Genomic DNA, 65,668 nt, shown 5'->3' on the forward strand with positions numbered 1-65,668 from the left:
AATCCATTCCAAGTATGATATCAAATTCGGGCATAGGAAGCACAATAAGGTCTGCCCGAACCACATCTTTGCACAAACGAAGCTCCAGATCTTTGACAATTCTAGATATGAACATTTGGTCACCGGAAGGGATAGAAACTTTGAAACCCAAACCCATATCTTGAGGAGTAATATTCAGTCTTTTGATGAAGGTTTCAGATATGAATGAATGTGCAGCTCCGGAATCTAGCAAAGCGTAGGTAGCTACTCCTTGAATGATAATTCTCCCTACGGCGAAAACGTCTTTTAAATCTTTTCGTGATGAAGTTTAAGGATTTGCTATCATTAGTTTTCCCAAAGGCTAGGTGAAGATTTCATGTTGAACTTAAGCATTTCTTGAAAAATTTGCATTTTAAACCTTCAATTTTTCGAAATTTTCATTTTAGTTCCCAAATATTTGAATTATTATAATTGAACCCTTTATTTTTTATCGGAAATCTTGACTTTAACTCCTTAAATTTCGAAACTTAGGTTTGTGGTCTTTAAGAATTCGGAAATTGCACTTAGGTTCCTCATCTTTCGGTTAATTGCATTTTGGCCCCTTAATTTTTCGAAAATTTAATTTTAGACCCTTAAAATTTCGAAAGTTGCATAATGTCCCCTTTATAAAATTCGAAACTCCTAATACCCTTGATTATGATTTTCTTTAATTTTGTCCCTAGAACTTTTTATTTGGAATTATTTCGTCCTTCACATAAAATAAGGCACAAATTTCATATCATTTTCTATGGTTTCTAAAATCATAACTTAGCTCAACTAAGGTAGAACATGCAACTTAATTTCTACTAGGTTAAATCTTGATCCCAATTCTAATAACCAATTTAACATTTCATGCAATAATAGGCAATATAAAAATGTTAAATGACTAGGTTACCCGTGATAAGTGTAGTGTCTGCCTCCTTGGCTTCCTCGGCATTCATAACGTATGCTCAACCCATAGTAGGTGCATTCTTCTTTGGACAATCCGCTCCTTTGTGCCCTTCTTCCTTGCATATGAAACACTTAGAAGTACCCCAAACACATGGCCCATAGTGTAGTCGATTTCACTTCTTGCATGGCTGTGATTCTGCAAGTTTTTGTGCTGCGGGTGGAGGTTTCTGCTATCCTTGTTTCTTGACTTGACCTTGGGGCTTTTGAGTCCCTTGAGGTCTAGGAGGACCCGTATATGGCTTCTTGTTAGGCTGGTTATTATTCTGATGTTGTTGCCTCTTACGCTGTAACTCAAAGTCAATGTCCTTCAAGGATTGCTCAGCCTGGTATGCATAGGTAACTGTTGTAGCATGATCCACAGGACGCATCATCATAACCTTATCCCGAATGGTAGGTCGAAGGCCATCCATGAAATGTCTAAGCTTTTCTTCTGCATCCCTGGCAATAAAGGGTACAAAATGACAACCCTTATCAAATTTCTTCACAAAATCAGCAACAGATACGTCTCCCTGACGGAGAGTCATAAATTCCCTCTTTATCCGTCCTCTGACATCAGCAGTAAAGTATTTCTCATAGAATTTTGTCTTGAATTGAGCCCAAGTGAGTGTAGCAAGGTCTATACCATGCTCGGCTCCTTCCCACCATAAAGAAGCGTCATCCCTAAACAGATAAGTAGTACACCTCACACAATCAGCATCCCCCATGTCCAGATAGCGAAAGTGTACCTCAAGTGAACGAATCCAACTCTCAGCAGCAAAGGGATCAGTAGTGCCAGAAAATTCCTTCGGCCCTAGCCTTCGGAATTGTTCATAAATATCATGTTGTGGCCTAGGTGGCTGCTGTAGCTGTTGCTGCTGCATCTGCTGTAATTGCAGCTGTAACTGTTGCTGTTGTAACTGCTGCTGCTGTAATTGTTGCTCGAAGAGACGAGCCATCCCCTCTAATGCACGGGTAGCAGGATCTCCTGGTGGTGGTGGTGGTGGTCCATTCATTTGTTTATTCTCTTGACGATTCACACTGTTCTCTTCCTGATTTTCGATAACGGGAGCACGTCTATGAGGCATTTTATCTGAACGTTTTCCAAATTCGAACGTAACCAACATGCATTTAAATCTAAGTTCTCTAATCATGTGACATATCCTAACTCATTTAGCAATTTAAACATGCACAGCATGAATATTTCAAAAACAGATAAACTTGTAACGTAAACATATTACTCATTTCATTATGCAGGTAACAACATATTAAAACATATAAAGCGTGTAAAACTTACAATTTGAGGCTTGACGACTGATCCTTCTGGCACTGATGGTGGCACAACCCTTTACAGGACCTTTGCTCTGATACCAGCTGAAACGTCTGCTTATTCGTTTTCTTAAAACGTGTTAAATTTTTTTTTTATTTTCTGTCTATACATATACATATAAAAAAATACCTTTTTACCATTTTTAAAATAAACATCCAACTAGTACTTGAAAATAAAAAGGGAAAATAGTCAAAACAAGAAATCGTAAATCGTTTTACCAAACCTAAAAAACCCAATAAATGTTGAAATGATTAGCCCATACTAAACCTCTCAAAATTTCTCAAAAAGCATAATTAATATGTCGTAAAAATCTTTAACTTAAAATCATAAACTTAAATGCGGAAATAGAAGCGCTGGTCCTCGGGTTATGTGCACCGACAGTCCAGCAAGTCACTCGTCAAGACCTCCAATATCATAGTTATTTATATCACCTGCATCACACACATCTAGTGAGTCTAAAGACTCAACACGTCCTATCTTTGATAACAAGTAATACGTAATACAGTTAACACATAACAGTGAAAAATACTTGTACTTAAAATATCATTTTCTTAATAATGCATAAACTTTAAACTTAAACGTTTTCAAAAAAAAAACATAAACATATCACATAAATATATTCATATTCATATCCATATTCATTTTCATGTTCATGTTCGTGTTTGTTGAATTCAGATCGTGATTGTGACTCGTATTCTTGATCGTATTGGGCGATGGATCCATCTTAAGAAAATCACAGTACTGGGCGGCGGGGGACACTAGCAACACTCTCACCAGTCAACTGGGCCCTGGCCTACGTGTTAACATATTCGTGTTCGTATTCGTATTCGTATCCGTATCCAAGGAAACACGATCGTCGGGCTCCCACTGAGACCATAACCCTCACGATATTTCCAACATGTAGGAGTCACAATCCCTTCACGTCCTTCAACATGTTATCACCACTTAATAAAACCATGCATATATGTATCGTTTTTATTTTGAAACCAAGCATGCAACATATCTTTTAAATGTCCAATTTAACCCTTAACAATCAATGAACATTTAAAAACATATTTCAACATATGAAAATTCATAAACATGTTACATAATCCTATTAGCACATAAAATAGCATTTAGGACACTGCCATGACGTTTACTAAATTTTCGGGGTAAAAAGACCGTTTTACCCCTGAACGTGTCATTTTTCGTTTTTTGACTTTTTCTTGATTTTCTTGACTCTAACATGTCCCAAATAATTATTTAAGTCTAAATTAAAATTTCCATAATTTTATTTAGCTTAAAAACTAGGGTTTTTAAATAATTCGTAATTGGACGTTTTTGAAAGCGTTTTAATTCCGAAAAATCCCAAATTTTAATATAAAATTCCTAAATTCTTAATTTAGTCTTTTTATATTATTTTAGTCCCCATGAACCACGACTCGACCCCCGTGAGCCGTTTTTCAATTACTTAAGTTTAGGAAACCCTAATGTGACACATAAACTTCGACCCCGAGCCATTTTCCGATTTTCTGGAGTCACCCCCGAACCATGTTGAACCAAACTCTGACCCACACCCTAAACCACCATACTGGACCCTAGGAACCCACGGACCAAGCCCCCGAACTCGAACCGAAGCTCCCCAACCAAGCACCTATGCTGGCCGAGAAACCCCAAGTGCATGACCCTTACGTTTTTTGTGTCTAGGACCCTAGCCGACCGAGCCACTCTAGAACTAACCAGTTGTGCACTCTCCTAGGACCCTAAAGTCTCACTCAAACCCAGCCCTTGAACCCCAGGCCCAGCCCTTGACCCCTGTGCCAGCCTGCAACCTGCGCGCAATTGGAAAGCTCTCGGGTGGGAGTCCTTGTTGACAAGGACTCCTACCAGCCTACTTAGCTCGAGTCCTGGCATGACTAGGACTCTTGCTCTGACTCCCCCATGACCCTGGCTAGCCCCTGGTCCCAGCCACGGCCCAGCCGCACCATGAAGAACCAAAAACCGTACCCTTGATCACCCATGACAGCAACATGCACCCCGCTTACGTTTTTTTTTCTTTTCTTTTTCGTTTTGCTGGGTTTTGGTGATGAATTAAGACTTTAAATTCATGTAAAACAATGCTTGATCAATACCTATATCATGACAGCCCCTTTATGCACATAAACAACACAATTTGGATAAAAAATCCTACTTGAAAATTCATGTTATTTGCAAAAACGAAACTTGAACAAAAGTGTCACTTGTTTTTCAATCTTTTCATGCATAAAAATATACTATGGTGTGATGATGTTTTGAAGGAAAGAATAGGCATGCCTTTGCGTATTTAATGCACGATTTTACGTTGACGACGTCGAAGAACGGGCAAGACCTTTGGCTTGAAGCTTCCTTGGCAATTCTCAAAAAGTTGCCTCAATATTTATGCATGTGTGTGCCGTGTAATTCAGGTGGAGATTTCAAAAGAAAGAGGCGTGTAGTTTTGTAGGGTTTTAGGAGATTCAACATAAATTATATACTAATTAATCACTAACAAGGCTTTAGGCCTATTAAGCCAACAATTTGGGCCCATTAGTCTTAATTAGGATCTAATTAGAATATTAAAAATAGTTTTGGTAAAAATAGTTTGTAAATTAAATAGTCGGGTTGCTAAAACGTTCGTATTTTTGTTGTAAAACCAACACCGATAAAATTTACGCCCCGGCGTATAAAATCACCTCAAAACCCTTATTTTCAAAAATATGAAAAACCATCAAGTATATTTTAAATAATTAAAAATAGTTATTTAATAAAAACATTTTACGTTTTTCAGCCCTCGGTCTCCGTTCCTCGATCGCAACGTGAATATTCCTTAAAAATACAGTTTTATGAAAAATGACAATTAAATCATATTTAATATAAAATCATGCATGTCACACAAATAATTTAGCAACTAAATCAATTTATTACTTATTTTCATATTTCCTAGATTTGCATGCAGTTGAATTACGTCGTCTTAATTTTGGTCCTTACAGTCGGGAACATGTGCTGAAGTAGCACATGCTAGATAAGCTTGGCATCCTCTCTTATTAAGCTTCCTTGCACACGTACAAAAGATAATGTGTGGCATTTGCTTGTTTCTTGCCGCCTCAAAGATAAAAGGCTTCTCACTAGGCGGTCGAATAGACATTGTCCTCTGCTGAAAATCTATCGAAGCTCCATTTGCTGTCAGCCAATCCATGCCAAGTATAATGTCAAATTCAGGCACTGGAAGTACGATAAGATCTGCCCGAACAACATCTTTATATAAACGAAGCTCCAGATTCTTCACTATAATCGATGTGACCATTTGATCACCGGAAGGAATAGTAACTTTGAAGCCCAATCCCATATCATCGGGTATAATATTTAGTCGCTTGATGAATGTATCGGATATAAATGAGTGTGTAGCTCCCGAATCCAGCAATACGTAGGTAGCTACACCTTCGACGAATATCCTTCCTGCGACGAATATGCTGTTAAATTCATTCATATTGAAGCTTAAGAAAATTTCTATCATTATTTTCCCAAAATTCTTAAAATTTAGTGTTTGGACCCTATTAATTCTAGGAAAAATCGCAATTTAACCCTTCAATTTTCCGAAATTTACATTTTAGCCCCCAAAAATTTCGAAATTTGCAATTTCGGCCCCTTAAATTTTCGAAATTTCGATTTTTTGTTCCTGAACTTTGCAGAATTACACCATCGATCCTTAAATTTTCGAAAATCACAATGTAGTCTCCAAATTTTGGTTAATTGCAATTTAGTCCCTTAAGTTTTCGAAAATTCTCTAATTACCCTAGAATTTTCGTTTTTAACAATTTCAGCCCTTGAACTCTTCTAAATTTTGGATTAGCCCCTTTAAAATTTTCGGATTGTAATTATGCCTCAAGGATTTTCGAAATTTGCAATCTGGTCCTCCAATTTTCGAAAATTTACAATACATGCCCAAAATTTTATTTTCCTCAATTTTAAGCCTTAAAACTTTCATTTGGAATTAAATAGCTCTCTTACATAGTTAAGGCTCAAAATACAAGTTCGATATCTATGGTTTTCATTGTCACTTCTTAAATCCAACTATGGTAGAGCATGCAACCTAATTTCTAGGTTCTTCTAGATCCCAAATCAATTCTCATAACCAATTTATATTTCATACAATAAAAGCAATATAAAAACATTAAATAACTAGGTTACCAGTGATTAGGGTCGTGTCTGGATCCTCCTCAGCTTCTTTAGCATGCATAACATAAGCTCTTCCTAACATAGGTCCTCTCTTTTTCGGGCAATCAGCAGCCTTATGCCCATCCTCCTTGCATATAAATCACTTGTATGTCCCCCACATGCACTTGCCAAGATGTGGGTGATTGCACTCTTTGGTGGTTCTGGCTTCTTTACTTGACCTTGGGGCTTTTGTGGCCCTTGAGGTCTAGGAGGTCCCATGTGTGGCTTCTTATTTGGCTGTGAGCTCTGCTGGTGTTGCTGTCTTTTGCGCTGCACTTCAAAATCAATATATTTCAATGCTTGCTCGGCTTGATATGTATAGGTAGTGGCAGTAGCATAATCCACTGGACACAACATCATCATATCACGACGAATGGTAGGTCGAAGTCCATTCATGAAGTGCCTCATCTTTTCAGCAGGATCTCTAGCAATGAGGGGCACAAAGTGACAACCCCTCTAAAACTTTCTCACAAACTCAGCCACAATCGTGTCCCCCTGACAGAGACTCATAAACTCCCTCTTCAATGCCCTCTAACGTCAGCAGTGAAGTACTTCTCACAGAAAATTTCCTTGAATCGAACCCATGTAAGCGTAGCCAAGTCAATCCCAAGCTCCGCACCTTCCCACCAAAGGGAAGCATCGTCTATAAACATGTAAGTGGCACATCTAACACTGTCGGAGTCTCCCATATTCAAATGGCGGAAATGAATCTCGAGAGATCGAATCCAACCCTCAGCAGCAAAAAGGTCTGTAGTGCTAGAAAACTCCCTCGGACCGAGACTCCGAAACTGATCGTAAATATCATGTTGTGGTCTAGGAGCATGCTGAAACTGCTGCTCGAAAAAACGTGTCATGCCCTCTAATTCACGAATAGCAGCATCCCCATTAGGAGGTGGGGGTGCATTCTCTTGACGTTCTTCAGTATTCTCAGCTTGATTATCAGTATTAGGTGCATGTCTAGGAGGCATTGTATATTAACGTTTTCCAAATTCTAAACGTATCCAACATGCATTTAAATCTAAGGTTTCAAATCATGCAGCATATAAATTTCATTTATCCTTAAGCTTTAAACATGAATATCATTAAATTGTAATAAGCATGCATCTCAAACATATAAATCATGCTATCATGCAGGAACTAAGCATAAAATCATATAAAGCATATAAACTTACAAATTTGATGTTTGAAGACTGAGCTTTCCGAAACTGCGGTGGCACAACCCTTACCAGAAACATTGCTCTGATACCAACTGAAATGTCCACTACTCGTTTCTGTTTAAAATATACTAAAAAAAAATTTTCCTACCCTCCTAGTCTCAGCCGAACACATGCATACATGTATAAAATATTTTGACACCATTTTAAAATAAAACATACCAACTATATTTGTAAATTCAAAAGAAAGTAATTTGAAACATAAATTCGTCACGTGTTTACCACACCTAAACTTAGCAATATTTCAAAATCATCCTAACTCTAACATTATCTCCAAAACCACTCAAAATCATATAAAAGTCTTAAAAAACTTTATCATAAACTTAAACGTAAATCATAATCATAATCATTATCGTAATCGTAATCGTAATTCGGAAAATCTAGCGCTCATGCTCACTTGCATCCATCACACCTAGTGAGTCTAATGACTTAGCAAACCAGAATCTTGATAACAAGTAATACATATACAATCGCATGCAACAGTGAAAATACTTATACTTAAAATAACATTTTATGAACATGCATAAACATAAACATTTTAACTTTTCGTCATTTCATAACATACATCGTTTCATCATAAAACATTTCCTTTTCATCATAAGCATTTACGTTCCCTTTATTGAATTCAGATCGTTAATTGTGACTTTCGTTTCATCATAAGATCGATGGATCCACCAACATGTAACCACAGTACCGGTCGATGGGGACATCAGCGACACTCTCACCCGTCAACTGAACCTTGGCCTATCATCATCATATGGAAATACGATCGTCGGACTCCCTCTAGGGTCTTCTCCCATAGACATCGATGGATCCATCTACATGTCATAAGGATGTCATTTTACATGTAGCAAATAGTACACTTATGAAATGCAAGTGCACATAAAAGTATAGCAAAAACCCACTTACTTGATAAATTGTTCCGAAAATCTTGAAATGAAAATTTTGGAGTTTGACACAAAAAATCAGTCATTTTGAAAAAATATTTGCACCTAGTTGAACCGTTGGATCAATATAAAATTTGGATATGTTGCTCAAAATACGTGTAGGTATATTCTAAATGGTGGAGATCGGATTTGGATTTTTAAAACGATGAGAAATAATTTCTGAATTTGGAGAAAATTTTGGTACTCGAAAATTGATAGCAACTTGAAGTAGTTTGTGGTGTGATTTCTCTTGCATTTCACTACTATTTATAGGGTTGGTAAACACCCCACCACATGACATGATCACATGATTGTTCATCCACTAAGCTACAACTCCATGAACCCATGTCCCTTAAGTCATGATCTCATGATTATTCATCCACTAAGCCACATTTTATGCTACTAAACCATGTTGATTTTCAAGGTCTTCACATCAACTGAAACGTCTCCTACTTTTTAACATTAAAATCCTACTAATTTTTTTTACATAGATACTTTCGAAATTCACCATTTAAAATAACTTAACATTTACATAAATCAAAATAATTTAACATTTAAAATCTCAAGTGCATAAAAATCTCTAAATCGTCAATTAACAACATTTAACATGATCAAACTAACTCCAAAATAAAGCATAAAGATATCTAATTAACTCATTAACAAAATCTTTTAAAACTTTGACTATCAAGCTAATGCGGAAAATAAAGTCCATCGGAAGTGTATTGTGGACTCGATCCACTCAGGTGTCAGCACCTCCCTCAATATCATCATCACCTGTAAGATTCGAACTTAGTGAGTCTAATGACTCATCACGTTCTAAACAGAAGTAACAAATAATACATATACAAGCACATGCATTAAAATCCTATTTTTATTTAAAATAAACTTGTAACCATAAATAAATCTTAAATCGTCAAATCGTAAAGCTTTCAATCGTTTATCATTTGAGGTGTAGTTTGATCCTTGAAAGTGACTAGCTGTATTATGTGGTCGACTACTCAGTCTAAGCTCACCATTGCACATGGAGACGGACACTAAGCACCAACGTAAAACTGAAATACGATCGTTGGGCTCCCTCTAGGGTCTTCTCCCGTAAACGGCTCCCTCTGAGGCCTTCTCCTTCATGATATTCACAAAAATCATATATTATATTATCTTTATCACAGTCAATTCAGATCCTTCAAAAATATTTTCTTTTATTTTTTTTACATAAAATATTGTGTCCTTTCCGATTTCGTAAAATAACATTTTAACAGTAAAAAATTTACAGCTTTATCATAAATCATAAAATCTCATATTTTCATCATAAACGTTATAAAATATAATTTAACATTCGTTATGATCCCTCGGGACACTGCCAACTCTTTTCGTACTACCCATGTGTAAAATGATTGTTTTTCCACTGAACTTAAAATTTCTCAATTGTGAACTTTTCTCATTTTTATTGACTCGAGACTATCCCAAATAATTATTTAAGCTTAAATTTGACTTCTAATATTTTTATTAACGTAAACTCGAGGATTTCAATTTAATTCCTTAATTACTAATTCGTGAAACGTTTAATTCCTGAATTAATTCAAACTTAAATATTTTTTTTCCAAACTTTAAACATAAACTTTTCATACCTAAACGAACCTCGTGAACCATGAACCGACCCTCGATGGACTATGGTTCGAACCCTTTCCCATTAAACTTGAAAATTCAAACCCTAGCTTGCCCCCATCGAGCCAAGGCCCAAAGCCATCGAGCCACCATCGAGCCATCCTTGACCATACATGGCCCTAGCCCTCCTAGACCCTCGTCGCAACCTCCTGGACCATCACACCAGCCCTCAGATTACAATAGCAGCGACGCACGGATCCTATTCTTTCTTAGGGTCGCGGCCTTCTCCTATTACGCCACGACGAGCCACGACTGCACCAGCCCCAGCCTTGAATCTTAACTGCACCAGCCCCAGCCTTGAATCCCTAGACCCTACTGGACAAGCCTAGAACAACCCCAACCCAGCCGCGAACCACCCTAACCGTAGCTCACCAACCGTGCGTGGGGAAGAGTCCTATTTCATGAGGACTCTTGACCACGTCCAGCCCAGCCCCTAGCCCTGCCCTGGCCGAGCCACGCGTAGCCAAGCCACCTAGCCGTGCCATCTTCCAAACGTGTAGCTTAGAAAACCCTATCACTCCTCATCCTAGCCAAGCTCGACTCCAGCCCTCATTTTTACCTTAAATCGTCCAAGTTCCACTCACTAAAAATCCTATGTTTGAAGTCAATCCCTAGGAAATCATAACTTTTTTCAAACAAGCGTAAAATCGTCAAAACGTTGAAAATATTTATCCTATCGTTAAACGAATCATGATTCAATATTTTTCATGCAAAAATAATTAAAGTAAGCATAATATGAATTGAATGATGCGTCAAAATAATTTAGAGACGTACCTTTGCGTTTTAGAATGCTCGAATATACTATCGTTGGCATGGGGCGTGAAGAAGAACGAACGAGCGATGAAGACTCCTTGTTTTCTCCCTTGAGATTTTCTAAAATATTGGTGTGTGGCGTGTGTCAATTTTCGGCTGATATGCCCCTTAGAAGCCCTAGGTTTCTATTTTATAGATTTTAATTTGCATGTTAATGGGCTTGGATTTTGGGCCTTTGAGTTTAGGAGCAATTGCGCCTACTAATCCTAGGTAAATTAGGTCCAATAACACTTATTTGATTGAAAATAAAAGTTTATAAAAATTATTTTTCAAAAATAATACTTTTGATCTTTTAAAATTCTCTCGTTTGTCCAAAACCGGCTTCCCGGCTAAAATCGAGCTCATCTCGTAAAATAATTTGAACTCTACCACTTTTAGAAAAAATTAATCATATTAATAAGCCTTGAAAATATGTATTGAAAAATATTTATTTTATCTTGGTCGTGCCCGATCTCCTTTCCACAACCTATTATCGAACATTCAGATAATATCTTCAATTCTCATGAAATCATGACATCTAATCATTTAATCATGAAATCAGTCCTTTACTTATATAATATATATCATGTAAGCATTTAAAATCAATTAAACAAAGCAAGTAAGCAATTTAAATCGTTCGCATGCATGTGGTTTAAGTAGGTTGGCTTTTGGACGTTACAAATCCTCTCCCCCTTAAATAAAATTTCGTCCTTTGAATTTAGACGTACCGAATAATTCGGGATAGCGACTCCTCATCTCTCACTCAGTCTCCCAAGGGGCTTCTTCCTCCGAGTGATTCAGCCACTTGACTTTGACCATTTTTATCAACTTGTTCCGCAATTTTATCTCTTGTCTACCCAAGATTTGAGTAGGCCTCTCCTCATATGACATATTTGGTGTAAGTTGCAGTGGCTCAAAGTTCAGTACATGTGAGGGGTTTGACATGTACTTGTGGAGCATCGATAGGTGGAAGACATTGTGGACTCCTATGAGATTAGGTGGCAACGTCACTCGATAAGCTAATGCTCCCACTCTTTCGAGTATCTCGAATGGTCCAATGAATCTTGGACTAAGTTTGCCTTTCTTGCCAAATCTCATAACACTCTTCATCAGTGCTATCTTTATAAACATGTGATCACCTACTGCAAACTCGAAATCCCGTATTCTTTTGTCCGCGTAGCTCTTCTGTCGACTCTGAGCAGTTTTCATTCTGTCTCAGATCTTGGCGACCATTTCTGCAGTGTGCTGAAATATCTCGAGTCCCATCGTAGCCCTTTCTCCTACCTCATCTCAATGGATAGGCGATCTACATTTTCTTCCGTAGAGTGCCTCGTATGCAGCCATTCCTATATATGACAGATAACTATTATTGTAGGTGAACTCCACTAGAAGTAACTTTCGTTCCCAACTCCTTTGGAAATCGATCGCGCAGGCTTGGAGTAGATCCTCTAAAATTTGTATGACTCTCTCAGACTGACCGTCTGTTTGAGGTCAAAATGCGGTACTGAATAGTAGCTTAGTCTTCAATGCTGCATGTAGACTCTTCCAAAACGATGAAGTGAAATGTGTGTCTCTGTCCGACACTATAGACACTGAAATCCCATGAATTCTAACTATCTCTTGAATATATAGCTCTGCATACTGAGACATGGAAAATGTCGTCTTCACTAGTAGGAAATGTGCTGATTTAGTAAGACGATCCACTATTACCCAAATGGCATTGAGTCCTTTCACTGTCTTTGGCAATCCTACCACGAAATCTATAGTAATGTTCTCCCACTTCCACTCGGTAATGGGGAGTGGTCGAAGCATTCCAGCCGGTCTTTGACGTTCTGCCTTAACTTGTTGACACGTCAAGAATTCGGATACAAAGAGCATAATGTTTCATTTCATTTCCGGCCACCAATATAAAAGTTGCAAGTCCTTGTACATCTTGGTACTTCCGGGATGAAAGGAATAAGGGGTACTCTGAGCTTTCGTCATAATGTCAACTCTAAGTGAATCACCACTAGGAACCCATATTCGACCTCGATACTTAACAATGCCATCCTCGATTGAATATAACATGATGCCCTTTGATTTATCTCGCTGTCTCCATTTCTGCAATTGCTCATCATTCGACTGTCCGACTTAAATTCTATCTCACAAAGTGTAATGCACTGTCATTGTAGCGAGAGTAGGGACCTCTCCCCTAGCATAAACTTCAAGATCAAAGCGCTGAATTTCCACTTGTAGAGGTCTCTGTACTAATAAATGTGTCAAGACTGTCCCCTTTCTACTCAAATCATCTGCAACTACATTAGCCTTGTCGGGACGATAGCTAATGTCACAGTCGTAGTCCTTAACAATCTCTAGCCACCATCTTTGTCTCATATTCAAATCCTTTTGGGTGGATCTATTCCAAGAGCCATGAGGAGCATGATCAATATTTGAGGACGACCTTGCAAGTTTTAAGAGATCGGAAATTATATGCAAAGTTCAGCAAGTGCAAGTTTTGGCTAGAGAAGGTGGCATTCTTAGGCTACATCGTGTCAAAAGAGGGAGTATAGGTCGACCCTTCTAAGGTCGAGTCAGTTAATAGTGGCATGTGCCTAAAAGTGTGATGGAAATACATAGTTTCTTGGGTTTAGCTGGCTACTATCGTAAGTTCATCAAGAGTTTTTCATCCATTGCAGTACCCTTGACGTCATTGATAAAGAAGAATGCGAAATTTGTATGGGGACCGGAGTGTCAAAATACCTTCGATCAATTGAAGCAAGCACTCACTACAGTGCCAGTTTTAGCTATGCCGACAGAGCAAGCGGAATATGTGGTATTTACTGATGCTTCAAAACTTGGATTGGGCGTCGTTCTCATGCAAAATGAACGAGTCATAGCGTATGCGTCTAAACAACTGAAAGTACGTGAAAACAATTATCCGACGCATGATCTTGAGCTTGCAGCAGTCGTATTCGCATTGGAAATTTGGAAGCACTACTTGTATGGTGAGAAATGTAAGATCTTTACGGATCATAAAAGTCTTAAATATTTCTTTACCCAAAAGGACTTGAATATGAGACAAAGACGGTGGCTAGATCTTTTTAAGGACTATGACTGTGACATTAGCTACCATCTCGGCAAGGCTAATGTAGTTGCGGATGCTTTGAGTAGAAAGGATACAGTCTTGGCACATTTATCAGTACAAAGACCTCTACAAGTGTAAATTCAGCGCTTTGATCTTGAAGTTTATGCTAGGGGTGAGATCCTTAATCTCGCTATATTGACAGTGCATTCCACTTTGCGAGATAGAATTCGAGCCGGACAGTCGAATGATGAGCAATTGCAGAAATGGAGACAGCGAGATGAATCAAAGGAAGCATGTTATATTAAGTCGACGATGACATTGGTAAGTATCGAGGTCGACTATGGGTTCCTAGTGGTGATTCACTTAGATTTGACATTATTACGGAAGCTCACACTACCCCTTATTCCGTTCATCCCGGAAATACCAAGATGTACAAGGACTTGCAACTTTTATATTGGCGGCCGGGAATGAAACGAGACATTATGCGCTTTGTATCCGAATGCTTGACATGTCAACAAGTGAAGGCAGAGCATCAAAGACCGGCGGGAATGCTTCGACCACTCCCCATTCCCGAGTGGAAGTGGGAGAACAATACTATGGATTTCGTGGTAGGATTGCCAAAGATAATGAAATGACTCATTGCCATTTGGGTAATAGTAGACCGTCTTATTAAATTAGCACATTTCCTACCAGTGAACAAGATTTTTTCCATGACTCAGTATGCAGAGCTATATATTCGAGAGATAGTTAGACTGCATGGGATTCCAGTGTCTATAGTATCAGACAGAGACACACGTTTCACTTCATCGTTTTGGAAGAGTCTACATGCAGCATTGAAGACTAAGCTACTATTTAGTACTGCATTTCAACCTCAGACAGACAGTCAGTCTGAGAGAGTCATACAAATTTTAGAGGATCTACTCCGAGCCTGCATGATCGATTACCTAGGGAGTTGGGAACCAAACTTACCTCTAGTGGAATTCACCTACAATAATAATTATCAGTCATCTATAGGAATGGCTCCATACAAGGCACTCTACGGAAGGAAATGTAGATCGCCTATCCATTGGGACGAGTAGGAGAAAGAGCTACGATGGAACCCGAGATAGTTCAGCACACCACAGAAATGGTCGCCAAGATACGAGACAGAATGAAAACTTCTCAGAGTCGACAAAAAAGCTACGCGCACAAAAAAAGACGAGATCTCGAGTTTGCAGTAGGTGATCACGTGTTTATAAAGATAGCACCTATGAAGGGTGTTATGAGATTTGTCAAGAAATGCAAACTTAGTCTAAGATTCATTGGACCATTCGAGATACTCGAAAGAGTGGGAGCATTAGCATATCGAGTTGCGTTACCACCTAATCTCGCAGGAGTCCACAATGTCTTCCACATATCGATGCTCTGCAAGTACATGTCAAACCCCTCACATGTACTGAACTTTGAGCCACTGCAACTTACACCAAACCTGTCATATGAGGAGAGGCCTACTCAAATCTTGGGTAGACAAGAGAGAAAATTGTGGAACAAGTTGATAAAAATGATCAAATTCGAGTGGCTAAATCACTTGAAGGAAGAAGCCATTAGGGAGACTGAGCGAGAGATGAGGAGTCGTTATCTCGAATTATTCGGTACGTCTTAATTTCGAGGACGAAATTTTATTTAAGGGGGGGAGGATTTGTAACGTCCAAAAGACAACCTACGTAACCACATGCATACAAACGATTTAAATTGCTTACTTGCTTTCTTTGAAGTTAATTTGATCATGTTAAAGGTTGAAGTTAAATGTTGTTAATTGACGATTTAGGGATTTTTATGCACTTGAGATTTTAAATGTTAAATTATTTTGATTAATGGAAATGTTAAGTTATTTTAAATGGTGAATTTCGAAAGTATGTATGTAAAAAAAAATTAGTAGGATTTTAAAGTTAAAAAATAGGAGACGTTTCATAAGTAGTGGAAAAGGTGTGTATGAGAGGGATACTTTCACCAACATGTCGATTGAGTTATATTGCTCTTTTGAAAATGAATCTACTGGAAGTGCATGTTACTAGAAATAACATCATCCATGAGATCGTCGTTGAACTAGTTTTTATTTTACTATGTGTTAGATATTTTGCTCGAAGGCAGACAAAAGGTTAGTATAGGGATAGGTGTCGTTTTTGCATGTTTTATTGTATCGTTTTAGTCCAATATTGCATGAGTTTATTGTGATGAGTCTGTATTTCATCTATTTTTGCTCATAATTTGTGCACATGGTCTTTACTCACGTGATTTGGCTGGTTTGCAGGGAAAATAGACAAAATGCTGAAATTAAGGTAAAACGTTGAACTTCTGGCATAATGAAGCGTGATAGGATGGTTCTTTTTTACCTACCTAGCGCGAATGTTTAAGAAACCGATGCACGAATAGAGTCGGGCACGCTGGAGCATTTATTTTTTGCCACCCCAGCGTGAAGATGAAGAAACGAGAGTTGGAACAGAAGACTTTGCACTAGGGAGGTATTATCTGACCGCCCCACTATGCTTGGAAGAAAATGTGAAGTCCAAGACAAAGCATGTCGGGCTAGGGTGGTGTTTTCTTACCACCTCAGCGCGACAAGATAAGGAAAAAAATATTCTCGGATTTTTGAATTTTGTGAACTCTAAAGTGCATCTTTAAATTTGGGAACCTAGCAAATGTGAAAGAGAGAGGAATACATTCACAAAGCATCATATATAAGCACACAAGCAGCCGTCGTACAGGGAGGAACACCGGGGTTGTGGAGGCAAGCAAGGAAGACAAGATTTCGCTCATGTCTTGTCGTTCTTCTCTTTCTTTTAGCATTTTTTAGTGAAGAAAATTTGTTTAATTATTGTTTTGATGATGAATGACAGTAGTTGAGTTTTATTTTATTGGAATTTAGGGGATCCTACGCCAAAAATTAATTCATGATAATTTAATCTTCGACTTTTGATTTTGTCTTGATTGTGCTATTGATTTTATTTGAATTGTCGAAGCCTAACTAACTTCTAAAATATTTTATATTGCGCTTAAATTTGAGATAATATTTTGTAATAGGAACGAATAACATAATCCATGGATTTATAGTTTACATAGCTATATAAAGTTGGATATATGTTGATAGTGATAGTTCAATTGGTTGAAAGCTAGGGGATTTCACAAATCGTTCATGCAATTGCTTGTAATAAATAATTAAATATATATATAATTATTTCATTACGTTGAATTAATTTATCATAACTTAAAAGAATATGTTAATAATTTAGGTAATCTCGTCAAAAGCATGAATAATTGTCTAATTTAATTACTGAATCAACCAAGGGTAGGAGAACTGAAAATTCCAACAAATTCATTTAACATCTGATTTCAATATTCTTAAATTTATTTTTTTGCTATTAAATTCTAGTTTTATTGGAAATTTACACACTCAAACCTGTTATATTATCGTTAACAAACAACTAAAGATTTATACAATCTTTGTGGGATGATACTTGTAGTCATACGTATACTATAACTTGATTTGTGCACTTGTGATTCATTCGAGCATAAAGATTTATTTTATTGTGGATTTTACAGTACAAGAAAACTCAATCATTTATGCTTTATAAATTAAATCAATTACATATCTTTAAACATGTTAAACAATTAATAAATTTAAGACATGAAGATGCATGGTTTTGTAGGTTATGAAATGCAAGAGTACAACTTCCATATGTTATAAAAAAAAAAAACATGAACAATGATCTAATTCAATTAAATTTTCGTGGAAAAAAAGATAATTATTTAACTATCATATTTTAAGACAAAAACAAAAAATTCATTTATCGATAGCGGTAGCGACCGGTGAGACGACAGTGGACGATAAAAAAAAATGGTGTCAATGATGCCGACAACAATGACTCGGAATGATTGGTATGTTAGAAAGAAAATTGTGAAATTGAGTGAGGGATTTTAGATCTAAAAATCTAGCAATGATGTTTCAAATTTAAAGTTTAATATGATGGTAAATTCATGGTCGGTGAAGCAATTCCAGTGGCTGCAACATGGATTAAATTGGCGACCGTGGCGACAAGCACTAGCAGCAATGGTGATGGGAATGGTATGGAATGGAGAAAATAGATGACTAAAAATAAAATATGTAGGTTTTTTTTAAAAAAAATTAATTAATTAACCGTTGTTGAAAGGATTATAGAAAAAAATTCATAAATAATAATAAATTATAAAATAAACACATACTTGGATCTGAGTGGCTTAAGATAGTACCTATGCGGTAGCATCAAATCAACTGGCTATTTGATGGCGGTCTGCAGGGTGGTTTGACATTTTGTCCTTCATCACATCACCAATGCTCGCTTCTATTCCCATTAGCAACGACCAAAGTCAACATCGATTCAAAGTTTTTTTTAAAAAAATAATTTTTAAAAAGTCAAAATTAAAGCAAAAGGTGGAGTTTTGAAATTTTATTGCAAAACTCTACCAAATATGGTGGACTTGCAGCGTCTGCCATCCAATACAGCGGACGCCGTTGTAGTGTGGCCTATCATGGACAGGAATGCAACATCCGCTGTTTTGGCAACAGACTCTGTAGCACGGTTCCCAGAATTTACACAATTCTTGGCTTTAACTTTACTTGATTCCCGACTTAAACTTTCAGTGATTTACAGCTTTTTTATTCCGGAGATTTTAAAATTTTGTCTGCTTGTTTAGTATAAAGATTATGATTTCTTCAAACATTTCATATCAGTTTTATCAATTTTATGTCTATGATTTTCAGTATCACCTTCTTTCTAAAAATTTAAATATGTTATTCTATATTTAAGATTTTTTCAATTAGTTTAGGATAATCAGTGTTCTCTTATGTTTTTGGTGGTGATATTATTATTGAGAATAGATCGGTTGAATATATTATCCCACATGTGAGACTTATTCGAGTATTACAATCTATTAGTTTGTTGGAGCTGATTCAATTTGTTAGTATGAAGTTAAACACTGATCTAATGAAGTTTACGATGAAATTATAAACTTAATATTTATTCATGGAAAATTGATTATTGGAATCAATTACATGTAACGTTCCGAAAATTTGAAGGTACATGTGAACCACATGTATGCAATTTATTAAATTTTTTTATATTTTATTAAATTGTTTAAATGCATGGTTATGTCATGAGTAGGGTTCATTTCATGATCATTTTAAAGTTTCACACATTAATGTTTCTAGATGCATTTCGCGCTTGAACGAGAAACGGAGACCGGAGAATTATCAGGAAAATTATTTTTATTACATGATTAATTTTTATTAATCAATATAAGATGTTTTAAATGTATTTTTTAAGAAATGGGCTTTGTTGGGTATTTTTACCCGCCAGAGCATATTTTTCAACGGTACGTAAATTTTATCGAATCGGTGGACTTTTTGAAGGTTCGGCTAATATTTTCAAGGACTTACCAAGACAAAATATTTTTCGAGATTGTGTTTGGACTTAATGTGCCTACTTTTAATCTTATTGCGCTTAAAACTCTTTTTAAACTTTTAAATGTCAATTTAGGGTCCATTATTTATTAATTAGCTATTTAATTAATACTTAACCACACCCTAAACCTATTTTAATCTTCATCAGCCGACACCTCCCCCTCCCCTCTTCATTCTTCTCGGTTTTCCAGCAGCAAACCCCAAGGAAGCATCGGACATCCCATTTTCTTGCAAAAGAAATTCTCCGGCAATTCCCCGACTCCCGCTTCTTCGACGTTCTTGCGTATATTTCATCAAGGCACGTATGTATCCTTTTTTTTTTGTATCATGCACGCCATACCTATGAAAAATTTGTGTTAAAGCATGTAAATCCTTTGATCTATGCTTATGTGTTACTCGACCTCGATTTAAGCTTTAAGCTATGGCATTATTTGATGTTCACTCATGTTTGGTTGTAATTTCCTGCAAGGGGGATTTCGGTTGTTGTCATTAGAGGTCTGAACCACGTGATTTCATGCAGGGAAATAGGCTTGACTCATGTTCGTTCGTGTGTTGCAAGGGCCGAGAGATTGTAGTGTTGGGTTTAGCTTGGGACGTAGATCGCGCCTGGTGGGGAGCCGTCGATATGAGGGAGACTCGAGGACTTGGACTTGTCTTTGATGGTCCGAGTCGCGATCTAGAGGGGCATGAACGCCGCTGGCCTTATCCCTAAGGCTGCTCGAGGGGTTCGAGTCCAAAGGAGATCTGTTGGGTGTTTCGGAGTGCCTACATAGAGGGGCGATTTTCCAGGGTGCATGGGGCCGGGTCCGGGGGTATGGTAGGTCCAGTAGAGTCTGGTATTGGTCCCTAGTAGTTTGGTTTGAGGCTGGTTGGGGTGGCCAGCATGGTAGGGCCGAGACCAAGTGGGTAGGGTTTTCGAATTAAATGCTAGAAATTTCAGTAGCGTGCAGAGAAATCGTGGGAACTTTGGGTGGTTCGAATAAGGGATTTTAAGGTCTACTTTGATGGTATTAAGTGGTGTTTTAAGTTGGGAGAAATTTGGTCAAGTTTCTAGTCGATTCGGGTTAAAACCGGGACTCCGATCCATGTTTTAAAACGAATCGATTAAGTTTTGAAACGGGCTCGAGTTTACGTCTAAGAAATACTTTTAAAATGTTTTGGGACATTTTAAGGAGTTTGGTAAGCTTCGGGTCAATGTTAGAGTTTCAGGGGTAAAATGGTAAATTTTGAGTTTCCAGGGGAAAAATGGTCATTTTGCATCCGAGGTGAGATTTTGGTCTTGGCAGCGCCCTGAGCACATTTTATCATGTTTTAAATAATTATGCATCACGTTTATGATTTTTATGTAATTATGAAAAATACGTTGTATGTTTGGTTTAAAAGAAAAAATTATATATATGCATGCTTTTATTTAAGTGGTGAATATGATAATATGTTTTGAAGAATGGAAGTTGGTTGTGACTAATACGATGACATGATGACACGAAAATTTGGGGCTCAGTGGACGGGTAATGCTGTCGCTGATGCCTCCGCCGTCGGGTACCTAGGTTACACGTAGATGGATTCATCGAATGACATGATAATATGAAAGTCACAGCCGATGATCGGAATTCAAATTAAGAAAATGAACACATATATGTTGATACGATGATACATGCTATGATTATTATCATGTTTTGACATATCACGATTATGCATATGATTTTATTGCAGACATGAAATGTATGTTGATTACGATATTTTTCACTGCTGCTTGTTACGTATATGTATTTGTTATCACGGTACAGGTGTGTGGAGTCTTTAGACTCATTAGACGTGTGTGATGCAGGTGATCATGATTTTGAGGGGCCTAGAGGTGCTGAACTCTGAGCCAGCGGACCTAGTGGACGACATGACCCGAGGACCTCATGATTTTCCGCACATTCACGATTTTATGAGCTTTGAGTAGACACGAGCAGTTCTATACGTTTTTACGATATGCTGTTGATTTTCAAGATTTTATTTATTTTATTTTATATATGCATGATCGTGGGCCGAGTGGCAATAATTTTTAAACTGCGACACTTTTTCAGTCGGTGGTTTACGATTATTTTTAAATGATATTTTTAGAAGGACTGAATGCATGCAATTTATTTAAATGATTAATTTCAAAATGTGAGCTTTAAAAAAAATAAATAAATATTTCCGCACTTTAAAACGGTAGACGTCACATTACATGTCAACATTGTTGATAAATAAGTTTTAGAGTTCATAATGCAATATCAAAATATGCAGATGTTAAATTTGTACAAGGAAATAGAGCCAACGAACCATGGCTTCAGGGGGCATGAACTTGAACCATACATTCCACACGCCATCGAAAGAGGTTTCAAGAACCAATCCGGTACTTCTACGTACCGAGGTTTTACTGATCCGGGCACAAATATTGTACCTGTCACAAAAGATTAAGCAATATACATTTTGAGCACGGAAGTAGATCATGGGATCGATTTATCACCTGCCTGTCTGAAGTCAATCCCACATGTTGACCTAATACAGCAACAATTGGGGCCGAAAATGTTGGAGCAAGTTGGGATCCAATTGATGATGCAATTGATGTGGAAGATCATTCTTCAAATTATGACAAAAACAATCATGATGCTTTTAAGATTGATACTAAACATGAGATGTCATATGGCGAGTCTTCAGAAGAACAAGATAATGACGAAGATGGTATAAATGATGGTAGAGAAAAATATGCATGCATGTCCCAATGATGGGACGTCATCAAGTGAACCACCTCGTGACAAATTAAAAAGAAAACTTGCACCATTTATGTCAGGCACGTTTAAGATGCCATCATTTTTTGATAAAGTATTCGCGGAAGAGCTTCTTGATTCTATTGGTGTACCTTCTTATTTGCTACCCAGCTATTATAATCCGGACAAAGGAGAGCTATCTGTAAACATGATTTTTAAGGATAAAAATGATTTGATCGCAACTGTGAAAGATTACTCAGATATAATAGACAGATGTGAATATACTAATGATGAGAGCGCACATATTTTGTGGAAATTACAGTGCAAAAACACCACATCTACTATTAGGTTTCGATGCAGTCTTCGAGCTTCTTTCAAGTTGAAGAAGAGTTATTGAAAATTAATCAAATCTAGTGGGCCACATACATGTATATCTACATATGTCAGCCTTGATTATCGCAACTTGAGTAGTGAGATTTTGGAAAATATATTATTGGGCACTGTACAATGTGATCTTTCATTCGAGATCAATTATATAATTGAGCAAGTGAAAGAAAATTTTGAATACACAATCTCATGTATCAAAGCATGGAGAAGTTTGCAACGTGCAATGGATATTGTTTATGGCCAATGGGAGAGCTTTATGCAACTACTTCCAAAAAATATGAGTGCTCTGTCCAAATATATTCGGGAATAGTTGTAGAGTGGAAACATCTCAGATCCAACAACTGATCGATAAAAACATTGAACTATGTTTTTGGCCTTTCAAGTCATACATAAATGGGTTTCGATACTGTGGGGATCCGGACGCTAATCATCTTCTTAATCATTCTTTGGGAATAAATGGATCAAGTCATTAAATTGGGTCTAATTTTTTTTTTTAAATACAGTGCAGAACATAATGTAATCAATCTGATATACACATCACAATTAAAAGTACAAGTCTTGTACGAAATACATTCATTTCAACTAGGGTTCAACAACTACATATCAAGTGTTGAAAGCTAAATCTACATCAAGTTCGGAATCACCACTCTATCTTGATCTCTCATCCTTTTCTCGACCCTGATCTTGTCCCACCTGTTGACATGCACACATACAAACATAACAACAGCCGGATAACTCCGGTGAGAAACATATCCCAATATAAACAATGTAACATGCAATTCATATAAGGATATACGAAAGCACAAACATTTATAAACACATGAATCGTAATCTACGAAACATAAATCAATACAAGTCTGTAAATCAAACTCTTGACTCGACTCATCTAATCTAGGGATCTCGGTTGAATAAGAACGCTACAACTCACCTACTCTCCACAGCTAGATGATGGTACGTTCTTATTCTCAGACTTTGGTATACTATATCGAATATCTGCAATAGAAGCCGATCTGCTCCTAAGCAACATCGATATACCAACGTCCAGTGACCTGGCACATCTGCCAATACTCTGTCACGACTTGGCACGTCTGCCCAAGACTTTCTGTATCAAATCAATCGTCTAATTCATGCTTTCTATAAATCAATAAGATAAGCATATAATTGCAATGAATTCAAATGTCTGAAAACAATAGCAAATAAGTATGTGATTTTAGGAAAACTCAGGTCATATCTGACACGAGTTATCAATCCCGGTCTAACATTGATTTATACCTTTCTCGCAGTTCTGACGAAGTTGAAGTCTGGGAATTCAAAGTTGTCAATACTCAATCTGGCAATGACAATATCGAGGAGTACAATATCAATATACCACTCAAATCAATACTAGATATAATTCAACTGTATAACTGCATAATCTCAATATACCAGCAATACAAATATCAATAAATGCCAATCTCAACTCATAATCGATCGACAAACATAATCTTATATCAAATCTGTATAATCTCAATCAACTCAACTCTGAAAAATCATAACAATTTCATACGGTATCCGTTCTTCAATTCGGTTTCGATTATACGATGTCTAATATCTCAAGAACACCATATAGTAATCATATCTGATTCCTTCAATATCATATTTTCAACTCATATCAAAACATAAGAAAACTTACTTCTGTGTGAAGCCTGTAACGAGAGGAGTACGGTACTGAACTCGGATCAAAATTCTGACGGACGGATCTTGCACAACCACAAATCTAAAATATGAAAAGGCATAAGGATTTTTTACTAAGCTTTCTCGTCTCTTTTCTTTCTGAATTTGCTGAAGGAATTGCAACATTTATATATATCCACGTTGCATGAAAGAACATGTGGCTAACTCCATGCACTGCACGTCTCGCGCATATGCTCGACCGTTTTCAGCTCATATGCGCGAGACATCTGTCTCCGCGCCTAGTCTTTTCTGCTGTTCGCGCATATGCGCGCACATGCGCGACCTTCGCTGGAAATGACACTTTGGCTACTGCCTTCTTCGCGCATCTGCGCGCCTACTCTCGGCGCACATGCGCCAACTTCTCTGGAATCCACATTTGGGTACTGGTCACCTCGCGCATATGCGCGCCAATCTTCGCGCATATGCGCCGAACATTCTGTCCACACACTTTTCTTTTCGCACAGCTCGTGCATATGCGCGCCTCATCTCAGCACATATGCGCGAGGTGTTCTGCCGCGCATATGCGCGAGGTGTTCTGCCTCGCACCTCAGCAAAGCTCACACGATGATTTTCCCCGTCCTTTCTACTCTTTCTATAATCACATCAATAAGTCAATTAGTTAATCGTAGATTACCGTCATAAAATCTCGAGCATTACAGATACTGCTGTAAAATAACGAATGTTGATGGTACATATTTACACAAAATATAAGCACAATTTGTTGATCTTTTTCAATATGGATGCAAACGATCAAGTTCTACCTCTAGCTTTTGCCATAGTGGATGAAGAAATATCATATTCGTGGAATTGGTTCTTGGAGAATCTTGGCTGACATGTTTTTTGTGGTGCAAATGGTGTATGTCTAATTTATGATAGGCGTAAGAGGATTGTACGAGCAATTGACGATCTACCATGTTTTCGACCGCCACATGGTGTGTATCATTTTTTTATATATGTATGCTCAAATTTTAATGTTAAGTTCAAATATGTGCATCTGAAAAATTTATGCTAGCAAGCGGGTAAGATTATTACTTTTCTTTCCACTTCAACGTCAACTTAGTTAGTTAATTAAATTGTTGATCCTCGCCCATCTTTGGCTACATGTGCAAATTTGTAAGTTTGAAGCTACAATGGTGGCAATCAAGTAAATGCAAAAACCAAAGCTTTGCTCACTCTCTTTGATAATCTGGAAACATTATTCCTGTGATTATCATCAACGCCACATATCAGATATATTTAATCACATCAACCTCCGAGGTATAATTATCAATAACTGTATATTCACAATCAGCGTGTAAAGAAATCATAGACAAGTGACCGCCACACTCAGATAAGATTATTTCACGCTTCACTCGTACAATATTATCAACATTTTCAAAAGAAACTAGTGATGAGATATGCATCGCTTGTATTTGCTTGTAAATACAGAACACCGAAATCGAGTGAACCTCAATTTGCAGTCATCCTATAATTCAAATCTTCAAATAAAAATTCAAATATGAAGTTTACGTGAATATTAGAAGTATGTTGCGGAATGTAAGTGAACCAAGGACCTGCATTGTTTACTGGTACCATCTGCACCGTCGGGCACGAACCTACATGTAAATTATTAATAAGAAAAACTAGTTCAAACGTTGTCTTCTCCTCATCCTTACATTTCATTTCTTGTGGGAAAAGAAATAAAAAAAGGAAGACCGACTATAAAACACACGCATATGAACACAAACTAACCCCGGGCTTAAGCAAGTTTCCATTCTTCACATCGCCGCCCAGATTTTATCCCGATTCGGAATTTTATCGCAATAACGATTTAACTGCGGAGTATGCATCTCTACAATGCATGGTTGCCACCCCCGGTGGCTGAGGAATCGAAGCGAGAGAAGCTGGCTTTTGCTGGAATCGTTCAGTCTGTTAAGGAGTTATTCAATCCGGACGATCCTGAATCCGTTTATGCTTCTCTTAAATGGGTCTCCGTTCTTGACCTGTAAAGTATTATCACCCTTAATTCTTTATCTTTCTCAGGTTAACCGCATTTCAGTTAATCATTGATTCTGTGATTGCTTGAATCCGCAATTTTGTGATGTATTGAGTTTTGGCACCCGTCCTCAATTCGGTATTCTGTCTTGAATTTCAGTAGAATTAATCATTTTGGTACTTTTGGCTTCCATTTTCCAGTAGACAAGTGTATTATGGTCATCCCACTCCAGTTTTAGCATATGGTTCTTTGACTGGAACAGGAATCTTTTCCCGGGAACAATAGAGTTTTGGTTGAGATACTATCTACTGATATAACATAGGAAGGTTCCACAAAAAATTTGAAGTGTTCAGTTTTGTTTAACAACACAAGTGAAAGACGAACTTTTTTAACAAAAGTTCTGGTGCGTTCTTCTTTGTTCAGCAACACAATAAAAAGACGAACAAGTTCTGACCCCATTTCTGCCTGTGCCACTTGGGATACATAATTAATAACATTCTCTTTCATTCACAAACTGGTGAATTGGAGGGGAAATATTAGAATTTAAGGCCACTTTCGTAATTTGTAGTGTAATAAGGTCTTTAGGAGAGAATGACAATGTGAATTGGCTTTGTATTTGACAAGCAGAGTAAAAACTGTAAATTGGCCAGCCTTATAGACCCATGTGATTATGCTTACAATCTATCAATGTCGACACAAATTGAAATGATAATGAACCAGGATGGATCAACTTTGATTTGTTTACTGGGAGGCCTTAATTCAGACGTAGGTGCCTGGTGGCGGGATGCCTTGGGCCAAGGTTTTTTGTCTTATGTTTTTATATTTTAAACATTGTTTCCTCTTTCACTCTCTACCGCCCTCCCTCTTCTTATAGTTTTGTTTATTTGTCATGTTATTCCTATTTTTATGCACTTTGTGTTAATTAGTTTATTTTTAGTTTTTCTTGATGGATCTCAAGGTTTTCTTTATCAGATGCAGATATAATCTTGTCGTGCACAGTATTTCTGTTTGATTGATCAAGTTTTACTCTTCATCCATTGAGCAGTTATATAAAGGCCAAAAGTGAGCTATCTCTCGAAGATGTCTCTGCCATGGTAGAAATTGGAATGAAACTATTTCAAATATCAGAGAACAAGCTTCATAGTCAGGTTGAGGATTTATGTTATGCGGGTTCCTGCTGGAGGTCTTGTTCACATATTTTTAATACGTGCTCTGATTTTTTTTTTTTTGAATGTGATTTCTTTATTAGGTTAGATGGGGAAACCTTCTAGTAAGATTGTTGAACAAATACAGGAAAAAACTGTCCTTGAAAGTTCAGTGGAGGCCTCTATATGAAATTTTGGTTCACACACATTTCTCAAGGTGAGCTCATAATTGGGACAGCTATTTGGTGTTAGTGATTCTATGAAGACATGATTTCACTGGGTTGAATAAAATTTTTTGTTACATTAGTACGTGGCATTAAATTAAGCAGTTCTTTTATATACATACGAATTTCTTTTCTTTCACTTGAGCACAGTGGTTTCTTTGCCTTGTTTGCCATGTTACACGGACTAATCATGGTATGGTTTTGGGCACATTTATGTTATCAACCTCGGGGTTCATTTAACATTGTAAAGCTTGACTGCACTTGTCTGGATGTCTAGTGTTGACAGAGGTACTTGAGCTTTATCAGATGATTCATGTAAATAATTGTTTTGTGGTTAAAATTTTTTTAGTTCTCTATGATTGTCTCATATATATTAGAATCAAAAGGTTGTCAGAGTCCTGTGCTTTATGGTATTCTTTGGTATCTTCTACTTTTGTTTGCAAATAGTACACATACAAATTAGGTCTCACTTTCTGATTCAGGAATACTGGCCCTGAAGGATGGAGATTGAGACAACGACATTTTGAGACAGTAATTTCTCTTGTTCGATCTAGTCGGAGATTTTTTCCTTCAGGTTCCGCCTTAGAGATATGGTCTGAATTCAGGTATTTTTGTCGTTTATTTTCTTTGAAATTTATTTTTAATGTCTGAAATATAAATAATGAGTTTTGCCTTATCAATATCAGGAGGATAATGAGTTGAAGTAATCTATATCATTAAAAAAGTATACATTTCTTGTATACTTAAAATTGTGCCACTCATTTGATCAGATCATGGGATGTGTGTCACATAGATTATAGTGTGTGTGTGGGGTGGGGTACAATTTAAGTTACTCAACTTCTGATTACTTGATGAAAAACAAGATGAGCTATGCCACTATCAGATGAAAAGAAGATTTTATATAACAGGGCCGAGTTATTTTTTGCTTAGATGCAGCGTCGCAGACAAATATGATATAGGATTTTTTGTGTCTTGAGTTATACTCAGGAAATTTTTTTCAGGAAAGGATGCTAGTACCTCTATAGTACTTCCTGGTGCATTATATCATATACTCTCTAAGAATGGGAATCTATAGCATCATAACAAGTTAGCTTATTACATACTCAGTGGAGATTACTTCTCAGATTTATTTGCTGTTTTTTTATTTGTTTTCTTTCTTCTTCGAATGGCTGTAGGTGAAATAGTTAGTTAAGTTTTTTGATTTCTAGCTTCATCATTACTCATTTTGACTTTAGTTACCTATTTATTATTTTATTTCTTACGAGTGCATGCAACTTTTTAATTTTTGGTTTGACATGACTTCAAGAAACTTCATCTTTTAATTTATAGCCAATTGTTCATGTCTTCTGTTGATTTGACTGTTCAATATTTTTTTCTTTATTTTAGTCCTGACTTGTGGTTCTGATCTTGTGAACCATTGTTATTCATTGTTAGATATTATTTCTGGGAAAAAAGAGCAACTTTTGCCTATCAATTACATTCTTCCGATGTGTTCAATGATTTTTATCTCAAATGTTAGTTTTTAACGCATGCTTTATTGGATGAAATACATTTCAGATCTCTAATGGAAAATCCATGGCATAATGCTTCTTTTGAAGGTGCTGGATTTTTGCGTCTTTTCCTCCCTACAAACTTTGAAAACAAGGATTTCTTTCAGCGGTAAACGACTACTTTGTTTTTGTAAATTATTTTCTGATGACTTAGACGTTACTTCATCATCATCTTGATTTTTTCCCCTTTCATTACAGGGAATGGGTGGGAATATGTTTAGATAATTGGGGTTCAATACCAAACTGCCAATTTTGGAATAGCCAATGGGCCTCTGTGACAGCTCGTGTCATAAAGAGCTACAGGTTCATTAACTGGGAGGATTTCACACCAGTTTTATTCAATATATATTTGAATATGTTTGAGGTAGAATCTGTTTAGTTAACAGTTTTAGCTGGTGTATTATCATTTTTTAACTGTTAATAATAATATATACGTTACTGGGGATTTTCTACTTCATTAATGGTTACCACAAGAATCATCAAAAAGTCCCCTGAGAACTAGGTGCTGCCATAGAAGTCAGCTGAGCCCCAGTTAGTATGTGCTCGGTAGGTTTTAGCAGGAAGTTTGGAAAACTGGCTTGACCTCTAGAGTTCAGATTTGTTTATACTTTTTTAATATACATTTGATGCTATGTTTGTTAATTGAGATTCAACTCATACTCTGCTTTCTATCTTTTATTTTCCTAAGATCTGTTTCGAGTTTTGAGGAATAGCGAGTATTTCATTTTTCAGATTGTATTCTTCATTTACAAACCATTTATATTACAAACCATTCATTCATTTGATATAAAAGAATCAAAGAAACATTTATGACTGAGTATAACGTTGGAATCAATACAAAATCATGAAACATTTGTCCAAGAAACTTATGTTCTGAAATGTGTGCATGTATGATATATGTGTAGGTGCCTGTGGCAAATGGGAGTGGTTCATGTCCTTTTTCTGTAGATGTTCCCAGGAACACGATATTTCTATTTGCAAATCGAACTGGCATACCATCAAAGGCAGTTGCTAAATCAATTGTAAGGCTTGTGTTTACTACCTAAGCAATCTAGCAGTGGTCCACTGAACTTGAAGTAATGGTTTTAATTACTTTATCTGATTGCTAATGCAGGTGTATCTGTTGAAACCTGGTAGCTTGGCACAAAAGCACTTTGACGATTTAGTCAACCTTTTAGAGCAGTTTGTTTTCTAGAATTTTATTTACATTTTTTTCTTTTTATACAAAATCTTGGTTTTACACGTCGCAATTTATATGTTTTGTTTTTCGATTTTTTAGATATTACCATCCTTCAAATGGTGGTCGTTGGACTTATTCATTAGAACGGTTTTTGTTTCATTTGGTGAATTTATTCCAGAAGCGGTTGCATCAGGAGCAATTGTAAGTTTTCTTCAATACAAGAGTACTATTATGCAATGTGTTGGTATACTTTTTGATAAGTCATTGTTCCAGGAGTAAAGATGCCGGTGAGCAATCTGAACTATTCATTTCCCAGGTTGATAAGGTTTCTTTTGTTAACACCGTGCTGAAGTTGATTGACCGGGGTCAGTATAGCAAAAACGAGCAGCTTTCTGAAACAGTTTCCGCCGCAACTTCTATTTTGTCATACATAGAGCCATCATTGGTTCTGCCGTTTTTGGTGTCTAGGTTTCACATGGCTTTGGAAACTGTAAGTTGCATAAATGAGTTAACAGTTCCACATTTTGGAAAGATAACTGATTTTGCTCTGTCTCTTCACTTCTAAATTTTCAAATAAATATATGTCGGTGACAGCAGCATAAAGTTAAAAACCTACTTTTTTGTAGTCATGCTGACAACTTTGTTCATTATCAATTTAATGGTATTATCAGATGACAGCCACCCACCAGTTGAAGAGTGCCGTGACATCTATAGCTTTTGCCGGGCGGGCACTGTTTTTAAATGCTTTATCTCCCTTGGATGTGAATTCAACTAGTGTCAATGGACCTGATCCATATGCTGATCTGCTGATGGTTGCTTTGTCCAACGCATTACTTGGAATGGATGCCAATGATCCTCCTAAAACCCTAGCAACTATGCAACTGATCGGTTCCTTATTTTCCAGCGTGAGGGGCCTTTTCACTACACATATCCTTAACGCATGAGCTGTTCGGACTGAGCTCGATCATCTTTTGTTTGCAGATGTCTACCTTGGAAGATAATATGAATGGAGCTTTAGTAATTCCTTCAATTCGCTTCTCGGAGTGGCTTGATGAGTTCTTATGTCGACTATTTTCCTTACTTCAACACTTGGAACCTAGTGGTGTGCTGTAAGCAATTATATGAAATCTTGCTTTTTTATCTTGTTGCCTATACACACGTTTACATATGCACGTACAGTCTGTGGCAATATGTAACAGCTTCTCGCAGATATTACCGTCGGTCTAAGTAGCCATTCTTGCTGCAGGAATGAAGGCATTTATTCACCAGCAAGTTCAGGGACTTTCCTGGTTGAGGATGGTCCCTACTACTTTTGCATGCTTGAAATAATGCTTGGGAGGCTCTCAGATTCTCTCTACAAGCAGGTGATTTAGATATCAATATGAATTTCTTTGTATTTCAATTTTTGTTTGAAAATACTGTTGTGAAATTGTACATAATATCCAACAGGCACTTAAAAAAATTTCCAAGTTTGTTGCTACAAATATTCTTCCTGGAGCAATTGCAGAGGTTGGACTGCTTTGTTGTGCTTGTATTCATTCAAATCCACAAGAAGCTGTTGTTCAGCTCGTTAAACCAATTTTAGAGTCAGTTATGTCCTCATTGAAGGCAACACCAGGCACTGGTTTTGTAAGTGGCGCAACTTCAAAAGCGTCATCATCTAGCAAGGTTATTCTTCTCTAAATGACTCAGATAAGTTTAACTCCCACCAGGATATTTTATCATCTTATACTTGTGTTTCTTTAGGTAAGAGGCACTCTGTCACCAGCTCTTGAGACATCAATTGTTTATCAGTTGAAAGTTCTGTCAGCTGCAATATGTTATGGTGGTCCGGTGCTTCTACATTATGGGAAACAATTCAAAGGAGTTATTGTTTCTGCATTTGATTCAACATCTTGGAAGGTTTTTCTTCTATCTTGTTGACATAAATCTTAGAGAGTTCTGCACATACATCTGGTCTAAGTAGTTTGTTTAACACTTGAAAGGTAGTTGAGGGAAACTTTCAAGCATGAATTTTAGAGGCCAACGGGATTCATTAATTACATATTTCTCTAGTATCAGGAATCTCCAATGCTATGCCCCCAAGTTCTACACGTTTAAATGAGTTAATGATTTAATTTTGAAAAGGGACATGCAACTATTTCTGAAGGTGTGGTAGAAATGATGATTCCCAAAATTATGTTACTCATGATCCAAGGCACAAAGATATTAGATCACCTGTGTATTCTTGTTGTTTGAAAATGCTAGATTTATTTTTGCCCATCATGATGGATCACAAGCTGATTTGAATAGCATTTTTTTATTGTAGTAGTTTTTTATGGTTAATTTGAGGTTGGTTTCTTGCTAACTATACAATATGGAGTAACACAGTTGGAATCTACTGAGTGGAGAAAGTGTGTCATCTCATTGTTTGACAGCACACATGAAATCCTGTTCTTATTCTGGTTAATTGTGACTTCATGCATGTAATATCCATGCTAACTGTATTTGTATGCCTTAGTGGAGTCGCGGAAATGTTATTAGAAAGTGTACGATATGGAACTTAACTCAAGCAGAATTTAGTGGGCGAAGAAAATATTCGTTTGTTTATGATTAGACACAAGTATTAAGCCGTATTCTTATCTAGGTGTATAATTCCTTCATGCACTTGGGATGATAATTGGATTAATATGCCTTGGTGGAGTTGTGGGCATGTTATCTATTCTTTTGGGTAACTGTTCTTTGAATTCGAAATTGAATGTTTATAAAGTTTTGAATAAATTGCAGGTCAATGGGGCTGGTGATCACGTCCTCCGTTCTCTTCTAGGGAGCCTTGTTCACTATTATCCCATGGATCAGTACAAGTATGCCAACTCTTGTCACATTTGGTTCAGATACTTTATTCGACATGTGGGCAAGCTATATGTCAATTTAGCGCGCTTGTTTTTTACTCGTGTTGTAATATCATATCTTTTTAGGTGTGTTTCGTCTTACTCTTTTGCTACTACACTGGAAGAATGGATTGATGCAAAAGATTTTTCCCCTGATAAGCCACTGAAGTCACCAAAGTGGCATGTACCTACTAAGGAAGAAATTCAATTTGCAAATGAGCTACTGAAAATGCACTTTGAAAATGCCATGGATGATCTGTTAACATTATGTCAGACCAAAATCCACTCCGATGCAGGTAGCACCTGGTTGCTCATCTTAAATAAGTTTATCTGAGCATGTAGCTTCCATAAATGTTCTTTTACCAGACTGCTTGGTACTGCTGTGGAGCTTTATATCATAAAGTTATATATACGACAATTTAGTGAGATACACATGCGTGCATAATTGTGTTTATGAGTATGTGATCTAAGGCTCTATTGATGGCTGTAAGTTGTCATTGTGGAATGTTTTACAGAAATGATTTCGTGACAACCTTGATATCTAGTTTGCATTTATGTACCAAGAAGATAAACACAAGTTTTCTTTCTTTTTTCCTGTCCTAGAGTCATCAGTGAAAGATTCTATAGTTTCTTTGCTATCTTATGGACTGACAACTATGTACTTTAACTGCCAGGAGATGAGAAAGATCACTTGAAAGTGACGCTTCTGCGTGTTGACTCTTCGTTGCAAGGTGTTCTATCATGTTTGCCTGATTTCGCACCATCATATCGGAATGGAATGGGCAATGATGCAAGCTCTGATCAGTTTTTGATTGCTGGAGCCACAGGTTCATGTATTGGTAGCTCAGAATTACGACAAAAAGCTGCTGATGTCATCCACGAAACTTGCACGTATGTTATGTTTCTTTCTTTCTCTGCTAGTGTTGTCTCCTTGCAATCACGTTGATGCTAACTTATCTGAAACTTATCATTGTTGCAATCTTGCAGATATTTGCTGAAGGAGAAGTCTGATGATAGCATTTTATTTCTACTCGTCATTCGTATAATGGACACATTAGGAAATTATGGTTGGGAGACCTCTTAGACAGTTCTCATTTTTGTTTCTTCTTGGTGTTTGATATCATGCGAATTATTTGTTGGTAAATCCTCCAGGAAGTGCTGAATATGAGGAGTGGTCGAATCACAAGCAAACCTGGAAACTGGAATCAACTGCCATTGTAGAACCACCAATCAATTTTATTTTGTCATCTCACTCTAAAGGAAAAAGAAGGTAATGAATCCACTGTTATATCCTGTTGCTACGTCAAGGTATGTGTATTTTGATTCTGTGTGTGTTATATAGGCCTCGGTGGGCAATTATAGACAAAGCTTATATGCACAACACGTGGAGATCATCGCAGTCATCATATCATTTATACCGGACTTCTGGGAACATTTTTCCATCAGACCATTTGACTCTGCTAATGGACGATCTTCTTAAGCTCGCTTTGCACAATTACGAAACAGTTAGAGGGTAAGTATATTACTTCTTTTTTTTTTTTGCCTTTGTTTTTCTTCTTGAATGATATGGGAATTGAGAGATTAAGAAGGTTATCCTTTAATCTATTTGTGTACTATTATATGTGGAATTCTAGTTTCAGCATTTTTGAGTGGTAGTCAAACTCTCTCCTCTCTCATCATGTCAATGTACATGTAATTCCAACCAAAAGTTCTCCACTTCCTTTTTCATTGATTATTATTTATTTCTAAATTGTTTGTAATGTCCTCAGAATGGCAACAAAGTGTGTCCTCAAAATGATGAAAAGATGGCCATCAACAATTTCAAATTGTGTGCTCACTCTTTCTGAAAACTTGAGAAATCCTACCTCGCCTGAAAATGCAGTCTTAGGTTCTTGTGCAATACTGTCATCCCAAACGGTTCTCAAGCGTTTGACGGTACCACTTTTTTTTAGGTAATTTACGTCAAACACTATAAAGTAACTACTGCTAATTCTTCTCTTCTTCTCCCTTAAATCCAGGACATAAAGGCTCTTTCTTCATTTCTTTGCGGAATTTTGTTCAGGTAACATTTTATGATGTTTACATTGTTTTCGCCCCAAAAATCGCTTTTCAATGAATGAAAAGTATTTTATTTAACATCTTGTTGCTTGTAGTTCCCACCATGAATCACTGAAGGCTCAGAAAGCAATTACCGAGGTGAGATTGTTTGATTCATCCCACCTTTCCCTGTGTTTAAGCCGGTTTAAATTTTCAAGATTACTCCTCAAGGAGTTCTTAGATAACCATATCCTATATGTGAATAACATTAGATGTGATGATAACAGCTTTTCGTCAAGTATAATATTCATTTTTCTGGAGTATCGAGAAGCTTTTCCCGGGCAACTGGCAGTCATGCGGATGGGACTGATTTTACAGATCTCATTACTGAGATTGGTTCTATGAGTTTTGAAAGCTCCAACTTGCATTGGCGGTACATATTGTTCTCGTTATGTATATTGGAATTACTGTTACTTCTATTTTCTTGAATGGGTTATTGATACTGTTACTGCAATATCATCATCCATAGGTTATAGAATGTACAGTGTCAGGCATTATGCATATCCGCTGCTGTGACTTCCGGATGTGGTTACTTTCCTTTTGTGGTGTGCATACCTACAAATTTGATTAAATTTATTTGTTTTAATTTCAGGTATAATTTAATGGCTAACAGAGTTCTGCTGTTGCTGGCTATGGCTTCTAGAAATGATCCAAATTCATCTAAAGAAGTTTTGAGTGAAATTGCTGGTTTGTAATTAATATATTGTGATGCCTTCTATATCTCAGAGTGCTAAGCTGAAGATTGGTTTCTTATTGTTTGATTGCTTTATTATCCATTGCATTTTCTATTTGCTGTTTAATTAGTAAAATTCAAAATTTTCTCTGATTATATAATGTTCAAATCCTACCCATTTCAGGTCACTTTTTGAAGAATCTGAAAAGTCAACTGCCACAAACCCGGATACTGGCAATTTCTGCTCTAAACACGCTTTTGAAAGAGTCACCGTACAAGCTTCCTGAACAGAGTTTAAATGTTAGCGGTGAATTGCAGAGAGATGCCAAGTCATCCCTTGAAGGAGCTTTGACTGATATTTTTCAGGAAGAATATTTTTTAACGAGACTTTGAATAGTCTTTCTCATGTTCATATTTTCACAGATGCAGATGGTGTCAGTTCTAGAGGGCATCATGGGATCACTTCCTTGCAAAGTTTTGCGGACAAGTCAATAACTCGTTTCTACTTTGATTTTTCTGCTTCCTGGCCTCGTACCCCTAGTTGGATTTCTTTATTCGGAAGTGATACCTTTTACTCAAGCTTTGCACGGATTTTTAAACGGCTTATTCAAGAATGTGGCATGCCTGTTTTACTTGAACTACAAAGTTCGTTAGTGGATTTTGCGGATGCTAAGGAGAGGTCAAAGCAATGTGTTGCTGCTGAGGCTTTTGCTGGAGTTTTGCATGCTGATGTTTCTGGCGTCTTAGAAGCATGGGATAGCTGGATGGAGGTCAAATTGAAGAACATTATCCATGCACCCTCTCTGGAATCTATTCCAGAGTGGGCGGCTAGTATTCGCTATGCAGTCACTGGGAAGGGAAAATCTGGAACCAGGGTTCCTCGTTTGAGGCATCAAGTGATTGGCTGTCTGATGAAACCTTTACCTCAGATAGTTGCTACTTCTGTAGTCTCTAAACGCTATACTTTTCTTTCGGCAGCTTTCATTGAAGTATCTCCACCACGAATGCCCGAACTTGAAATTCAGATGCATTATGAACTTGTAAATGAACTGCTGAGTAATATGAGTCACTCGTCTGCACAAGTAAGCCAAATTATTCCCTTTACACATCCTGAAGAGTGTGTGACGTTGATTTATACTTGAACTAAGTGCTTTATTATCTTCCAGGCCTATGGTTATTGGTTTTTTCTGAAACTAGAATTTTTTAAAAATGGATTATTCTTTTAGTAATTTCCATAAGCAATTATCTTCTACTTGGGGATTACAATTAGGGTTTTTGGTATGACTGTGTCTTTCCGTCTAGGCTTGAAAATTGATGGCCAGAGATTGTTGTGATTTACCTGTGCTTTAAAGCTGCGTTTGTGGGGAAGAGATCTATTTTCGGATGGTAGGTGTTATTCCAGCAACCTAGAAAGGAAATTTAGTCAAACCCTGAGTGGAAGCAACTTTTTACAGTTCTCTAGTCTTCGTCGAATATTGTGCTCATGTGTTAGACCATCCGGTCAATGATTTTATTTTCGCAATTTTTTAATACTTTTAGAGAATTATCTTGATTGTATAATAACAATCAGGAATTGAGAATCCAGCAACAGTAATCTCACTTTTCGATTTTAAACTCTTTGCTACTTTGTTTCCATAATTTTACCTTTCCTTTTCTATATTTTTTTCCCTATATAATTGAAGTTCTTCTCTTCCCTTCTATTTTTAAGTTATTGATGGTCTTCATCTTTCTTGCGATCCATTTTCTCTTGCTTCTGGACTTGCATAAAATTCTGCTTCAAATCTTCTTGGAATACCGTTGGCTTATATATGTAATGTTTTTGATGGGATGTTTCTTCTTCTCGTCTTTGGCAATCGCTTTGAAATGATACGAGTGGTTCCAATACTTGTAGTTTCAGCACTGGTAGATCATAAATTTGTCCTATTCATATTATCTGTTGTGCTGTACACTATGCGAGTGCTCTTAGCATAAACCAATTTCTCATTCCCATGTGGAAAATGTAACTTCTAACACTCTTTTATCCACAAATTTACTGCTATCTTCTGTCAAGTTTATTAGTCTTGTCTGTACAGGTCAGAGAGTCTGTTGGTGTTACGCTTGCTATCTTATGCTCAAACCTTCGGCTTCATGCTACTTTTGGCAATGATCACTTGCATAATGTGAGTGCCGCATGTGCGGATTTAGGGGTTGCAGAATCCTGGGATCAATTTTTAGTAAAGCGCGCATCTGGACTGGTAGCTAATATACAAAACCTTAATGCATTGGAATCTTTGGTGATTCCAACCGGAAAAATATCTGAGAATGGGATCTCAGATGACCTTTCTAAAGATGATATAAAATGGATGGAAACGGTATTTGTGCTATTAAATTGTCATATTTATCTGATGGGTTGGTTTGTTGGTTGTCCTTTAGTAAACAACTAACACAATTCTTTGCGACGTGGGCAGTTGTTTCATTTTATGATTTCATCTTTGAAGTCTGGAAGATCCTCGGTTTTGCTGGATGTTATTGTGCAACTCATGTTCCCTGTTATATCTTTACAGGTAAATTTAGTCAGTCGCCTTTTGGGGTTCTGCAGTGATTTTATTTTTATTTCCGAAAATGCATGTGATGCAGCACAAGTTTAATGATTTTCCTATATATATATATATATATATTTGGTTGTTTTTTAGTATTATTTTTAAAATCACTTAATAGCAGTAAAACTAGAAATCTAATCAATCATCTGAAAGTGAAGGTCTGGATTAATGTTTGTTGCTGCGAATGAATATTTTTCTCTTCACAGAAAAGTAGATGAAACACAAACAATTCAAACTAAACTAGCTTTAATATTTTAAAAATTGGATCATTTGTTCATGAATTGTTTACATGTTGCATGGTTCAACTAACAGGTGTTTGGATATATGACCATCTCTCAGTTGTCCATGTATTATTCTAACGATTACACACTGTTAACCCTGATTTCTATTATTAGTTTGTTAATTGTAGTTTTAAGCTATCATTCGAGTTAGAAAGTACTGCACTGTAATTTACTACATTGCAAAAAGAAAAGGTTATGTTGGCCTGAAAATTTCTCTTTATATATCTGTTTACAATGCTGTGGTTTTTGTTGCGCCCTAAGTCTACAATTAAGCTTGATTGTTGTTCCTGATAGGAAACATCAAATAAAGATCTATCGAATTTGGCGAAAGCAGCATTTGAATTATTAAAATGGAGGGTGTTTGGGGAACCCCATCTACGCAAAGCTGTGCCCATTATTCTTTCTTTAGCCGAAGATCCCAATTGGAGAACTCGATCTGCAACTTTGACATTTCTGCGAAGTTTCATGTACAGGTATCATAGCTGATTTTGGAGTGGTATATCTTTGTGTAAGGCACAGGCAAGATTATGTAACATGCTCTCATGTTTATCGTAATTCATGTAACCATATTTTAAATTTCTTACACCTTTGATTGATTTTCCAACACTGGTTATTAGACGTGTATTTTTTAGTATCTAATGAGAGACTTGGTTTTTTTCACATGTCCAACTATCTAAATTATTTTTGATTGTTTCTTAGTATGCATTTTATCATATCTCCCTGCATAAAATATTTGTAAGTTATGATAATTGTACTAATCTTGCTTTTAGTCATGAATGATACGTTGTTAGTCAGCTCCAAAGCAGCCCTACCTCTATTTCGCAAGTGGGAAACTAATATAGCTGTTAGTTTTAGTATGCCATTACTACTCTTTGTGATTTCCTAACAATGTTTAATATTTACTTCGTCATCCTGCTACAGGCACACTTTTATTCTCACCAACGTGGACAAACAGCAGATATGGCAGACCGTAGAGAAGCTGCTGACAGACAATCAAGTTGAGGCAAGTTTCTCATCTGATACATTTCTTGTTTAGACAATTTACAAATTTAGCTAGTGTATCAGTTTACAAATCAAATGTGGCAAAATCAATTATCAGTCACATCTCACTTTATGAGTTCTGGCAAGTATAATCATCACAAACTTGTTCAGGTTAGGGAGCATGCTGCGGCAGTTTTAGCAGGGTTAATGAAGGGTGGGGATGGAGACGTAGTTGATGATTTTCGCCGTAGGGCTTATGGGAAAGCAAATCTTCTACTTAACAAGAGGAGGCTGAGGTTTTTTTCTTGCTTGGACTTTACATATGCCATGCTCTTTATTGACCTCCTCCCACCCCCGGCAATGCCTACCATTACTTCCGAAGATGACTTTAACCCCTTTCCATATGAAATTTTTCAGTCTTTGATTTTTTTTTGTAATTTTTATGTGCTTGTTCTAGTGAAATGCATATGCAATATGGTAGCTTTTTATATTTATTGTTTACTGAGCTATGATTAATTTGTAGAGCACTGCTACATGGTTCTTTTATGGAATATTTTAAATAGCATTCAAATAGATATAGCCCTAGAACCTAAAGAAATTTGAACAATTTGCTGTATGCTGCCCTCGCAAGTCATTAACTCGTACGATCTTTTTTCGAAAATGTTCAAACATATTAACTTTTTAGCTCGCAATTTTTTTCTGATTGACCATTTAACAGGGAAGAACCACATGTGAACTTAAGTCACATAGGAATTTTGAAAAAAATATTCCTTTACTGAATTGTTTTAGTTTTGCTCGAATTGAAGAGTGGCTATCATTCTATCCTTTATGGCATTTCCATGTCCATAATGTGGTAATTATTGTTGACCAATGGTATCGGTGGTCAATATATGGTTATTTTACTAGCGCGTAATTATCTATTTCGTCGTTTCCTGTGTATTTCTCTTACTGCAATTTCTTGCATGTGCATAGCTGGTATGCACATTATCTATGAGAGGAGAGGCAGCTTGAATGTGATGTGGGTTTTGGCTCCTGAAATATCACAGTTCTATATGCACTCCATGAATCAGTGTCTCTGTCCTGACCCTTGATCACTCCTTCACTCTTACAGAAGTAAGGTCTCTGCAGTGCCCATGGCATCTATACATGGTTCCATACTTGCTTTGGCAGCTTGCGTGTTATCGGTTCCTTATGATATGCCCAGGTATGTTCGATTCTGGACATATTTATCTTGCACCAAGATAGTCAGGAAAGAGCATATAAAATGAATAGTGGGCGTTATTCTCTTGCACACCACAATTTACTTTACTCATGTTCGAATAGTCTAATATCAAGCTTGTATTTCACCGATTACTCTGTATGATGTTCTGTTATTTTTCTGAGGTTATCCTGCTTGGTATTTTTGTGTGTGAAATGAATTTCCCTATTAAGATATATGTGAATTAGTCTTAACCTCTGTTTTGAAGATGCAATTTTGTTGAAACTTTCAAACTATTGCTAGTAATTCCATTTGTTAGCTTCGGTTTTTCTACAGGAACCAGGTTTTAAATATGATGTTAGAGTAATATTTTAAATCCTTGTTCATTTCTTAACATGAAAGTTGGAAGATATTTAGATCGGTTTTTTAATATGTTTTACCATAATCAATGTTCTAGACACTGTATTGACAAGTTGAAAGTACGATGGCTGTAGACACGGGCAAAAGTTCTTTATTTTTTGCTCAAGTGATATTCTTTATCTGCAATAGTAAACGATCTAAAATTATGTCCCAGTTGGTTACCTGACCATGTCACCTTACTGGCTCGTTTTGTATCGGAGCCATCACCCCTGAAGTCTACTGTTACAAAAGCAATTGCGGAATTCCGCCGCACCCATGCTGACACGTGGAATATTCAAAAAGATTCATTCACTGAAGAGCAACTTGAGGTATAGCCATACAAGTGATTTCCTTTTCTGCTGAACAGTTGTCTAGTATGAGTCAAACATGAGCTCTTTAGTTAATGAGTTTATCGTCCATGCTTGCAGGTTCTGGCTGATACATCGTCTTCGTCGTCATACTTTGCTTGATGTACATTGTATTTTAAAACACCTCTCCCCTCACCCAAGGCAAATAAACGAAAAAGGAATAGAAACACAGATACATTATTTGATATCTTTGTAGTGATGTAATCAGATAATTATTTATAAGGTTTTCTTTACATTTTTCTTATCAATAAGTTCACTATATTTTTATCTGGAATATACTCTTGCCCCATTTTTCCTAACTTATAGAATTAATCAAATCATCGGACGGTAAATCCCACAAGGAGCAGTCTGAGTTGAAAATACTGGATCCGATTCTTGTTTCTTTTCTACTTCCAGAGTTCTCCCCTTGTTCATCCTCGAGGTTTTCATGCAAATGACCATGCTGGTCCCCTGCAGTGCACGTGCTCCCAGTGCATAAACTCTGGCTCCATGGAGATACATCCCCATTATCTCCGAAAAACGCTAGTTCATAGCGAAATCCAGAATCTGATCCTGAATGAGTTTTGAAAATTCTATCGAGATTCACGGAAGTTGTTTCAATAGGGTCCCAAGGCTTATTTAGTGGAAACGAGTCAGGCTCATTTATGGCCTTTGACAACCCAAATTTGATCTTTTCAATTGTATCGTCTTTATTATCCTCCGGTTTAATGCAAATATTGTGGTTAGATGAAGCTGTTCCACGTTGCTGCATCTGGAGGTCGATACGTCTCTTTGTGAGGAGATGAAGCATTTCATCTTTGAAGCACCCTAGGGCTGCTTCAGCCAAATTCGGAGCCTGTTGTGGTGGAAGCGTGGCTATCTCTGTTATGAGGTGAGAAAATGGCTTGTGTGTAACGGGATCAATTCCCATACCGGAAAGCTTCTTCTTGAGTTTGGTGTTCCAATGATTTTTAACATCATTGTCTGTGCGTCCCTGCAGCTGGGCAGCAATTACAGACCATCTGTTTAATACAAGGTAAGCAATTCCTACCGTCAGAGAACTTTTCAGGTACTCTTAACCATATAAAATCGATGAATAAAAAACGAAAATTTAATTGTATGAATCGTTGAAGAACTCTATTTTCTGAGTTCGATGTGGGATGTTACCGGTTTCCGAGGACCGAGTGAAGGGTTATGATAGTCTGCTCTTCTGCCTCTGAGAATTGCCCGTGTTTGAGGTCAGGACGGAGGTAATTAGTCCATCGCAATCTACAGCTCTTCCCACATCTCTGAAGGCCTGGAAATTAATATGAATCAATAAATCATCCAGCATGATAAATTTCTTTGAAGAATAGTAATGTTATTCTGATCAAATCAAGATCGAGGAAAACCAGCATGCTTGGGAATGAGACGCCAGTTCCTAGTTCCATTTTGAGCAATGTAGGACGACAGTTTCTGGTCTTCCTCCGGAGTCCATTGCCCTCTTTTGACACTCTCCTTTTCACAGCATGGAATTCTACCCATTTCCAAGTATGAGTTCAACTACTTTATATGATTTTCAGACAGGAACTTTTTAATATAGTCGGATGTATATTCTATTCCAAAGAGATGAAATACTAAACATGGCGTCAGTTGGTGATTCTTGGTGTTATATCACACGGTGGACTGGACGTGTAGTAGTAGTAGTTAAATAGAAAGAACGTATGCACACGGTGGTGGAGTTGCAAATGCACAAAAACTGAATGATTTTATTAAAGAATTCAACTCCCCATTGCTCGTGTGAAGAAGAGGCTGGTAGCTCACCTGCAAGACGCCTGGTCAACTCTCTCCCTCTCTCTCTCTCTCTCTCTCTGAATGTTTCATGTGTGTATCTGTTTCGGGGTTGACTGAGGTATCAATAACATGAGGCAAGGAAAGGTGGGTTGGGTGGTTTACAGATTAGATCATACAAAACAACAGGGATTTTTACAGATTTTCCGAAAACTAAGGTTGCTGTTGCTTCATGTTTCTTGCAAAAAAATCATGGTTGTCTCTCTTTGATAAAATAATCATGTTTTCCTTAGCATTGCAAAGGTTTCCTGCAAGAGTGTATGGTCGGGTTTTATTTCCCTCTGTAGACCGAGCGTGCGCTGTTTTTTTTTTTTTTTGACTTACGAATATCAAAGGTTTTCTTTTGGGGAAGTTGGTGAAAAATCCCTAATCAAAATATTTCTTTGGGTTCACTCCCTACCCACAAAATTATGGTACTATGTCATACAAAATGTGGTACACTTCATGTGGAAATGTGGTACTAAAAAAGTACCCAGGGACTGAACACGAAAAAAAATCGACGGCTGGAGACCGAAGGCCAATTTCCCGTTTTCAACCGCTAATTATCTTCACACTAAGCAACTGTCTTGTTAGGAGGAACTAAAAGCCGATTTATTTAGGAGATGAAGAATTGAACTTACAATCGAACTGATTGGATATAAAATTAAGCAGATCTTATAAAATGGGTTGGGATCGAATTTCAAGGTTTTTTTAATAGAAATATTTTTTTTAACAAATGTATTATTCGGATCCTACTATAATATAATATTTTAAAAAAAATGTCACATTTATTTTTATTTTTTTGAAAAAAAAGGAAGTTTCATATATGCATGATGTGTATGTGTTTGTTTGATAATAATACACGTTTCTCGATTTTTCTCATATTTTGCAATTATTTCTAAAAATTTCACGAAATCGCCTTGATTTTACAATTAAATTTATTTAAAAAACAACTCATTATTACCATTAAAATTAAAATTATCATTATTTTTTAAGATTTTGATAAGAAGAAAGATGACGGTGTGATACTTTATTCCACATGGTTAGAATATTGTTATTTTAAATGGTTTTATAATTAGATATAATGAAGTTTTTAACAATTTGAGTTAGCTGTTTTCATAAAATATAGGTAAATATGAAGTAGTTACAAGAACTTAGAGCAGGCGCGTTAACATGGGCTCGCGACGTGTCGGTCTCGGTCTGTCACATAATGCATGTAATTAAATGATACATAAAATAAAATAATATTGATAAAAAAAAATTAACAATCGTAATAATATTGATGTGCAAAGAAAAAATTAGTTACATTAATTAATGGTCTCGACATTGTCTTTTATAATCGGAAGAGGGAAAATGTTTAAATATTGACAGTTATTAAATTCGAGGTCGGATTATTATACATTTTTAAAAGTCTCGTGTTTTGTTAAAGTTTTGTAATTATTATTTTTTATATAACATTTTATTGAAAAACCCCGAAGTTGACTGTTTTTTATTAAATCTTAAATAAAAGTAATAATATTTTGGAAAATATTATTAGAAAATTATGCTATAATACAAGTTTGAGATGCGAACTCAAAACTAATTAATCGAATTTTAGATTAAGCTTAAATTCGTTCTTCGGTATCACAATTCATCTTTCTCTTAACAAGCAAGCAAATGAAGCTCAAAATAGTCCCAAAAAGTAAAAAAGCAGAGGAATTTTAAAATACTAAACACCCAAATTAAGCACATTATTTCAAAATTCCAAGTTTAATTTTATTAATTGGAAACGTGGATTTTAGAATTTAATTCTTAAAATATTGGGCTAATAATATAAATGGGTTTGTTAATTTATATCCATTTAATATAAAAAGAAAATGGCACTCGATGGCCATGAATAATGCTTACGTGGGCGTTGACCGACAGTAGCATGGACATTGACCTACACCGGATGCAGTGCCAGCGGCTCATTGGTTTGATGGGCCAGCCCAATAGCTTGTGGTTCCTCTCCACTTGAAAGAGGGTAACCAAAATTTGGCTCGATTTTTTTTTTTCATCTCAGTTTTTCCCAATAAAGTACGTTACTCCATGTATTAAATTTTCATTTATTTTATAGTGATTTATAAAGTTAAATGTGTTACAATCTACTAATTTAATTTTAAATTTTTGTGCAGTTGACATATATAAACTGATCCTCCAAATTTTGTAGTCGATGGTCCAAGTCCATTGTATCCAAACTAACGTGTCTATGTTGGGTTGAGCAATCGAAAAATGATAATTGTACTGTTGTACGATTTAAAGGTTTGAGTTGTATTTTTTCCATCAATTATGATTTTCTGTATGATGACAAGCGTTCGACCTTACATAACAGCACAACTATATTAAAGTTGAGGACATGATAGTAAACATTTAGGAAGGACACCAACTTTTTCTTCCAACTTTACCTTTATATGATATTAATATTACACTTTTGGTTTTGTTTTTAAATTTTAACACACACTTTTATTTTTATTTTTTTTATTTCAACAATTCAAATATCAATTTAGTACATCCATAATGATAAAAAAGACTGTACACGTACATACACGCATATATAGTCCTTCAGGTGATGCAGTTATTTGACTCAATTAATGGCATTCTGCACATCGTGGAAAACACCATATTTAAAATAATAATTATCATAGTGGAGGTGTGAATTTTAAACTAGTGAGTGGTTAAGCAGATTGAATTTATAATAGGAATATTAGCTGTATTCAACAGTCAACACGTAGAAGGTAATTAAAAAAAGATAGAATAACATGGCATATTGAATAATTAAATAAAAAATTAAATATGCATGATCATACTCGTTGAAAATTTAGGGTTCGATTACAGCAGGTGATAACATTACGAATGCAGAACTCGAATTTACCTCAAGCCTGAAATCACGAAGGTGACCATTAGAAGAGGCCGAGAGGATATCCCGGCGTAGCCCATCCGACGCTCAAATCAGAGACTGAGAATATATCATTATGCACACTCTGGGGTCTTTTCCCATAAATGGGCTCCCTGTGGGACCTTCTCCCGTAAATGAGCTCCCACTGGGGCCTTTTCTCCTCACGGCATCCCTACAAAATTGTAAGTTCACCATTCTTTCTTAAAACGGATCTCCCACATATCATATATATATCATTTGTCACAGTCAGTTCACATCCCTCAAAATATTTTTCTTTTTTTAAAAAAAATTATAAAATAACATAACTTTCCAAAAATAGCATTTTAAGCAGTATAAATTACACTGCTTAACCATAAATCATAAAAATACACATTATCATCAAAATCATCATTTTAAATCATATGATATCATTTTACAAGCATTATGATTCTTCGGAACACTGCCAAGTGTTTTCGTATTTCCCTAAGTGTAAAATTACTGTTTTTCCCCTAAACGTAAAATTTTACGTTTTCGACATTTTCTTAATTTCATTAACTCTAACTTGTCCCAAATAATTATTTAAGCTTACATGAAGTTTTTCATATTTTTATTTAGCTTAAATCGAGAACTTTTAACTTAATATTTAAACGTAACGTATTAATGCGTTTTAATCCCGAATTAAACCAAACCTTAATATAAAATTCCCAAATTAAAAATTTAGACTTGTACTAATTATTTGAGCTTAAACATAATTTTTTATAATTTTATTAAGCTTAAATCCATGCGTTTCAATTAATTCTTTAATTAACGTTTAGTGAGACGATTAAATCTCGAATAAATCCAAAACTCATTATTTTGATCCCAAATTTTAAACATAATATTTTTATTATTTATTCTACCCTTGTAAGCCATGAACCACACCCATGGACCCATGGTTCCAATTTTTCTTCTTAAAATCTCGAAATTGACACATTATCGAACACACCGAGCCATCTCCCAAAATACTCGAGCCACGCCCAAGCCGCCTCGAGCCAAACCTGAGCCAACCCATCTGAGCACCCTCTTGACCAAGCCCAAGCCATTGAACAGCCCCTTAAACCCTCGAAAAGCATGCTGCACCCTAAACCCGATTGCATGTGTGTGTGTGAGGTGTCCTAGCATATCTAGGACCCTCAACCCTTCTAGGAACCTTACAGCCCCTGAACCATCAACCAGTACTGACCCTCACCGAGCCTAGACCATGCTCAGACTCTACCCAGACCATCCCTGCCACTTGAACTCACGCACAACCCACCTGAAGTAAACAGAAGCTGCACGCATGGTTGCTACTCACGCGACAAGACTCCTAGCCACCCTAGGACTCCTCTAGCCACTTAACCAGAGATCACCTCGGACCCTCACCGACCCTGGACTATGCCCAGACCAAGCCCAAACCATCCCAAGCCCTGGACCCAAGTATCGAGCTACCTGAATACAGAACACCACCTGCGCGCCCTTGAGTTCTCTCACGATCTCTCGAGCCAGCGGCAAGCCCAGCCACTCCAGCCTCTGATCCAGCCCTTTCCCATCACCCTTGGACCCTGAAGGACCTACCCTGAGCCACCTAGCCCCAGCAGAGAGCCTACTTGGCTGCTGTCACCTTCAACAGATGGCGCGAGGAGTCCCTGCTCCATGGGACTCCTCCAAAGCTGCGTGCGAGGGGTCCTATCCATGCTAGGACCCTTCCTGACCCTGACCCACGTTCAGCACGAGCTCTCCTCGAGACCTGGTCGAACCCATAAGCCCCATGCATATTGATCGAGCAACTTGAACCATAACAAGCACACACTCCTTTTGAAAACCCCACGGTTCTTTTCTTTTCTTTCATGGTTGTTCCAGCTTGTTAATTACTTCACTTTTATCATGTTTTGTTAATGTTTTATTCATATTTATCATGTATTGGCAGCTTGTCCGTTGGATTCAAAAATATTTTTCATAAAAGCGTAAAAACATCGTATTTTTTAAAATAAACGTTCTACCGTAAAAATATTCAAACACCTATTTTTTCACACATAAACAATTAAATCATGCATAATATGATTTGTATGATGTTTGAAAGGGTTTGTAAAACGTGTCTTTACGTTTATAACGCTCGAATATACGATCTTCGACGAGGGTGCGATGTTGTTCGACCGGACGACGAAGAACACAAGCTGAAACGACCTCGACTTTTTTTTTAACTAATCATAAATCATAAACTCAAAAATACTATCTCAATAAAATAACTTAACAATTCTAACAATCATAATAAATTAGCATATGAAATCTCAAGTGCATAAAATAAATCCTACATCATCAACTAACCAAGACTTCCTAAATTGACCTTTAAAAAGATCAACTAACAATAAAATAAAATATAAAAATATCTCTAATAAAATCATTAACATAAATCTTTAAATCATAAATCTATCTAGCTAGTGTGGAAATATAAAAGCCCTCGGGTGTGTACTGTTGTACTCGATCCACTCAATCGTCAGCACCTCTCATAAATCATCGAATCCTGCATCATACAAACCTAGTGAGTCTAAAAACTCAGCACGTTCTAAATATGAATAGCAAATAATACATATACAATCATATGCATTAAAATCATACTTTTATTTAAAATAGCTTTTGAACATAAATTAACTATTTAAAAATCATTTAAGCATAATTAAAATCATAAGTAGTAAAATTATTTAAAAATAACTTTTAAACATAAATAAATCCTTTAAAAATCATTTAAAAATAAGCTTTGAGCATAAATAAATCATTTTAAAAAAAATTGCTTTAATCATCATCATGAATCATATATCATAAAATTATTTTAATCATAAGCTTTCAATCATATATCATTTTGGATGAAATTTGATCCTTGAAAATGACTAGCTTTTATCCTTCGGTCGACTGATCAGTCTTCAGCTCCACATGGCCCATGGGGGTGTGCACTAGGCTCCACCATGGAAATACGATCTTCGTGGCTCCCTTAGAGGCCTTCTCCCATAGACAGGCTCCCCCTGGGGACTTTTCCCATAAATGAGATCCCTTTGAGGTCTCCAGTAAATGGGCTCCCTCTGGGATCTTTTCCACTCACGACATTTTCCCCTCACGACATCCTCACAAAATTGTAAGTTCACCGTTCTTTCTTGAAACGGATCCCCCACATATCATATATCATTTGTCACAGTCAGTTCACATATTTCAAAATATTTTTTTTCTTTAAAAATCATAAAATAACATAGCTTTCCAAAAATAGCATTTTAGACATAAAAATTTGCACAACTTTTTCAAAAATCATAAAATAATATATTATCGTCAAAATCATCATTTTAAATCATATAATATCATTTTACAAGCATTATGATCCTTCGGGACGCTGCCAAGCGTTTACGTATTTTTCTAAGTTTAAATTATCGTTTTGCCCCTGGACGTAAAAATTCTCGAATTTATCTTTTTCTCACTTTTAATGACATGGGCTTATTCCAAATAATTATTTAAGCTTAAATATAATTTTTCATAATTTTATAAAGCTTAAAAATAGGTTTTTCAATTAATTCTTTAATTAGCGTTCTTTGTGACAATTAAATCCTGGATAAATCCAAAACTCCATATTTTGATCCCAAATTTTAAACATAACCTTTTTATTATTTATTCTACCCTTGTGAGCCATGAACCACACCAGTGGACCCATGGTTCCAATTTTAGTCTTTTAATTTTCGTTTTTGACACATAAACGAACCCACCAAGCCATCTCCCAAAATACTCGAGCCACACCCGAGCCACCTCAAGCCAAACCCGAGGCAACCCACCTAGGCACCCTCCTGACCAAGCCCATCCTAGCCCAAGGAACCAGCCCCTAGCTCGCCCAAACTCGCCTGGAAGTTGACCCAAGTTCTGCACACATGCTGCATATTCACTCGAGACTCCTAGTGACCCTAGGACTCCTCCAGCCGAGCCACCACCGAGCTCACCTGACTCTAACCATCCCTGGACCATGCCCAGACCCTACCCAGACCAGCCCAAGCCCTGGACCCAAGAAGCGAACCCCTTGAAGCCAGAACACAACCTGCACGCTAATGTGCTTCCTCGAAATTAAATCTTACCGAACAACTCCGGGTAGCGAATTCTCATATCTGCCTCGGACTCCCAAGTGGCCTCCTCCACTGATTGATTTAGCTACCGGACTTTGACCAACTTGATCACCTTGTTCCAAAGTCTCCGCTCCTGTCTGTATAGGATTTGGACAGGTCTTTCCTCATATGACAGATCTGGAGCCAACTGCAATGGCTCAGAACTCAAAACGTGCGAAGGATTTGCTAGGTACTTCCTCAGCATCGAGACATGGAACACTTTGTGTACACCAGCCAAATTCGGCGCTAATGCTACACGATAAGCTAGTGTCCCAACCCTGTCAAGAATCTCGAACAGTCCGATAAACCTCGGACTAAGCTTGCCTCTCTTCCCAAATTTCATAACACCCTTTATGGGTGCTATCTTCACGAAAATGTGATCACCTACGGCAAACTCTAGCTCCTTTCTCCTCTTGTTAGCATAACTCTTTTGGCGGCTCTGGGCGGTCTTCATCCTGTCTCGGATCTTGACCACCACATTTGCAGTATGATGAACTATTTCTGGACCAAGTTCTGCTCTTTCACCGACTTCATCCCAATGAATCGGCGATCTGCACTTCTTTCCATACAATTCTTCGTATAAAGCCATACCTATAGATGCTTGAAAACTGTTGTTGTAAGTAAACTCCACTAGAGGCATCTTCAATTCCCAATTCCCATGGAAATCGATCATACAGGCTCGCAATAAACCCTCCAAAATCTGAATCACTCGCTCAGACCGGCCATTTTTTTGCGGGTGAAAAGCTGTACTGAATAGCAACCTCGTCCCCATGACTGCGTGCAAACTCTTCCAGAAGGACGATGTAAACCTCGATTCCCTGTCGGACACAATAGAAACTAGGATCCCATGCCATCTAACTATCTCCTTGATATAGAGCTCCGCATACTACGTCATGGAGAAAGTCGTCTTCACTGGCAAGAAGTGTGCCGACCTGGTAAGTCGATCCACTATAATCCAAATAGCATTGGATCCTCTGACTGACCTCAACAATCCAACAACGAAATCCATGGTGATATTCTCCCATTTCCACTCGGGGATAGGGAGTGGCTTAAGCATACTTGCTGGCCTCTGATGCTCTGCTTTTACCTGCTGACAAGTGAGACATTCAGACACAAACCGACGGATTTCTCTCTTCATACCCGGCCACCAATACAGAATCTGCAAATCCTTGTACATCTTGATACCTCCTGGATGAATGGAATACGGAGATGCATGTGCCTCTGTCAGAATATCATCTCTGATCGAATCAACACTAGGCACCCACATCCTTCCTCTGTATTTTACAATACCATCGGAGACTGTGTAGAGTACATTGCCCTTGGCCTCATCTTTCAGTCTCCATTTCTGTAACTGCTCATCTGAAGACTGACATACACGGATTCGGTCTAGCAAAGAAGACTGGACTGTCAGATTAGACAGCTTAGGAGCTTTGCCCTTAGAATAAACTTCTAACCCAAATCTCTGAATCTTAGACTGAAGAGATATCTGTACTGACAATTGTGCTACGACTGCAACCTTTTGGCTCAAGGCATCTGCCACAACATTAGCTTTCCCAGATGGTATCTAATTTCACAATTGTAGTGTTTCACTAACTCTAACGACCGTCTTTGTCTCATATTCAACTCTTTCTGCGTGAAGAAGTACTTGAGACACTTGTGATCAGTGAATATCTGGCATTTCACGCCGTACAAATAATGTCTCCATATCTTCAACGCAAACACAACGGCAGCTAACTCAAGATCATGAGTCGGGTAGTTCTTCTCATGTACCTTCAACTGTCTTGAGGTATTAGCTATAACCAGACCATGATGCATCAAAACTGCGCCTAAATCGAGCTTAGAAGCATCGGCGTATAGCACAAAATTGCCTTGCTCTGCTAGCATGGTTAACAATGGCGCTGAAATAAGAGCTTGCTTCAAAGTATCAAAGCTCTTCTTGCACTCATCACTCCAAAAAAATTTAGCATTCTTCTTAGTCAATGAAGTGAATGGCACTGCTATCGAAGAAAATCCCTGAATAAATTTCCTGTAGTAGCCTGCTAGGCCTGGGAAACTGCGGATCTATGACGCATTCTTCAGCTCAACCCATTACTTAACCGCTGCTACCCAAACTGCAGATCTATGACGCATTCTTCTTACCTACGATTCTTGAATCGAATCTTTACCATACGACACCAAACTTACGTAACTTAGCTATTTACAAGTACATCCCGAATATAAATTGTTGCAAATCTTAAATTTCGAGTAACTTTAATCCATAAAACCCCAAAATATACAATATCGATCTTCTGCTTAAATAATAAAACTTTCTTAGCATAAAACACATGCTTAAGCTATTTCCTTTCCAATTACGTTATAGTTGAGGCCTAATATACTTAAAACTTCCTCATTGGAACGAATGCCACACTTTGATGTATCTTCAATACTTAATTCATTCTAACATATAAAGCTTAATGAGTTTCCCACTGTTAATGATGGACTAACTCTAACAAATTAACTTCATTTAAAACCCATAAAATTCTAGAATCCTCATATAAAGATTTTAGATTTTCTTACTCGATAAAAATCTTAATATTCGACCATTTATAACCTATGTTGAATACAACCAATTCCATTTTGTTTTTATTTCACTCAATATCTCCGTATGAACACCTATTTCATAAACTTGAAATTAAAACTTACACAACCCAATTAGTCTTAGATAACTTAATTCCAGTACTCATATCCACTTAATCATAAGTTTCTTAATGACTTACAAAGGTTCCTAAAGACAAGGTGCCTGATAGGAGGCCCCTTGCCCTGCCTATTGACCTCAATGTCTCTCTGGTCCTGCTCTGCCGCTAAAGCTCTCGACACGACAACTGCATAAGTCATAGGACCAACAACCCTGACATCACGGCGCAAGATCGGCTGCAACCCATCAATAAAATGCCTCAACTTCTCCCGGGCATCATTCGCAATCAGGGGTATGAAGTGACACCCCCTCTCGAATTTTCTCACGAACTCAGCTACGCTGCTGTCTCCCTGACTCAACGCCATAAACTCTCTAGTCAGTCTTGATCGTACTTCCTCAGTGAAGTACTTGGAGTAAAAGACCTCCTTAAAGCCATTCCATGACAGAGTCTGCAGATTCACCGACATGGACGCGCTCTCCCACTATAGCCTGGCGTCCCCTGTCAACAAAAAGGTTGCACATCTAACTCTGTCTGCATCCTGCAGCTTGTTAAACGCAAAGATTACCTCGATGGACTTAATCCATCCTTCTGCTATCATCGGGTCAGTAGTCCTCGAGAACTCTTTAGGATCCATCCACCTAAACCTCTCGTAAACTGCTTCCGATCTGGGCCTCTCCCCTGTAATCACTGTAGCTTGGTTCCCCGCAAAATGTGCGAAGAACTGAGTCATCCCTGCAAGCATCTGAGCTTGCATATCTGGCGGTGGACGAGGAGGAGTAACCCTCTCCCCATCATGGGCTTCCCTATTCTTATCGCCTGCTCCACGACTAACCAAACGTCTAGGAGGCATACTGTTCCAACATTTACCCATCACGTAAACCCAATATGCATGAACATAATACTAATATCATAAGATGCACGTAATTTGAATTTAAATATGCACTTGCTGAAATCATAACTTGATGCTTACTACATGAAATGATTTAAAACTTTAAAACTTATAGACTTGAGGTGTGACTTCGTGAGCTTCTTGCAAATGGCAGTAGGCATAACCCTTTACAAGAACACCGTTGTGATACCAACTGTAACGTACCGTAATTTTTACTACTTAAAATTTGCGGAAGAATTTAAAATTTTCTTGCTTAAATAATGAACTTTCAAAATTTTGTAAAATAAACTGTACGTCTCAACATAATGTCTGCCAAACGTATTTGCTTGAAACATAAAAATCGTAACATAAAAACCAGAGTATTTTCAACATTTCAAATATCCTTAAAACTTCAAAACATGGCAGTCCTCGGGTTTAGCCTTCCGCTCAGTCCAAGCCAGCTCCTTGTTCCCCACCCCTAGCCTCCTCAACATACTCCTCACCTGCATCGATCAAGTCTAGTGAGTCTAAAGACTCAACACGTATAAATTGGAAGTAACGAGTAATACGTAGCAAAACCACACGCAACCTTAAAATAGAGCGTACATATTGGAAACATAAATCTGAACATTATAACATAAACGTACTTGAGCATGATCATAATAGCATAACATAGACGTGCCATAATCATAAAAACTTTTCTTAAACACGCTTGCATACTTGAACATACTTGAATATACATACTTCATCATTTTGCGTAGAGACATGTTTCAAAGCAAATGACCCATACATAATAAATGCTTGATCAGAATAACCACAGTACTGGGCTGACAGGGACATATCCACTGCCACATACATGAGATCCCCGTTCATACTTTAACGGGTGGATTGGTCCCCGTTCATGCTTTAACGCTTTTCAATCCTGATCTAAACCCGTTCATGCTTTAACGGGGTGGAGAGGTCCTCGGCCACGTTCACCGACTTCCAAACCTATTCATAATTTGGTCACAGGACATTTAGCATACCTAAAAAACTTGAAATATTTTCTTTTGCACGTCAACATACTTACTTGGCGTTGAGGGATTCGTTGGATCTCGCTTGGAGCCGCTGCTGCAACATACTAACATGAGGTTTAATACTTAACTTGCATAACTTAGACGTAGGTACTCGAGCTCACCACCATAGTGATTAAATAGCTTATGACATTCTAAATCGCTCGGGACTTGACCTTGTTTAATCATCGTACTAAACCATGACATAGAACCCCCAAAACATATCCTATATTTTATATTAATAACCCCAAAACAAATCCTATATTTTTACATAAATATATTTTAACTATCGTACTAAACCATGATATAGAACCCCGAAGAAAATTAAAAAAAAATATTTTAATATTTTTTTAAAGGGGTACATGGACCCCGTGTAGGGGTCCGGGTAGGCTCTGGAAATTCGTATTTTTGAAGGAAAAAGGGCACGGACTCTGTGTCGAGGTCCGGGAAGGGGTCCGGGTAGCCTCTGGACTTGGACATTCACGAAAATTCACTATCTTATTCATTTATTCTCTCAATACAAGCCTAAGGACCATGAACCAACACCTCGAGACTCATCCTAGGATGCTATTACATTGATTCAAACCCGTAAAAACACCCCAAACGTCTCCAAACATCGACAAGCAACTTCAATACAACAATGACCCGTAATTCGACATTGTTTCGCTTCCTACTACTTCTATTATATCCCAAGCCAATCCCGACCCAAACGAACCACCAAAAAACACCTAAACTCATCCCATAACATATCTAAATGCAGTAGCACAAGCCCGGATGTAGAACCCGTAATTAGACTACGTATAAGCCATGCATAATTTCTAGTATTTAAATTAAAATGATTTTATTGCATGAGTATTTAAATTCTTTTCTCTAAATTCATTTATTTTACGTAGTAGTTTAACCGTCACTTTTTCAGTTAAATAAGGGAGGCCGGACTGGAGATGGAGTATTGAGATAAGTTAATAAAGACTTATTTAAGAAGTGGTAATTTAGCATGTTAGTAAATATAATTTAAAAGTTGGCATGCATGCAAGCTATTGAATTTCCTTGGCATTTTAATTAATTAATTTTTTTTAAAAGCATTAAATTGTGTTTAATTATTTTTATGCATTTTATGCACAATTCATACATGATAGGATTTAATTCATGAAATTTTAAAAGTTCATGCATTAGGGTTTCTAGGTGCATATCACGTTCGATCGAGGGACGGAGAATTTAAGGAAAATTATTTTATTACACGATTTATTTTTATAAATTAATTTAAAGTATTTTTAAGTGTATTTTTCGAAAATGGGATTTTATTGGGTATTTTTACCCGCAGGACTTTATTTTTAACGGTACGCAAATTTTGTCCAATTGGGGGACTTTTTGATGGTTCGGTTAATATTTTCAAAATCTTTCCAACACGAAATATTTTTCGGGAGTACGTTTAGATGTAGTGGGCCCATTTTTAAGCCTATTGGGCTTAATTATCTTTGTAAACCTTTAATAAGCAAATTAGGGCCCATTAAACTCTTGATTATTATTTATTTAGTGCTAACCCACTCCTTAACCCTAAACCTAGTCATTTGTTCCCCCAACCAGCCGACATCCCATTCAGAGCACCCTCTCCCTCTCGTTTTCATCAATTACAGCTAAAGGCCCCATTGGTTTTCCACTTGTTCTTGCAAAGAGTTTCCTCCAGCCTTCATCTCGGGTCCCTCGCGCGTGTACATCATTTAAGGCACGCGTTGTATCTTCATTTCTGCATCACTCACGTGTATATTACTGATGTTTATGTGTACATGCATGAAATCTCTCGATCTGAAAATGAACATGAAGTGCCATCAATTTTACATGGGTTTCCTTTCAATTTTCATTTTTGTTGCTCACGGGTTCTGAGTTTTCTTGCAAGGGGCCGCTGTACTCGGTTGTTTAGGGGTAACTCAGGGTGTATAAGTACTGCTTTGGAGTCTAGGGTGGCTGCTGATCGTACCAAGGGAAGATCCGAGAGAAGCGTGCCATGGGGAGGTTATATCTCGTTAGATCGAGGGCCAAGGGGGGAGCTGTCGGTTCCATGGTGAGACCAGGCTATAGATCTACTCATGATGGGTTCGAACCACTTCTTCAGAGAGCCCTAACACTGCTGGATCGAATCCTTGAGTGAGACAATGGAACCGAATGCAAGAAGAGACGGTGGAGCCACTTTTGGTGTCTAGCGGTGGGGTGTTAGTGTAGGCTGCATGGGGCTGGATCCTTGGTGCTGGTAGACTCCTTGGGGTCTGGTCTAGGTCCACAATAGGCTGGCTAGGGGCTGGAGCCATCGGCTTGGCCGTAAGGTTGGTGAGTAGGTGCTAGTGGGCTCGGTTCGTGCATAGCGGGAGGGAAGAGTGTGATGCATGGAAGTTTAGGCGTGAGTTATTTGAGTTGAGGAGAGCCTAGAGTAGCTGAGATGTGATTGGTGGAGGCCTTTTTTTCGGTGGAGGAGGTCTAGCACTAAAGTTTAAAGGGATGAGTAAGGGTATACGTGTCTTGTTGGGAGGTATTAGAATCAAATAACATGCTGGATTATCAGCCGTAAGTTTAAGGGGTTGAGGTGAAAATTTTAGGAGCTTTATAGTGTTTGTAAGATGTGTTAAAAAGTTGGGAAAAATTTGGTTGTGTTTCGAGTCGATTCGGATTAAAATCGGGACTCCGGTTCAAGTTTTAAAACGAATCGATTAAGTTTCGTTTTAGGCTCGAACTTACGTCTAGGAATATTTTTTAAAAATGTTTTGGGACATTTTAAGGAGTTGGGTAAGCTTCGGGTCAATTTTAGAGGTCCAGGGTTGAAACGATAATTTTCGAGTTTCCAATGGTCATTTTGCACCCGGGGTGAGATTTTAGTCCTTGCAGCGCCCTGAGCACAAATCATGATATTTTTAAATGTTCATGCATCACATTTACGATTTTTATGTCATTATAATAATTATGGTGTATGCTTGGTTTAAAGGAATTAAGAGAGAAAAGTAAGAACGTGAAGAGCACTCNAATTTTGAGATTTATGCGATATTGCTTGTGGTCACTTTACTATCATGCTTAAGTCCGGTCCCCAGTATCGGCCCGGTCACCAGTTACCGGTCAGTTCAGTTGTTTCACCCAGTACTGTGGCAGTAGTCTGATCAGACGTAAATCCGATCCCCAGTATCGGTCCGGTCACCAGTATCGGTCAGCTCAGTTCAGTTCAGTTCAGGGACCACTTGCGTAGACCATAATCTCACCAGAAAATTTTTACAAGTTATTTCATTACAGGGCTCCAAGGAGCAAACATTTTCACTGATATTTTCAGTTCAGTCATGCACGTACTATAATTACCTTTGAAATGATATTTTACGTTACACCTCATTACAGGATATTTTCACTTGCATGCGACTTTATTATTTATTTAATTGTTATTTACGATATATGCATGCTGAGTCTTTAGACTCACTAGACTTGATTGTTGTAGGTACTGATGATGTCGGGACCGAGGGCGGGGATCAGTGAGCCAGCTCGAGTCGGCAGTAGTGGGACCCGAGGACCTCATTTTCAGCATTTATTATTTTATTTCTCAAACAATTTTTATCAGTTGTGGGATATTCTTAAATTGTTATTTCGCATACAAATATTTTCTTCCGCTGCCATTTTGAATATCAAACTTTGTTTATCGGTTTATTTATGAATGAGGCATTTTGATTATTTAAAAAGAAAATTTTTCATTTTTCGCAAATTTTCAAGCAAGGATTCATAGGCCTTCACACCGGAGGTGCCCAACGAAGCCTACAACTCAAAAACTTCAAAACATGATGAACGTCATTTTCATAAGATCGCAGGTTTGAGCAGTCACACTAAAATAATCATAACTCACTCGTTTCTCTTTTTTTTAAAAATTACGAATTTTATATCAAATCAAAGGTATCGAAGAGTACTACGTTTTATATGTTGAAAGTTTTTCCAGAAACTCGATCGAAAAATCTCAGTTTTTAAAATGACAGCAAAAATGTGATTTGTGATCCAAAAACCCTTTCAAGCTTGATCTAAACATCATTGCTTAAACTTCCACACATCACACATGTATTTTTACGCATAAATAATAACACAACGCATAATATGACGATATCGATGCATAAACGAAAGAATATACCATAACGACGCGGAGATGACACGAGAATTGATCCGGGACGAACGTGGCGCTAAAATCTTTGAAGCAAACACACGAAAATTTGCTGGAAGATGGAGAGGGAAGGGGGCGGCTGCTTTAGACACCAAGAACCCTAGTTTTCTCTCTTTAAAAATCTGAAATAAGATGTGTAGGATGTATTGTCTGTTTTGGTGTGCGTAAAAACATGTAAGTGTGTGTGAGTGTGTGTAACGTGTGTGTGGGTTTTTAATTAGGAGAAATCTTGCTAAATTAACTAATTAAAATGATAATAAAAGGTTAACCCACACTAATTTTATAAAATTCTAATTTTTAACAAAATAAATGCACAAGGTCAACTTTAAAAGTTTTAAAATTCTAAAATTCACCTAATAATTAAATTAGGCTTTAAAATGCTGAAACTTAATAAATTAGTTAAAATGCCCCAACCTCAACTTAAAATAAAATACCACATTTTAAATTGCTAAAATCCTCACCGGTCTTTCCCTCGATCTCGCATCGAATAATCTCCTGGACATGAAACTTGAAAAATATTTTAACGTGCATCACATAAACATGAATACTTTAAAATAATGCATTTAAATAAATCATGCATGGCTAAAAACTCATTTTAAACTTATAAAAATAATTTAACAATTAAATAAATGCATGGGTTATACGTGTACTGAATTTGGGCTCTACAACAAGTCTTGTACAAAATACATTGACATCAAACTAGGGTTCAACCATTACGTCTCAAGTGTTGAAACCTAATCTACTTCTGAGCCCGGATCTCCACGCTAATCTTGTTCTCTCATTCTCTTCTTGACCCCGATCCTGTCCCACCTGTTGTCATGCACATATACAGACACAACAACAGCCGGATAACTCCGGTGAGAATATAATTCCCAGTATAAACAACGTATACATGCAATCATATAACATATTAAAAGCATATAACAGTTATCAATAACATGTATCAAATCTGAAAAACATGAATTGATATAACAATAGTCAAACTCTTGACTCTCAATCTCTGACTCGACTCTTCTCTAATCTAGGGATCCTGGTTTCCAGACGTTGGCATATTATATCGAATCTCAGCAATAGAAGTCGATCTACTCTTAAGAAACATCCATATAAACCAAACATCCAGTGTCTTGGCACCTCTACCAAAGATTTGGCACCTCTGCCAATGACTAGGCACATCTGCCCAAGACTCAATACATGCTCTGCTATAAATCAATAGACTAAGCATATCAATCTCATGAATTGCAAAAATCAATGCAATAAAATAAAGTATGTGGTTTTTGGAAAACTCAAGTCGAATCTAACTTGAGTCATATCTTCCCGGTCTAACATTGATTTATACCTTTCTTTCTGTCAGTCTGACGAAATCGAAGTCTTGGATTCGAAGCTGTCAATACTCAATCTGGCAATGACAATCGAATATACAATATCACCATTCCATTCAAACAAGATATTTCGATCGTATCAAATTCTGACGGCATAACAGTGCAATCTCGAAATACCGGCAACACAAAATTAGTACATACCAATCTCATAATCAATCAATAACATAATCTGATACCAAATTTGTAGAATCTCATCAAATCAAATCTGAAAAATCATAAAAATTTCATTCGGTATCCGTTCTTCAATCCGGTTTCGATTATACGATGTCTAATATCTCAAGAACACCATATATTAATCATATCTGATTCCTTCAATATCGTATTTTTGAATCATAACCAAAACATAAGAAACTTTCGTCCTGTTGAAGACTTTGTATAGAGGATCACAGAATCAAAATCGGATTGAAAGTCGGACGGTCGGATCTTGAACAATCAAACTTTTAATCGCTGAAGAAGCTTTGAGGAATTAGCTAAGGATTCCCTTGGTTTCTGCTGCTGAACCTCAAGGGAAAATGAAGGAATTCCAATTATATACGTCCAACAAGCATGGCAAAGACAGGTGTCGATTTTCTGTTCAGCATGCCTCGCGCATATGCGCGTCCACTACCGGCGCATATGCCCGAGACTCTTTGTCTCGGCGCCTTGGCTTCTCATCTGCTCGTGCATATGCACGCCCTCTTCTCGCGCATATGCGCGAGACCTACTGCCTCGGCATAAGTCAAGTCCACCAGCTCACGCATATGCGCGTCCCCTCTTCGCGCATATGCGCGAGGTTCTCTGCCTGCCTCGCGCATATGCGCGCCTCGTGTCGCGCATATGCTCGAGGTGTTCTGTCCTCGTACATCACATATCACACGCTATCTCGAATCGTGCCTCCGAATGGTCCCTCTATAATCACGTCAATTCATAATCCATAATCTCGGATTAACAAAATAAAATCTCGGGCATTACATTTCCCCCCTTCCCCCCCAAGATACGATTTCGTCCCCGAAATCACAGGCAGTCAAATCATATCAAATAAGAAATGTATAACAGAAGCTAAAAAGAAAACTTGCATCAATGGAATAACTCTGGGAATTTCTGTCTCATGTCTGATTCAGTCTCCCAGGTAGCTTCTTCAATACCATGACGACTCCTCTGAACTTTCACCAAGGAATAGTCTTCGTTCTGAGTTGCTTTTCTTTACGATCAAGAATCTGGATCGGATTTTCAAAATAACTCAGAGTCTCATCAAGTTTGGCCTCGTCTGGCTGAAGAATATGAGATGCATCAGGAAGATATTTCCGCAATAAAGATACATGAAAGACATCATGTATTCCAGATAAATACGGAGGTAGGGCAAGTCGATAGGCACGATCTCCTATCTTTTCAAGAATCTCATACGGCCCAATATATCGTGGAGACAACTTTCCTTTCTTGCCAAATCTGATAACACCTCTGAAAAGAGAAATCTTCAGAAATATTCTGTCTCCTGCCTCAAATACCAACGGTCGTCGTCGAACATTGGTATATTTGGCCTGTCTGTCTTGAGCTATTCTCATTCTCTGTCGAATCAGCTTCACTTTCTCTGTCATATCTCTAATCATATCAGGTTCAATCTCAGGTACCTCAGATATATCATCCCAATACAGAGGGGATCTGCACTTCTTACCGTACAACGCTTCAAATGAAGCCATCTCAATACTCGTTTGATAGCTGTTGTTGTACGAAAATTCACAAAGTGGCAAAAAATCTTGCCAACTAGTGCCAAAATCTAGCACTACAGCTCTAAGCATATCCTCCAATGTCTGGATAGTCCGCTCTGACTGTCCGTCTGTCTGAGGATTATATGTGGTACTCAAATGTAACTTCGTACCTAGAGCTTACTGCAAACTGTGCCAAAAGTGCGAAGTAAACCGAGGATCACGGTCTGATACAATCGACTTCGGCACTCCATGTAATCTGATCACTTCGCTGACATAGATATCTGCCATCTGGTCATGTCTGTACGTCATCTTGTACGGAATAAAACATGCTGATTTGGTCAATGTGTCAATCACAACCCAAATCGCATCACAACCTCTGGAGGAACGTGGTAGCTGCGTCACAAAATCCATGGAAATGTGATCCCATTTCCATTCAGGAATAGATAAGCTCTGCAACAGACCTCATGGTTTCTTTCTTTCCGCTTTTACCTGTTGGCAATTCAGACATTTGGATACAAACTCTGCAATGTCTGCTTTCATTTGTTTCCACCAAAATTGTCTTTTTAAATCATTATACATCTTTCTGCCACCAGGATGAATACTGAATCGACTACCATGCGCTTCTGACAATATATGTCGTTTCAAATCTGAAACATCTGGCACAACAAGACGATTATTCACATATAAAACACTGTCAGGAACCTGATACTCGGATTGATTCCCCGCTCTGATCATCAAAATAGAGTTCTGAACATTCTGATCAACTTTTTGAGCTTCTTTAATTCTCAAAATCAGCTCTGGTTCGACTTGAATAGTATAGAGTCTCAACGATTTACAATCTGTTTCAAATATTAATCCAGACAAACAGCAATCTTCTATCAAATTCGAGACACCAATCGTCGATAAGGATAAAGAACATACCTTTCGAATTAGTGCATCAGCTGCTGCATTCGACTTCCCTGGATAATATTTGATTTCACAATCAAAATCTTCCAGTAAATCAAGCCATCTTCTTTGTCTCATATTCTGTTCTGACTGTGAAAATAGATATTTTAGGCTCTTGTGATCAGAATAAATCTCAAATTTCTCACCGTATAGGTAGTGTCGCCAAATCTTCAACGCAAATACAATCGTCGCCAATTCAAGATCATGAATTGGGTAGCGAGTCTCATGTGGTTTCAACTGTCTCGAGACATAAGCAATGACATGGCATCGCTGCATCAAAACACAACCCAATCCTCGGTGAGAAGCATCACAATAAACAACAAAATCACCAGTACCTGACGGAATAGTCAACACCGGAGCACTGGTCAATCTCTTCTTCAACTCTAAAAAACTAGACTCACATGCCTCTGACAAAACAAAAGGCGCATTCTTCTGAGTCAGCTGAGTAATCGGTTTAGCAATACTGGAGAAATCTTTAATGAATCGTCGATAGTATCCTACTAATCTCATAAAACTGCGTATCTCTGGCACAGATGTCGGTCTCGACCAACTGATCACGGCCTCAACTTTGCTAGGATCGACAGAAATCCCATCTCCAGATATAATGTGACCCAGAAATACAACTTGTCTCAACCAAAACTCACATTTCGAAAATTTGGCATACAGTTTCTCAGCCCTCAGAGTTCTCAATACAATTCTCAAATGTTCAGCATGATCCATCAAATTCTTGGAATAAATCAGAATATCATCAATGAATATAATTACAAAATCATCAAGGTACTTCTGAAACACACGGTTCATCATACCCATAAATACAGCTGGAGCATTTGTTAAACCAAACGGCATGACTATAAACTCATAATGGTCATACCTGGTTCTGAAAGCTTTCTTCGAGATATCAGAATCTCTGACTCTCTGCTGATGATATCCAGATCTCAGATCAAGCTTGGAATACACAGAAGAACCCTGCAACTGATCAAATAAATCATTGATACGAGGCAAATGGTATTTATTCTTTACCGTAGCCTTGTTCAGTTGCCGGTAGTCAATGCAAAGTCTCATTGAACCGTCTTTCTTTCTGACAAATAATACTCGAGCACCTCAAGGAGAAACACTCGGTCTGATGTAACCCTTGGCCAGTAAATCTTCCAACTGATCTTTTAACTCTTTCAATTCAATCGGTGCCATTCTGTATGGAGCTCTAGAAATAGGAACAGTACCTGGTAACAACTCAATGCTGAAATCTATCTCCCGGACTGGAGGCAAACCCGGAATTTCATCTGGGAAGACATCAGCAAACTCACAGACCACTGGCAAGTCTGTCAATGATGGGCTCGTTTTCAGTACGTCAACTGAATATACAAGGAATCCCTCTGCTCCTTTCTGCAATAATCGAGTCATAGACATAGTAGATATCAAAGGAAGTCTGTCTCTAGAACCCTTACCGTAGAATTTCCATTCATCAGCCATATCATGTCTGAATGTCACAATCTTATGGAAACATTCAACGGTTGCTATGTACTTGGTCAGCATGTCAATACCGATAATACAGTCAAAATCAGACAATCCAAGTACAATAAAATCTAACTCAATCTCATGGCCATCATACTGTAGCATACAATGTTTAACAGAATTCACTGATATCAATCATGTCCCCAAAAGAGAAGAGACAGATACTACAACAGATAAAGACTCAACAGAAAATGCATGAATCAATGCAAATCGCTCCGAAATAAATGTATGGGATGCACTCGTATCAATCAATACATAAGCAGGATAATCACAAAGAGAACAGTTACCTGCAACAACATCATCTGGTGCTTCCTGAGCCTGTTCTTCAGTCAAAGCAAATACTCTGGCCTGCTGTCTCGGAGGATGGCTAACTGTCTGGCTTCCTCCTGGCCTTGGCTGTGACTGAGTAGGTGCCGGCTGGAAAGAGTGAACAACAGATGCTCGTCTATCAGGCTGTGCCACTGATACAGATGATTCTGCTCCCTGGGATCTTTGGGAACCTCGCTGTGGACAGACTTTGGAAAAATGTTGCTACTATTTAAATTATAATTCACCCAAGTGTAGGTTGTCTGC

The 65,668-nt window shown here is 37.4% G+C and overlaps 2 protein-coding genes and 1 long non-coding RNA gene across 4 annotated transcripts; 2 read left to right on the forward strand and 1 right to left on the reverse strand.

Annotated features, from left to right (window-relative positions):
* Positions 1-26,133: 26,133 nt before the first annotated feature.
* Positions 26,134-42,248, forward strand: LOC140981251 (proteasome activator subunit 4-like). Its single transcript, XM_073447594.1, is given in 36 exon segments — positions 26,134-26,443; positions 27,480-27,582; positions 27,684-27,796; positions 28,286-28,408; positions 29,361-29,462; positions 29,552-29,717; positions 30,259-30,375; positions 30,468-30,535; positions 30,633-30,734; positions 30,807-31,023; positions 31,205-31,438; positions 31,515-31,642; positions 31,780-31,897; positions 31,983-32,201; positions 32,280-32,435; positions 33,300-33,376; positions 33,491-33,699; positions 34,078-34,294; positions 34,391-34,470; positions 34,556-34,673; positions 34,746-34,916; positions 35,173-35,338; positions 35,422-35,465; positions 35,557-35,599; positions 35,728-35,873; positions 36,093-36,187; positions 36,358-36,543; positions 36,546-37,255; positions 38,246-38,524; positions 38,621-38,716; positions 39,328-39,506; positions 39,955-40,036; positions 40,186-40,310; positions 41,126-41,218; positions 41,787-41,940; positions 42,040-42,248. Coding segments are annotated over 36 exon segments (5,439 nt in total). The 5' UTR covers positions 26,134-26,282; the 3' UTR covers positions 42,082-42,248.
* A 13-nt stretch (positions 42,249-42,261) lies between these two features.
* Positions 42,262-43,482, reverse strand: LOC140981256 (transcription factor MYB80-like). The gene is made up of 3 exons (XM_073447608.1): positions 43,350-43,482; positions 43,126-43,255; positions 42,262-42,980 (listed from the first exon to the last, which is right to left on the reverse strand). Exons 1-3 carry the CDS (start codon positions 43,480-43,482, stop codon positions 42,275-42,277), a joined length of 969 nt encoding a protein of 322 aa, XP_073303709.1. The 3' UTR covers positions 42,262-42,274.
* Positions 42,490-46,016, forward strand: LOC140981262 (uncharacterized). 2 transcript variants are annotated; one of them, XR_012176061.1, is made up of 4 exons: positions 42,490-42,610; positions 42,706-42,850; positions 42,959-43,775; positions 45,921-46,016. It is a non-coding gene; the product is annotated as an uncharacterized lncRNA (long non-coding RNA). The 2 variants fall into 2 exon arrangements; XR_012176064.1 differs by lacking the exon at positions 45,921-46,016 and having other exon boundaries at positions 42,959-43,488; positions 43,591-43,667.
* The last annotated feature ends 19,652 nt before the right edge of the window (positions 46,017-65,668 follow it).

The sequence above is a fragment of the Primulina huaijiensis genome, chromosome 1, assembly GCF_012295235.1.
Source record: "Primulina huaijiensis isolate GDHJ02 chromosome 1, ASM1229523v2, whole genome shotgun sequence".
Taxonomy (NCBI): Eukaryota; Viridiplantae; Streptophyta; class Magnoliopsida; order Lamiales; family Gesneriaceae; genus Primulina; species Primulina huaijiensis.

Excerpts from the sequence above, each read along its gene's own strand:
- LOC140981256 (XM_073447608.1), bottom strand. The coding sequence starts at position 43,482 with ATGGGTAGAATTCCATGCTGTGAAAAGGAGAGTGTCAAAAGAGGGCAA. Across the intron at positions 43,256-43,349 it reads TCTCATTCCCAAGCATGCTG|GCCTTCAGAGATGTGGGAAG; the intron begins GTTTTCCTCGAT and ends ATTAATTTCCAG. Across the intron at positions 42,981-43,125 it reads CACTCGGTCCTCGGAAACCG|ATGGTCTGTAATTGCTGCCC; the intron begins GTAACATCCCAC and ends TGTATTAAACAG.